Genomic DNA, 72,089 nt, shown 5'->3' with positions numbered 1-72,089 from the left:
ATTAAGATTACCACCACCAAGGCCATGGTCGGGACCCCTTGCGGTGAACACGGACCTCCAGAAAGGGAGAAGAATTGCTGAAGGGAAAGTTATCGGACCAGAGTCAATGGCAATAAAAGATGGTAAGTCTGTATACACAGGTAGGAAGATCCATATCCTACGATTATAGTACGGGACAGCCCGAATGTTTGCTCATTGTATATAACTTACGGTTCGAGAGAATCATAGTGTTACATTTAAAATCGTTCATGCCTTTTGTAGTGGCGTGTATTCACGTTCCTGGACTTAAAGCATCATTTACCATTTGCAGAAGAAACAAAATTCCAGCTTTAGAACTTCAAAAAAGTTTTAAAATGTGAATCAGGGATAGAAACAACCAATGTAAACATGTTAATCAGTGTAATCAATATTAAAGTATTGTTAAATATACAAAATGTGAACAACAGAATATAATAGAATTCGTTTCTAGACTAAACCGTCTAAGTTATGATTTAGTGAGAAAAAAATAATTATCTCCTTGTATTTTAGGCTCTATTGCTAAATTTTTATATTTATTTTATTTATATTTATTTTATTTTTTTTGGGGATGTTTTGTGATATAACTGACCTACACATTTGCATCTAATGTGATAACTCGAACATTTTTTAAATCACTGCTCCCAATGGTAAACAATACCTCTAAGAGTGTGTGTTTCATCAACAGTTTCCCTGTCGACCCTGATATATAGTATATATATATATATATATATATATATATATATATATATACATATATATAATATACGATTACAGACAGACAGACACACACACACAATGCCATATGCATAATAGATATATGGATATGACATACATAAGTTCTGGATGTTTTAAATAAATCTCTCGTTAAAAATTCTGACGTCCATATACATAAACTTTCGAACATGATGAAACCCAATATCGGTGAGAATCCTAAAATGTTAATGGTTATTTCGCCATTGACTGCACTGCCAATGCGCGTGACGACAGATTGATTTCAAGTGGTTCCATCGTATCCCATGTTTGCAATCTCAGGTCGCATCTACACGGGCACGGTGGATGGAAACGTCGTCGAGATATCAAATGATGAAGACGTCAGAGTCATAGCAAGACTAGGCGGCTCGGCATGCGGTGATTTCTCGTTTTATTTACGGTTTTGCGGATGTATAGAGAGAAAGAAAAACAAAACACTGTGAATTTGTCTATCCATTCAGTGAACCGTACGTTGTCTGGGCTATATTTCTTAGCCTTTCTTCATATTGATATCAACAATAAGCATGTAATAATAGCCTGAAAATCAGTTATTTATCAAATGTATGTATACATACACACACACACACACACACACACACACGCACACACACGCACAAGTACAATACGTCGTCATGAGACACAATTCAAATGTATGTACACACACACACACACACACACACACACACGCACACACACGCACAAGTACAATACGTCGTCATGAGACACAATTAACATCTGGATCATAATATTCTTATCTGATTTATATAGTAGAGTCAGACATTGTGTGAACAAAAACGAAAAAAAAAAACCAATAACGCAGTGATATGAAGTTGCTGTTTCTATTTAAACTGAAAGTCTTGTGAAATTTAATGTTAATAATGCGTGATTTATGAAAGTATTATGTCCGAAAGTGCTCCATTTTGACGATCTTCCTGTTTATCGTGAAGAGCGAGTAATAATGAATGCAGCCCAGAGAGCCCATTGTATGCCTGTATTTATCTGTTTCTCACAAACACCTGATGTATCTTATATCTCATTGTAAAGCAGCTAACGTTGGGGACGAGAAAACATGCGGTAGACCGTTGGGGACGAGATTTGTCGAGGACAAACTTCACGTCATCGACGCGTTCTTAGGACTCTACCAAGTTGACCAGACGGGAGGTATCAAAGCTCATTTAAATGGACGCTCGGAGCCTTATTCTAAAATTACATTTCAAAAGTGAATAGAATAATGTATATAGTATTGAATGAACAAGCATAATATATATATATTATCTTGATAGAACGAGAGAGGGAAGGAGGGCTGGGAATAGATGGGTAGATGGACGCATAATCGTGTCATCTATATTCTGATTATTCATACTAATACTATTTATAGGCTCTAGGGTGTACACTGTACAATCATGTTTGTATGTTATCATAATAATAAAGGTATATAGAGTGCATGATACATGCATGTGTGCGTGGTCATTATAATCTTAATGAGCAGGATGTACATCATGAATTTTCTCGTGAGTTCTGTAATGAGGCAATGATATTTTAGAACATTACCTAACGACTTGAGGATCGTATAACAAGACTTCTAATATTACAAATTTCTCTCTCACGTGTCGTTTGTCGTTCATCCTCGATTTAACTCTCTTTGAAAAGTATGATGTCGTGACTTATTCATGGATATATAGCTTATGAATCTGAGACGGAATTTGACGAAAAAGTTTATAAAGAATGACGGGCGCAATAAAGTTCTTGCTTTTTTGGATCCATTATGGCATACTTGGGATATGATACAGGGCTTCTTGCCATCACATTATTTTTGACATACTTGAATCATAATTTTGTGCAATGAAGCTGCATTACTGACGATTTGTACTTTTCAGCTTCTCGATTTCAAAATTTTCAACATTATTAAGTAAATATCATGCATCTAGGTTTCACAATGTGTGTTTATTATTTTGACATTATGTAGAATATGGAGGCCCTATATTGCATTTTTTTTAAATTTCCATGACGATGTGTCTTGTACAATTATATCTTTTTGTTGTTGAAAATGAAAGCAAGCGAATGAAATGAAATGAAATACTATGTATGTAACATGACAAGATGAATCAATTTGTATGTAGTTAAAACGTACATTGCTGTAATATTGTAATTGTCAATTAAAGTGAAGCAACCCGTTCAGCTGTTGTCAACGCAGAAGGTTCATGGCGGGCATACCATGAAATTCGCTAACGACTTCGAGAGACTCGCCAACGGCACATTTCTCCTCTCCGACACAAGCTACAAGTGGCGCATGACTGAGTACGGCCTCATGGCTTTAGAAAACAAGGCATCCGGAAGGTGAGATATATCTCTTATATTCTGCTGTAGCATCTCAACAGATTTTAAATCATTCCAAGCAACGAATATAATTATGATACTAGTTATATGTTATATATTCCGGTACATGTTAATATATATATATATATATATATATATATATATATATATATATATATATATATATATAAATATATATATATATATATATATGTATATATATATATATATATATATCATATATTTTGTATATATATATATACACATTATTTATATATATATATCATATATATATAATATACAATCAATAGATATAACTTATACATATGATATCATAATTGTGATGTCATATAATATTCATATCTATAATTAGTATGTATATATACGAATATGTATACGTGTATATATATATATTTATATATGTTATGAATGTATTATATTTACATCAAAAACTAAAAAATGATAGAAGGCAGAGCACACAAGCATTTCGTGCTATGGAGAAGAAGAGCATAACATCATGCATTTCGCTGGATAAGGGGAGGAGAAAAGTTCGTTTTGAAGACATGACTTTGATATTGTGACAAAATGTATGCAACTCTCATTTTGATAGTCTTATGTTGGTTTTCAACGTCGGAATTGTCATGTCATTATAATGAGTACCTGTATAAGTCGATTGTAATTAGTGATTTTCGTCGTAGCTGTTTATTACCTCGTTTTTTATTTTACTCTATCTTTTATTGCAACAGGTTGCTCTGGTACAACCCGGACGACAAGGAGAGTGGCGTCGTGTACGAAGGGTTGTATTCCCCGAACGGTATTCAGCTCTCTCCAAACGAAGATTTTCTGCTCATCGCGGAATCCATCAGATACCGTGTCATGAAGTAAGCTTTCATTTCCGCCCCCATCATCTTCATGGATTATGGGCAAATTCAAATCGAGCCGTAATGTGTGCTGTCACGGTGATTTATAAGTAAGAAATGGTTCCCCCTCTGAAGCATGTTCCCTGAATTTGAAAGGGCACTCGCACAAACACCGGGTTTTGTTTGGGGTTTTGTTGTAGTTGTTGTTGTTGTTGTTCTCATCAAAAGAAGCCAATCATGCGACCTGCCCCCCCCCCCCCCTTCATGATACAAACCCTTTGGTTTGTGCTTTTCCTCAGAGTAGCGGGAAAGACGCAGTCCAAATAGGAAATAACTGGAAAAGTAATCTCTCTAGCATCTGCGGTACAGGAAATGCAGCATTTAACAAGGATTTGACATCAATACTTCGCATCATCTAAATGGAAATCCATCCATCTGACAAATAAAGAAAATGGGGGGGGGGGGGGGTCAAGAAAGAACGGTAGCGTAGTCTTGGAGAGAAGCCGGGAGCTATTCCAGTTTGATGTGTACTCAAAAGCTGGCCACTTATAGCATACCTCCTCCTCACATCCGTGGATCCATATCAATCCTGATAATCTGTCGACTGTGCGTTTACGCGTTTCGCCCTTCTCCCGTTCTAAACACGGCTACAATTGCCATGACATCGATAATGAAAGTCGAGAAGTGTCTCAATCTGTTAGACACATTATGTTTGTCTCTTCCTCTGACATGTGGTCTTAAATGTTGCACCACTAATCGAAGTTGAAAAAAGTGTTTCATTTTGTACAATTCATTCAATGTGTACTAGACAAGTTGCGAAGGAAGCAAGATTGTAAACATCGAGTTTATAAAAAAAAAAGACCACTCCTTGTAGAAGATTTTTTTCCGAGCTCTTAAAATCGGAACTTAATCATGTAGGTCTGTTTGGAGCTTTAGAATACGCATATAATACATTATGATTCACATTGGTTACCAAGTCTAACAATCTACATGATGAGTTAGAGAAGGCAACGACAACCACACATTAAAAAGGTAAAACTAGTAATAACAATATCAGTGCAAGAGTTGCATGAGTGAATCGACATTTACAGGTATTACAAACAGAGATATAAGGGAGAAAATATAGGGATGGTTTTAAGTGAAAGCCTTCGTTATAATATAGATATTTACTTCGTTCAATACCTGTTATGATAGGAACTCGATATACCACATTTTAGTGTAACATGTTGTCATCGCTCAAGTATGATTTGCAACCCAACATCAAAATGATACTGGCATAAAAAAGTAGGCACTGTCCGTTAAAGAAAGGTGTTGAGGGATCATTATCGGGGATACTCGCACAAAATGGCGCCTATCTCATTTCCTTTCAACAGATATCACTTGACTGGTCCCAGGAAAGGGGCTGCCGAGGTTTTTGTCGACAATCTACCGGGAATGCCCGACAACATAAGTCCCAGCAGCAGTGGCGGATACTGGATTGCCTTTGCGCTGGCAAACTCCCGGATGTTACCGATGAAAATGGATCTACTGGCTCCTTTGCCGTGGCTTAGGAAGATGGTTGCCAAGGTAACCTATATAGGGTTCAATGTGCGGCATTCTTCTCGTCATGATATAGCCACCCCCCCCCCCGAAAAAAAAAGAGAAAAGAAGAAAAGAAAGAGTGCAGCAAGGAGTAAGAGTAGAGGCAAAATGCACACGGTATACACAAAATATACTGTTTGCACTATTATCAACATGTGCTAAAAGCTCAATGGATATTGCTTTTATTCATTGCGTTCATTCAAGACAAATTTACCCTTGTGGCTGAGGTAATAGTTGAAAATGTTCACACAGAAATAGCATGCCTTCGAAAACATGACTTTTCGCCATGAGAAATAACAATTTTAGCAACATTTTCTGTTTGTTTTCTCTGAGATTTTTTTTTAATATATATCTTCCTGTGTTTGTTGGAAAGTATAGAATGTTTCTGGGATAACGTGTTATAGGCAAATTGCTTTTAAAGCTTCTCGTGTCCTTTAATATTGGCTTTCATAAGAAGAAAAGACTGCTACAACAGACATTTCCCAACCTGTACTTTTTCCTCATTTTTTCAGGACACCTTATAAGTTACTGTGAAGGATTTGTTCGCCTTTTTGTTTGTTCATTTAACATACTTGGTTTCAGAACACACTAAAAAATGCTACATTGACTAACTCTGGTTTCCTTTTCTACACATTTTCCTCTGAGTAATTACAATAAGGTATAATAATCTTCCAAATAATCTTATCAGTGGTCATACTGGAAGATGTGAGTTTTCCCCGAAAATGAGCAGATATGACTTTTGTGTATAATTTGATGTTCGATATCATTGGACACTTTAAAAGTAATCATGGGAGCAAAGTAACTTTTCTCCCAAACTCATTCAGTATACATTGTATAGGCAGGCGTACACGGGACATTATAAGGTCAAAGGTCAACGCTATCCTTGTCTCATTAGACGGCCAAACCTCATCACATAAATGAAACGTCATACTATTATTATTATCATTAATATTCTTATTTGTATTTATGTATTCGGCATTTAAAAAAGAAAATACAAACAGAAAATCATAATCACATGATTTAAAGATTGTGGTGATTCTAGGTGCATACCACTGGTTGTTCTCCAATGTTGTTCTCCAAATCCCCACCCCCCCCCCCCCCCCAGAAAAAAAAAATGGGGGGGGGGGGGTTGAAAAGTATAGATATGTCACATAATTATATCGGTAAGACTAAATGGCGCCATTTCTCTCCTTATTGGCAGCTCGTAGACCCTACACCGCTGGTACCGTACCTGCCACAGTACGGCTTGATCGTTGAGGTAGACCAGATGGGTCGCATTGTCCGCAGCCTTCATGACCCGAGCGGGAAAGTGGTGCAAGCGGTGAGCGAGGTGCTCGACACAGGCGACATCCTCTATCTTGGATCCTATTTTTCGCCATTCATTGTTAAACTGAACGTGAAATAAACATTGAAAGTACATCAACAAGTTAACCAACGAACCTGAGTGCAATTTGTTTCACTGTTTTTGTACGGGCCAATTTCCTTCTTTCACACAATTTTAATTTTTCCGCCTGTCATTTTTTTTTTGTGTCGTGTAATCGTTCTCTTTTCATTTCAAGCCACTTTCACTTTAGTGAGTGAATTTACATTGTGTAATGCCAAAATCAAGACAGTCTTTTATTCAAGTCATCTACGTGCATAATAATTAACAATATTGTGATGTAGTGCTATGAAATGATATTGCAGTTGATGATTTGTGAACTTTAATAAATTTGACTAAAAATGATTTATGTTATACTGTCACTCACTGTCAAAATAGTGCTCCAAACCATTAAGGTCCTCGTTTATAATGTCTTCATCCCCGTCTATTTCTTTCTTCTTCTTTTTTCATTCTCTCTCTCTAAATGTAGATCTATTTTGATAACTTACTGATCTCGCAGCCCACTCTAAACGTGGGCAACACGCACCATGAAAGAGGTTAATGAGTTAGACACCTGAGAATTAGTTACCATCAGTGCGTATAATTATTTCCTGTTTGGATGATTATGTGCGCACCTGTGCGCGAGCCATAAGCTATAGATTTTGTGCAATTCTTCCTTTGTTTCTGTGCGTGTAAGCAAACATCATTGGTTAAGGAAACACTCATTGTTTGTAATTTTGCGTAATTGTTGCATTGTAAGTGTGGATTCTTATCATCATGGAACGAAATTGAAATTAAGAATACCTCAAAACCAAAATGTTTGTGTGTATTATCACTGAGGGCAGATTAAGAAATGGTATGATAAGGGACGAAGTATATTTTCTGCTTGTGTGACGGTACTCTCTGGAAAAAAAAATCGAGAGAAAATGTTCACTCTTGAAGGAGGGAATAACAGAAAAGAATGAATTTAGAGTGAAAATGATCATTTTTTACTCATTTTGGAGAGACCTCAGGGATTACTCCAAAATCTTCGAGTGATCCCTGTTATGAGATCAATCTAAAATGAGTGAAAATGAACATTTTCAGTCAAAATTCACTCCAATTTCACTCCAAATTCACTCTTTTCTGCTTATTCACTCCTTCAAGAGTGAACATCTTCATTCGATTTTCTTTTAGAGAGTAGGATGGGAAGTTTAGTGTTTTTCTCTAAAATATTCCATTCACATTTTGTTAGTGTACTCCTTGACAGGAGTAATTCTGCATATATATATATATATATATATATATATATATGTATTATATATCTTTTACATTCCTTAACATTCAAGAAGAATGATTCGAGTGTAGGTACCTAATTTGACAGGAGATAATACCATATTTCGTATATTCATTCTGCGAAGCATCAAGTGGAATATAGCAGCAATAAAATCAAGATGAAACAAGAAACAAAAATGCGCAAAAAAAGGTATTATCCTCACATTGTGAAGCACAATATGTAAAATACCTAAGTATATAAAATACATAAATACAAGTCAATTCAATCAGTACAAAAGTACAGTAATCGGAAAGTGTGGACGTGCATAGATCTCATGCGATGGCACCAGACACACCCACACAAGTCATTATACACACAGTGTGCACGTTCGTCGCGTCAAACAAATTATATGCCAACATCGATACTTCATCGCTGACATAGAGTATAATAATGTAGTTCACAATGCACGCGCTTCGCTTTACTTTCGAACTGACAGAATGTTAACCGATTTCGCGTTTACATTTTTACAGTATTATATATATATATATATATATATATATATATATATATATATATATATATATATGCATACATAGATACACACACAAAACACACATGTATCAGAGAGAGAGAGAGAGAGGGGGGGGGGGAGATTCGTGTACAGCCATCGAACCTTGTTGGAATTTGGCCATATCAATAACATCACTGGGCGTAATGATAAGGTCTAGACTTTCACGGAGGGAAAAAAGAACAGACCTAAATCAGTGTCGGTCAACGACAAAGACATGCACACAATGATTATAATACACACACGATCGAAACGTGTGGCGTGGGTCAGGGACTTGGTCAAGGTCCTTGATAAAACGTCACGGAAGTGATCTCTTCTGGTTCGCTGGAACTTTTGTTAAAAAAAACCGGGTGACCCGACCCGCATGTAGGTATTGAGCGTGTCGTTCATTCAATTATGGTGACGACTTTATAGAACACTATTGTACTGAGAATTGACCGAGAAGGATTGTACTATTATCCACATCTGTTTTTGTTCTCGTGCTATTGTTGCTTTGTGTGGTTTTTATTTCATTTTTCTGAAAACGTTGAAAGAGTATACAGAGACAGGTATAGAGTAACTGTAATGCTGGTAATCTTGCTTATTGAAAATGCAGCATACCTAAAGACAATTGAAAATGCAGCATACCTTAAGGCAAAAGAACATGTCACTGACGGATTTTCATTTCTATCTATGATTTTAAAGTATGATGATCGCAAATTGATATTGCGCACTTTTCTTTATTACAGTTCCACTGACTCTAATGTGTGTGTGTTTGTTTGTTTGTTTGTTTTTTTTTTGGGGGGGCGTTTTTTTTTTTTCGAATCCTGCATCCTTTTGAAGAAAACATTTGGTTCTTCGTTAGTCATCTTTCGGAGTGAGAGGGATCGGTTCATGATTAAGCAATTCTCTGACGTCTTATAAAAAAAAATGAATCTAAAAATGGTGTGTGATTTGCGTGTCGACTTGTCCTCTTCGGAAACATCTTGGATAGGAGATTAAATCAAGCCTCGATGGGTATGCAGCATTTGAATATACCACAATTCTCAGTTAGTGACAAAAATGGCTATTTTTGACAATAAGTAAATTTGTCTGTAAAGATAAGGTAACAGTGACATCAAGGAATATAGACCTATATCACTATATCGTTACTCAGATATTTGTCTATATGCAAAAGAGTATAGTGCTGCTGCACAGAACATGGACCGAAGACCAACGTTCTTAAATAGTTCATCAGTCTTATGACATCATCAACTTGGATTTGGCTGATTTGTCACTTGCTACCTCTTATCAAACCAAGGAGGTACAAACTAGGGCAACGTATAGCAGCCGAGCTAGATACGGTCTCAGGTTGTCCTTCCGTGAATACGATAAATCCAGTATAATCGGGTCGCATTAACAGCAACTCAGAGTTAAAGTGCATTGCCACTTTTATGCAAGACTTGATTTTAATATCCGTATTTATGGTCGTGTCAAACAAACTTATAGCTGAGGTGTCATCGAAATCGAACGCATACATAAACACACTAATTTTCACAATAATGTTAAAGCAGTGGTATTGGTTTCGACCGCAAATGCAATTTATTTATAGTACAGATTAGTGATGGTGTCATCCCCTTGCAAGACCTCCGGATGATTTTCAGACTTTTACATAATTATTATTATGAACAACTATAAATTGGTTGCACTGGGAGCAGAGTTTCAGAATTTGAAGTGATTGGGGTGAGGAATAGGAGTGTTTTCAAGATTTATAACAAATCACAATGAACAAGAATGATGACATGGCAGTCTCACAACAAGAATGTATATATGAGTATAGGGGCTCAAGGAAGAACAAGAACAAAAGAAGAAGGCATGCATAAATTCTACACAGGTGAACTTGTTAGGCACGCGGTATTGTAAGGAATTTCATTGCTACATTTCTGAAATATGTTAGGCTCTATGTCATCATCTTTGTTCAGTGTAATTTGTTTTGAGTTTTCAGAGTATCAATTTCTCTGCTCAGGGACCACAATAAATTCCACAAATCTATAAGCCAGTTCGGAGATAGCTCATGTGCACATGGGTACAAAATTTACCTTTCATTTTTCTCAGTTGGTTAGGCACTTCACTAAATTCAAAGCGACATAATGCAGCAGCTTGCCCAACATAGCAATTTATGGAACTCGTATTCTAACAAAGAATGAACCTGTGTAGATTAAGTGACCAGAACGGTTCTCAATCAACACTTTGGGAAGCATCTATTTCATTGTGCTGTTTTGAATACGTTAGCAAACTTTTTTTTTTTTTTTTTTGTTAACATTCCCAAATACCATGGCCTGTTGTCAGGTAGATGGCAGGCACCATTTATAAGGATTCCAGGAATAATCATAGCATTACAGATAGTCTCTTGGTACAATTGACCTTTTTCTGCTCATGCTCAAACTGGAACCCCGAACTGGCTTACACATGGAGCTGTTGACTTGTGTACTATATAATACAGGATGTAAAATTATGAAAATCGTCTGGAATGCCCCTTTAACGCACACAAACCCGTTTCACTATTATTTTCCCGTGAGTTCGTTATATCGATAATATCCATCAAGACGTATTGTCCACATCAGATTACTGTGAAGCTGTAATAAGCGAACAATGTTGATTTTTATGAGATGTATAAGATAGGTTCCATTCAGTTACTGATTTACAAAGGGCATTACTTTATGACAACTTCGTACTCATGCAAATATCTTTACTAATTTAAAAACATTCAGGGAGTGTTATGTGAGATATTGACATCATTATCTCATCTGTTTTCATAAATATGATTGTGATTGCTACCAATATCACTGTATAATGAATTACAGGTATGAAACTTCACAATATTCTTCGCTTTCTGTTTTGCTCATTTCAGGTCTTAATGATATTGCTGCCATATCTGTTTGTGCTGCTCTTTATCCACTATTATACTCATCGAAATAAATTTGAATAGTGAGTACTAGTATAACATTGTACTTCATTATTCACTGAATGGTTTACATGTTTTATGAATACGGGAATTTGCTCATGAATTTTGAAACCATTGAAAACCATGTGAAATGCCATAAAAACATTGTATCCTCCCTGCCCGTATAATAAACAGGCCCGTATGGGTCGACTTTATGATTCTATCAAATCATGGTTACACTGTTGTAACATGTCAACGGGATATACGGAAAGTTGTCATAATCTTTAGTCACAAGATTGACTGCGCCCATTTCTCTGTTTGTTATGATAACAAAACCAATTCCACTTAAAACAGATAGACATGATTTTTCTTGGATTTTGAATGACTATTAGCTGATAGCGTTCTTTCCACCTGAGTCGATACCAGCTGTATACCATTTATGGTCACTGTCTCTTAATGACCTTCAGATTTCCTTTTTCAGTATCATCACGCATAATGTGTGTGTGTGCACATTCATGAAAGGAAAATGTTCCCATATGAAAACATGATTTTGCACCTTGGAACCATGAGCATGCTTTGTATTGTTGATTATATCATTTTACGCACTGCGACTCTCCCATTCATTCAGTTTTGTTGTGCTTATTACACAGTCCTGGGATGTTTGTGTCGTTGTTTCTCCTTGTCACATACGGAAAGTTAATTACTAGCACTTACTTACATACTTAATTTTACTTATACACTGTACTTATACTTTTCCGGAACGATGCTGTAGGTCAGAGCCTGTTCATCGATCAGGATTTTATCCTCGGCTGCTCTTGATCCTTCCAATGAATAAATAGGACGTCTCCCCTTGTGGAATAAATACAAGCATATTTGCCAAGATTGGTGAAGAAAATGAAGGGCAGTAATACATTTTGATCCACAAAGCCTTTCACAAAACATGTCACCTGTGATAACTGTCTTTTCTTACAATGTGTCGTCAGCCCTTCAAAGTGATACATGCAGTATATAAAGAAAATTCCGTGTATACATTCAAACAGATAGCGGGATGTTGTATTCTTGAATCTTCCTGCATAATCAGAAGCCTAGGAACGAAAGATTAGATTGCATATCATACTTATCTATTTTTGTGCAGTTTATTTATCCATTCGCACATCGAATCGCTACAATGGGTATTTTTTAATTAATCATCAAATGCCCGCGATTATCAATATCACGTTTTGCTGTCTTATTGCATGTAATATAATATGATTATCATACACGCTTCAGCACATTATATTGCACAATCATGACACGTATTTCATTTCAATAACAATGCAACAATAATCCTTGTAACATCATGACGAATTCAATTATGGATTTGGCTTGATATAAAGCTTGGTGGTTTTTTTTAACGCGTTTTGAATCTCGATCCTCTCCTGTCACATTGTCCATGATTTAATTGGAGGATTGGATATTGTGCTTTTTTGTTGGTGCCGTTTGTATTAAGAAAATAACGCTTTCGACTTACACTTTGACAAAACTACATTTTTAGTACATGTAACTGCTATAGGTAACTAATTGCTTCGTCCCAAGAGCTTACTTAATTAAGCATTGCACTTTGAATAACTGGATAAAGATACTATAGCTCATCAGGGAGGTGGAAGAGAGTCTTCACTTCCCTGCTTAGCTTCTTTACATCATACAAGGAATAAATCTTGAAATTATTCATTATCAATTATTTTTGTGTAATCTATACTAGTATGCTAATGGCATACGGATTTGTTGCCTTTGTTGATGAGAATATTAAGAAAACCAAGTGATATAAAATTATGAAAGAAAAGGAAAGAGACTGACATGGAAACTCAGAGTAATTAAATGAAACAACGTGAAGTGAATATAGAGTTCGTTTGGTCAAAAGGCAAGGACAGACAGATGCAGACCCACAATGCTTTTATTATAAAAGCAGAGACACGCAGTCATTGATTTTGAGATCTGATCGATGCCCTTGCTCAGGACAAAGACAGAAAATGGCACAAGCTTGCATTATTGATGACGATATGCATGGGTATAGGCCTACTTCGCAGTTTAGTCGTATCTTTCAGACTTCATGTGGAGTACTTGGCGGCTGTAGCAGGCAGGACTATAATAGCAGCTGTGCGATGAAATAATATTCGGTCGGTAAACAAAGAAACCGAGTCGATCCAGCTGGTCAATGTGTGTATCGTTGTTCACATGGTATACGTTGAGTATGATCTGTATTTGTCGGCCTATTTTCTGTTGTATAATAGCTCCATGGTTTTAGCGTACTTGAGATTAATATATATATATATATATATATATATATATACCAGCATAGTATACTGTAAATTCGCAGAGTATAGATATCTTTGATTGCCCGATGGAACGGAAGACAAGAAGAATGCACAAAATATTCGTCAAAGCACTTTCTTCTCCGCTTTTTAATTTATTTTTTTTTTTATTTTTGGCAGTATCAGTTAAAGGAAGAGCCTGTACTGTCATTAGATATCACGACCCTAGAAATGTACCGGTGCCATTTCTTTGAACGAACTTCATCATCGACAATATTGACAGAATTAAAAAGAAAAAACGCCTGGGTTAAAGGCTAATACAGACGTGCTTGAGGAAATAGGTCAATCAATTTCATGACGTCATTACTTCCGTTCTGCGGCTAGAATGTACATAAAGGGGGGGGGGAGGCTTTCGAGTGGAGATAGCTATAGAAAGCCATGAGAACCACTATGAAGATTTTGTGCATTGTCGGAACAAGGTCAAAGGTATACTATACACTGTATAACAGGCCTATGATCTTTTACACCTACTAAGGCCCCCATTCCACAAATTGGAGACCCTTGAGAGACATCCGAGAGACCCAAAATAGACAAGATCAGATCAAATAAAGTGTTTATGTGGAATGACTAAAACAAACAAACAAACAAATACAAACAAAAACAAAGACAAAAACCTTGAGAAATCATCGGATAACCGAAGAGTAATCTTCCAGTGAATTTCTCAGAGATCTCTGTGGCACCTTGAAGATTAAAGAATGTTCAAAAAGAGACCAATAAGGCTATTGACAGACCAGTGAAAGATCATACACCCTGAGATCTTTGAGAGATCAGTCAAGATCAAGAGACTATACTTTCAGTGATCCCTCAATTCTTGGGGGACTGTCAAAAGATAATTGAAAAACTAGTATTGAGCACTCATTGAGAGATTATTGAAACACTGCCAAAAGACCACTGAACGGTGGCAGATCCAGGTGGGGGCACGTGCGCCCCCTTTATTTTTTGTAAAAAAAAAAAAAAAAAAATTTAGTGGGACGTGTGCGCCCCCCCCCCCTTTGATTAAGTAATGCACCCCCTCTTTACAGAATTCCCGGAACCACCCCTGCTGAAAGACCAATTTCATGAAAGACTGCCAAAAGACTAATTTGAACAATTTGATGTTCAGAATACATGACAATACTTATACAGCAGACACAAACCATACAACAGAGGGAGATTCACTAAGTGGCATGTCGGTTACCTCAGGTAGATTGTAGAAAACATATCAACAATAACTTTTTAATCTGACAGCTGAGTAAAAATTGCAAATCAAGCTTTTCCAATTGTTGTCTCTATCTTGAAAACACACCAGATAGTCGTCACAGATGAAAATAAGTTTTTGAAAATATGTTTAATAAGAATAAAAATATTCATAAATACCCCACTCGTCAAACAGATGAATATCATTTGCCCCTTACCCGAACTCTATTTACAAAATCCACGTTTATCTACAGTGGCCCAAAATTTTGGAATTCCCTTGAGAAAAATATAAAAGATTCCATTAGTTTGAAATCATTCTCCAGTAATTTAAAGAAATATTTGATTAGCTCATATGTACCCCATGATTAGTTTGACTGTTTGGAATTGTTGTTCTTTTTCCTTCTGCCTGTATCGAGAATGTTGACCTGCCCTTCGCTCTCTCTACTCTCCCTCTCCCCCTCCCGCCCTCTCTTTCCCTACTCTCTTCTGTGTGTGCACAATGTATGTGGATGCATACATGTGTGTGTACGTGCGTGTGTGTGCGTATGTGTATGTGGGTACGTGTGTGTGCTTGTGTATGTGTATGTGTATGTTTATGTGTATGTGTGTATGTGTATGTCTATGTCTATGTGTATGTGTATGTGTATGTCTATGTCTATGTGTATGTGTATACATGTGAAAGCGTATACACTGTACTTCATGTAACCATCCGATTTGATTGAATGAAAACTGTATACTTTCAATGATTAGCTTGTACGGTACATGTATCGTTGTATTGTGTTTTAAAGTCATATATAATTAATGTATTGTAGTAATGTAACGTAAGTGAGGGGACTGCAATCTACAAGTTCGCTTTTTAGCAGCCCCTCAATTTCCATTTCCATGAAGTTCTTTTAAGAACCAATATGTATTATTATGTTTCAATATATGTAATCATGTCAAAGTGTATTACCTGTGTTTGATTGGAAATGAAAATAAAAAAACATGCATGTGAACATGCATGTGTAAAATGAAAATGAAATGCTTGTCAAAGTTGATGAAAGTTAATAGATTTTCGGATGAGGATATAATCCTATACAGGGGCGGATCCAGGAATTCCGTAAAGAGGGGGCGTGTTTACAAAATTAAAGGGGGGCGCACGCACCCCTCCCCCCCCCCCCATTTTTTTCTTTTTATTTCTTTTGTTTCAACAAAAAATAAAGGGGGGCGTGCGCCGGTTGCGGTCCTCCCTGGATCCGCCCCTGCTATGTTTTACATTAATCTTCTACAGATGACCAACAGCAAAGTCAAGGGTACATTTCTCTCATGTTCGCATTTGTTAAGATCAATCGTCTTTACTAGTGTTAGATCTTTTGTTTTACTTTTGTATAAGTATGTGTGTTCTTTTTCGCATTGTCATCCCAATTATGTGACAAATAGGAGTTTGTTGGTTCTGTTGAGGAAACTTAGAGGATCGTTCTTTTTCTGACCTGTTTGAAGTTCCGGTAACAATGACGAGAAGATGAGAATCCTAACTGTGTTTTAAAAAAATAATAATAATAATAAAAATGTATAACAATATTACTGTTCCGCCATGGTACATGTGTATTGCGCAAAAATTCACAGCTTTTCTTATTGTGGCATCACAGGCGTTTCATAAAATATTGAAGTGCACGGACGACTTTTGCCATCTGCGTGCGGCAGGCACACACACACACACAGTGCGAGCGAGCGGGGTACCACGATCCGATCCTGCGCTGCTGCTGAATGCATCGACCGACTCTTGCTGTCTCATCTCGCAACACTTCGACACAGCGCGCGCACAACATTTGCATGGGTTTATTAGACGACGCGTCCATCCGTAATGTGTGTGTGGTTCTTATATCCCACAGATGTGATTATTGTGAACCGGGGATCGATCGGGAGTATAATAACGCTTAAAAAAAGCACTACAGGACTGTATCTGGAAATCCACGGCTCCTCTATGCGTCGAACAGAACAATCCGCCTGTCAGCTATCATTTGGTGATTTACAAAAGTCAACTGATACGTCGACATGTTTATAATAAATCAGTGATTTCGCGAAGGCGGGAGTGATGAAGATGCAAGGCCAAACAACGGCAGCGTCGACCCGATTCATAAAGGAGTTGTGAAAACCGTCTGTGTGTTGTCCAGAAGATCCCCCAGTACGCAACCCGGCTGAACGATATCGCTCTTCGCAACGTCTGCGGACTACACACACGCAAAGGTTTTCCTCTCGTAAACGTTTCCGACTTGTCTGGTGGACCCGAGGAAGTCAATGCACGTAATGTTTGCTGAGGAATGATGCACCAATACGTGCTAATAATAGCCGGTGTATGTAGGAGCGGTGAGTCATCAATGTTCATGGCGATCGTGTGATATTTCGTCGCCGTGAATATAAACCCGTTGCGTCGCACTCCCTTTTTCTCGTGCGAATCACAGCGAGCAGCTCAGCCTCAGGGAGCTAGAGCAGGTTGCGGCATCGGCCGTGGCGTGACACCGCGTGAGAAACTTGGTGTAGGCACCCTAACATAAATAGGATTCCCATGGAAACTCACAGCACACGATTCACAGGAAACATTGACTTTATTAGGCCTACACTGACTGAGTGAAACTTGACGAGTTACTAACACGTTAGAATTATGATGAAGTGTGGTCAAAGTGGATTGTGCAGATGACGAACAGGACTCTCCTCCGAGCTCCAGCACGTTTAATGACTTCTTTCATATTTGTGAATAAGATTGTTGGAAATGGAATTTAGAGAATAGAGTCTGTGGTGAAGAGTACGAGAGCGCTTAAAAATCAAAAGAAATCTAACTTCTGCTGCTAACCTAGTTTGGGATGAGATCTTATTAGAACCTCTGGTTAGTACTGTAACGTTACACTTCTCGGAATGAAGTGTTAATACCACTCACTGTTGGTGTTGCATACTGATTAATTTGATAACGTATCATCGAATATCTGTTGGCAAGTTTGATGAGACAATGGCTTCGGAAAAGTTCAGTCTGTCAAAGCGGCGATCAAATTCGTCCCCACAACTGCAATGTGAGGCGACCGACTTTTCATCCCTGACGGGGGATGCAACAAATGGGCCTTCCTCTGTGACTCCCAACAGGACAACATGTACAACATCGTGGTCTGAAAGTAATGCATCTGTCCAGACAATAGGCAGTAATGTCGTAAACACAGATGTAAAAAACTGCAATATTACAACTGCATCTGTGCATTGGTTAGAACCTAAGCAGAGAGCTGTACATCATGATGAACCTGTGGTAGTTAAACCCAAGGCATTAACATGCAACCGTGTTACATCAGGAAGGAGCCAACCAAGAATGGACCCGGATATGTTACGCTGCAACGAAACGATACATTACCTCCAAGGTAGCGACTCCGATTCAAGTACGGCAGGAAGTTCGAGACGAAAGGCATACAGACACAAAAGTAACAGCAACACAACCTTCAAGAAATTCAGCAAAGCAGCCAGTCAGTTGCTGTCCAAATTGAAAATTCAGGAATCACACACGAAAAGAAATGAAAGAGCCATTGAGGGAGAAGGGGATTCTGATACTCAAGTTGATAGCCGCACAGCATTGAGACATTCCCGATCTTTTACAAGTCGAATGTTTAGGCGCTTCAGTCGTAGGGATGATGAGACTGACAGTTCTGAGAGTGATGAGGCAGACCGAAACTCGCCACCTGCTTCCAGAAAAGTCAAACATCGTGCGAAGCGGCGCGCAAAGTCAGAAAGAGGCAACAGAGGAGCGTCGAAGAAGACTGGAAGTGGTAAGCAAGATCCACTCGTGAACTTTGCCAAGTTTGATCCTGACAAGTACCCCATTGACTGTGTTGAAGATATTGAGAGGGCGGCGAGAGAGCGTGAAATCGAGGAGGGCATTGATGCATCTCTAGTTGCTCAACAGGCGCAGGCACCTCTCACAGCATCACCTTGCACTGGAGCTACTTCTTCTGAACTTAGTACATTAACTCGTGTAACTGAGGAACCCAGTAATACTTCCATTTTACAGAGCGCATCAAGAGCAAATAATGCACCTGTTGGAAACGCTGTTAGTGCTGCCGGTGCATCACACACGACAGAGAATATTTACGATTTGTATGGATCCCTCACGCCATCAGGGACTTTCATACCCAGAACAGTCCATACCCAAATTGATTACATGCACTGCTTGGTGCCAGACCAGTGGAACATTATGAAAGCTAGCTACTACTGGGGGAAGATTGATAGATATGAGGCTGATAATCTTCTGGAGAACAAACCAGAGGGTACCTTCTTGCTTCGCGATAGCGCTCAGGAGGAGTTCCTGTTCTCTGTGAGCTTCTGTCGCTATGGACGCACACTTCATGCCCGAATAGAGCAATGGAACCACAAGTTCAGCTTTGATGCGCACGATCCAGGAGTGTACTCTTCAGACACAATCTGTGGCCTCCTGGAGCACTACAAAGATCCAAACTACTGCATGTTCTTTGAGCCCATGCTGACCAACCCTCTGCCCCGGATCAACCCCCCATCGCTGCAGGAGTTGGCCCGAGCTCGGATATGCCAGCACCTCAACTATGACAGCATCTGTTACCTGGAGTTGCCGAACAGTCTCAAGGAATTCCTGAGGGACTACCACTACAAACAGCGCATCCGTATCCGAAGGGTGGAGGTTGACATGCCACGGTTGCCCAAGACGGAGCCAAGTGTTGTCACAAACACTTGCATTTCTCGATAAATGTTAGAAAGGGATGGCACACCTGCTGTTAGAAATACAATGTATGATTTCTTATTTAAAGTAGTGTTGCTTTTAAAATCCACAGTTTATGGCACATTAAATGTGTTTGCATTTGGCCCGACAAGTTTTAGCGTGACAGTGTGATCTGGCAAAACAAGAATATTAATGCACACACTGTCAACATTTTTGATGATACAGTGTAGACTGCCTAAATGCTTGTAGTGTTTTCTGATTTGTGTGAAATTACTAATGTGATTGTAGCAAACCCTTTTCCAAGGGCATTAGTAGAGTGTGGCCTTAATGGGGGCTTCCAAAAAAAGGAAATGAAGGATCTGCTATGGGTGATGCAATAAGTCTGATTTATTATGATATGAATTTACATTGTGCTTAGAGAAATGGTATATATGAATTCACTTTCGTGAAGTGATTGTGACGTGTGTGAAGCCCCCAATGAAGTCATTAGTAACTAGTACACGTATCCCTACCTGCAACTTGAAAACTTTGCCAATAATAGACATGATACCAGAGATTTTAGATTTAGTTCAGGATTGAATGATTTTTGTGAAAATCAAAAGTCACATTTTCAGTCACAACCTTGTACAGATTATGTAGCATTGCTTTTTTTAAATTCCATTTTGAGACAAGTTAAGGGCTGTAATCTCAGTGTTATGCCTTACAAGAGGATTGCCTGTTTTGTATTCTATGCCATAGATAATGAAAATTGCTAGAAAATTTTGCTGTAGATGTGCAATAATCTGTAATTGTAAACTCCAAGTAACACTTTTGCTTCTCATGCTGCAAGCAGCTGCATAAGCTTACTAATATGAACTTGTATTCATAAGTAATGATCTCCAATTTTACAGCAAGTGCACGTACAGTTTGTATGCATATTTGAAAATAAAATTTGTGCATACAGCTGTAGTTGATTCCAACACAACACATTGTCTAAAATTTAAGCGATAGTTTCAGAGCTTGCCAGCATAAATAGCAATAGGGAGATGAGAATTGTTCTCTTCACCCTTAGAATGCAAGATTTCAGTATTTTCTAAAATAAACCCTTGGTTCCAATATAGTAACGAGATAATGACTTTCCATTTGGGTAAAGTGGCTCATATCACTACCATACAATGTACGTGTATGCCTCTGCTTAGAGGGGCATTAGAAACAAAAGAAAATTACTGGCATTAGAGGTGCCCCAGTATGGATCATGTACATGTACAGCATGTAGTCTGCTGATACAAATGTACATTGTCGGTGTTAGATACGCAGTGTTTCAAGAATCTGTTGAATTGTAGCAAGTACCTGAAGCAATTGCTAATTTCTGCTTACATATTTATAGTAGCATCTGTTTTACTGCTGTGCATTACGCAAGTGAGAGGGTTTACAAGCGACAGTAATGCATCAATGTAATACGTTTAATACCCAGACACATGTACAGTGAGCGTCAATGTGGCATAATGTGCAAGTCTAAGCCAATTGCGAAGTTGTTTTTTTCTTTTTTCAGAGTCTTGTCCCAATACTCTTTGAGGAGAGTTTCCTTTCATGTGCTGTAGGCTATTGACAAGATGTTTCAGGACCAGAAAACAAATACCATGTGAAAGGGACATCCAAGGGATTCTTGTCAGTTCAACAAGGATGCAGATGGCACAATGTGTAGATTTAAATGTGCATAGAGGAAGAGTAGAAAATTGCAAAGAGCTCATCAGGTTTCAGGAACAGGTGTGCTATAGTATGGATCTCCACATTTTTGTCAGAATTTCACATTTTTTAAAAAATTGTATATTTGTAATATGGCTTGCTGAAAACAAAATGTTTGCAAACTCATTCAGTTTTGTCCTACTTGGAAAAGTATAGTGCATATTTGTTCATTTTGAATCTGCTTGATGGACCATACATTGTAGATGTGATATACAGCTGTACACGTAGCACCAGTGATGAACTTGTCAAATGTTTTAACTTACTATCTCTGCTTTCTTGCCATCATTTAAACTTGCAATTTTTTTTTTTTACATTTAATGATGAGCAATTACACAATGTGCTTACTTTTGTATACCCATACAAAATTTATGCTACTAAGGTCTAAATAAATACTTGGTTCCGTCATATGTGAGTCAGACTAAGAATGAAAAAAAAAAAATGCAAAAGAGATAAGGGGGAGGGAAGCAAACAAAAGTGTTTGGTGTGCTCTGTCAAACAGCATATCCCTATCATACTGGGTTCATAAAACATTTTTGAGTTGCAATAAACATTAGAATTCCCTTATGGAATCTTTAACTCTTTATGTGCCATGGTATAAACCCCCTGTATGCCAAATTATTCTGAGATTGCATCATAGTCATGCCTTGGGAAAATGTTATGTTTTTAAAATCTATGAAACTGTTATAGATTTTTGTTATCTGGACCTATAATGAGCATACATGTAGTTGGAGAGAAAATTAAGCTTTGCTCTGATGTAAAAATTGTATGACAAATCTATGATTGTTTTTCTTTCTGATGATTGTTGTACATTATTGTATAAGAGGCATGACTTTTGCACACAAAACAGTAACAGAAACTTAGAAGGTACTGGCAATTCTAGTAACGAACATGCCTTAATAGTCAATTACCACATACAACAAAATGCAAGCTACATGTACAATGTAACAGGATCGTTTTTGGGCAGGTTTGTTGGTTTAAGCAGAATATGCGTAGTTGGCACGCCGTCGACTGAGTCAGGTGTGCGAACATGGCACATAAAGAGTTAATAGAATGAGATAAGTGTTTGGTGTGGGTTTGAAATTCAAAAACGGATTGCTTTACTCTGCATTGTATTTGAGATAGAGGAAAGGAGAGAAAATGTTTCTGTGGCGATTCGTCTCCACTATCAATGTTTTCGCTGTTGATGTCAAAAGTAAGTTTTCAGAGGTGATGCACTGTGCGACCACACTTTTGCATTTCAAACGTAGAAGTTATTGTATCTCGTTCTGTTCTTTGCAACTGTAATCACTAATATCACCTGTCAGTGTGTGTATGGCTTCATCACTCAGAGTGCCATAGGGAAGCAATTTGTACTCCCATACAGGGACCTTCAAGCTAGAAGATTATTTTGTGCCATTGCTGCTCATACTCTGCCATGTATCACTGTATTCAAGCCCTCTTTCTATGATTTCATCCCTCTATCCATTTCTTTTTCTCCGTCAGTCTCTCTTCTTGCTTTATAGCTCTGTCTCCCCTATCTACCAATCTGCTGAACAATCTTCCTGCCCAATCTTACCATCTATCCATCTTCATGTGTCTGTCTGTACCAGACAGCCCTTCAGTGTAGCTATTCAGCTACTAGTGTCCATCTTTACTACTGTAAAAGCTGTTATTTTCACCAAGGTTTCATTTTTGTGAATCACTGTTGGGCTGCAAATTTTAACTAACAACATGCAAAAATTTCTACTTTCAACTGATATCATTGGTACAACAAATGTGAGCACTGTAGAGGTGATCTACATATGTACTCTACTGGTGCGAACAGTGACAGTTGCAAATGTGTCTCCCTTATTTACTGCAATCTCCTGTTCTTTGTCAGGATATTGGCAGTTGTCTCTGCTGTCATGCCTCTCTGTTACCACCCATCCATAATATCCCTTGCTTAGCCTTCAGCCTGGTTGTCTCAAAGGAAGTACAATATCCCTTCTGCAAACATCATGAAATTTAGTGTGGCTGAAGAACAAAGTCTCCCGACACAGTGAATGAAATCTTATAATACACCTTTTTTTCTTTCTTTTTTTTTTTTTCAAGTAATGAAAAACTAACCCCATGTTTCTCCAGCATTTATGTTCCCCTTTTGTACAGAAAATAATGGTTGGATTTTATCTAACCATTTTATGGGTTTTGAATTAATTGCCGTAGAGCTATGATATTTACACCTTTTTTCATCATCATAAGGAAATTTCCAGTTTTTATTATTCTGAGGAAAGGTCTAAATTGCCTACCTCTCAGCTTAAGAAAGGAATCTACTTTTCAAGGTTGCAAAAGGGACCCACAAACTTTATGTACATATTTTGGTAGGCCATTGTAACTTGTGGTCTATTAAACAGCAAATGGAAGTGGGGGTAGTATACACTGTATGATCGGCAGAATGACATTTGTCCACTTACAGAATGTCATTCTATTGGCCAGTGAGCTCCTTGTTACACATCTGCACCTTTTCTGATATAAAATGTCATCTGGAGGTAAAAATTTGGCAAACATACTTGGGGTTTGCAAGATGCATCTTGTGTTTACGGAGACTGCTACTGTAAAATGATTGTAAATCAATCCACACTTTTCTAATTTGCATGAGGCACACAACGAAATTAGGCTGCCAGCTTTAAAAAACAAAAAACAAAGGAGAGTTGTGTGAATGCTCACAATGAAATGAGGATTGAATTATTTGATACCTGAATGCCAAACAAACAGCAGGACTGACAAAGTACCTGTTGTCATGATGTTAACCACCACCTTTCAATGAGATTTTAGGAAGGCTATTCTGCCCTACTTTGGCAAAAGGAAACATGTGACAAAAGTGACATTTCTCGTAAAAGAGCAAAATGTGTCTGTCATTTACACTGACGTCAATGGACTATCATGATGTCTTATCTAACATATCTCTTAGTAGGATGAGTGTTTCTGCATGAAATTTGGCCTGGAAGAAGAGCTCATTATGTGAATTATGAAAACACCAATAACTCTAATTCAGACAGTATGTCACTTGCTTCCTTTTGCCAAAGTAGGGCAGTATTGTATCGAGCGTTTTGTGTTACATTGTGTTTATGTAAAGTGAAATATTATAAGTGCATATTTGTGAGGGTTTTTTTTCTGAGAAATGCCAAATTATTTATTTCACAGATGTACAGTTATTGCCTATTCTAGAGTGTGCTGTTGCAATTGTAAATAGAGAAAAGATTTATTTTTCAATGAGCTTTGCAAATCGTGCTGTGTATAATACAGTTCCTATCAAAGTCCTTTGTTGTATTCAATGCACTGTGATAATAACACACTATTATCATTCATTAGTGAATCTAGTTGGACTGACAATACTGTATAAAAATGAATTACCTCTTCTCTTCCATTCTTGCAGATGTACAATTGCGGTAGGTACATGTTATGTATCATGCTGTGTGTACTATGTGAGGTAATAGGTATATCTAGTAAGAAGCAATAGAAATTTGTGTTGTTAATACTGATTAGAATTGTCATGACCTTGCTGGTGAGTGCTAGATTGTACAGGTTATGATATGAAATTGTTTAGTGTACAATACAGTACCACAATGTACATGTTTGTAGTATTTTTCCAGCTGTATTGATGAGTGTGAAGTGCTACATGTAGTTGGTTTGTACTGTTGCATTGTGGCAGATGTGTTCTGTATGCTTGTCCTGCACATGTTTCAGTGCCCTTATGATGGAATATGATGAATGAGTACAAATGTTCATGGTGGGTGAAAATTACATTTTCAATTGTATTTCTTCTATAATGTCTTCTATTGTTATCACTACTACTTCTACCATCATCATTACTGATAATGGTGGCATGGTTATTCTTGCTAAACTGTATGCTGTCAACATTTCAATCATACATGTGTATTTGGTATTTAGTAGAGTACACCAAAGTTTTCTGACTAGCAAGAGTATAGAATTGAATCACAGCAAGCTGTACGATAATAGAAAAAGAAGATTACGTGTAGATAGTGTCCATTGTAATAGCAAACTTGGCAAGCATACTAGTTTGTAGAAATTGTGCAAGAAGCCATTGAGGCTTGAATCAGAGATATGCTGATGACTTTATAGTTTGCCATGAAACATTAGTGCTCTGAATACGAAATTATCTGTTTGCATGCGCAATGATATCATGTTCAAAGCAACTTTATAAGTACATTGCATGCATTACAAGAAATAACAATAGGTTCTTTTAGCCAAACAGGATGTCCTTGTTTTAGAGTCCAAACCTTTCTCTAGTGGTCTGACCTTTCTATGTGATGGTGATAGATAAACTTGTGACCTCATGCCTGTCATAAACTTGCCTCTAAATACAGTCTGACCTCTCTTATCCGGACAGGACATGTCGTGTTGGGACCAGTGCTCATCGGGATAAGGGGTTTGGCCGGATATGGGACATGCAATGTTTGATACATGCAGCTACCTACCCAATGATGATTGTAGCTACATTTAACCCATTGCAGGTAGCGTACATGAAAACTCTTTCTTTGCTATCAGCGTAAAAATTTTGGGTACATGTAGTGCAGGTAATGAATGTATGTTTGAATGCATGTCATGTAGATGAAAATTTGATGGGAATGTATGTTAATCATGTTGGGAATGATATGTTATTCATATGAGTTTGTGTAGGAATTTTGTTTAACTTTGAAATCCCCCTTTTCCTTGTAATTATTAGATTAAAAAAAAAAAAAAAATTATGGCAAGATCGTGTCTGGATCAAAGAGAGATCCGGAAGAAGGGAGGCCAGATAAGAGAGGTCGGACTGTAGATAACAATATGTTAGTATTGAAGACACATACACTGTACATACACACACACACACACACACGCACACACACAAAACATAAAAAACAGACAAACAAACAAAAACATGCGAACAACTTAAAATACACAAGTTTAATTTCATGTACGGGTAAATCTGTGTTCATTTCACTTTCCGTATGGCTGTGTTGTGAGGTTGACACTTTTTACTTCAGATACTTGCAGAGGCATATCACAGGGTACTACTACTACTATTTTTGTTTCATTGCTGTGTAAGAAAACATTTTTCCTGTCTCCTGTTTTTGAGTTCAGAATCAGGATGAGTTCTGGGGAAAAGCCGTCGGCAATTATGCACAACATGCTATGCACATGGAATTATTTGCTTTGTACAAGTAGGTTGTGTAGTCACTGGCTTGTGTTTCCTTTAGTTTGAATGTACAGTCTGTACCTAATTACATATGTCTCCTAAAGCTATGATTGATTAGATGAGGAAGTCTGTAACCCAAAACTCTTGTTTTGAGCTACCCTTAGGCAATACCATCCTCTTCAAGTGACAGGAAATGCACTGTATTGGGGGAAAAAAAACATGCTCACGTTTCAGATTTCGCCAGGTGTTTATCGCACATTTATTATTATTATTATATAAGCAGTGGCTTTTAAAGGCACTTATTCCTGGGGGACAGTTACTTCTAAAATGCTGTGAAGTGGAGGCAACTGTCTATAGCAAAATATGTGAATCAAAGTTAGCAGGTTCTTAATGAATATTGGTTATATGAATGCTGGGAATTTAGTGGAAGTGACTTCTTGGTTCATCAGGAAAAAAAAGGGCAAATTCTAGAAAGGGAGAAAGGCCTATAACTCTGTAATTGCCTCAATGAAGTGAAAATGATATCACTGACATTTAATTGCTTATTAGTTTCTAGCATGAGGTACATGTAGTAATAATTCACTTTACTTGTCCTCTGTTTCTGAAGTTATATTCACTGGGGTTTTGATATTTACACTCACTTTCCCTGATTAAGGACATCACTTCTGCTATACAAATGCAAGGCAAGTAATGATTTTTGTCCCCATATTTGAGTGAGAACAGTGAGGAATATCATGCAATAAAGGTGGTACTTCTGTCATGTCCCATTTGGTGATTTACTGATGCTCAGGTGATCACGAGGTCCTCACATTATAGCAAGTTTGCTGAGGTTGTGCGTCTATTTCACTCATTTTTTTTTTAGACGCAAGTCGTTTGTGAAGAGTGAAATCACTGTAGTGTGCTGCTGGGGTTCCTTGCACGTTGCTTGCAAGTATTCTGTGTATCGAACCATAAACTTGTATTGAGAGTGGTTTTGCAATGTGTATCACTGAAATGTACATGTACCTGATATACTGGTAGTGTCATGTATTTGTTTGTCCACCCATCTCATTTGGACATATTTATTACCTGCTGTGTAGAATTAGGTTCACTGTGAAACATGTCTCGGTGTATAGTGTGTTTTTGTGAGTTTCTGAAATAGTATGGCACAGTTGCATGTAATAAATACAAAAGAACAATGCTAGAATGTACAAGTGTATATACCATTTGTGTACAGGTACAGTGCATGGATATTGTAATTAGAAATATAAAGCCATTATCGTAAAGCTCCTGTGAAAGCAACGATTGTAATTTAAACAAGAATATACAAGTTTTTTCTTGATCAACATATGCAGTGTAATCTCATTCTTTGATCAGTATGTGATTATAAGGTTTGAGGGGAATTGTTTGAATGCGGGCGTGATAAATAACAGAGGTGAAAGGAGTGTGCATCCAGAGTATATGGAGAGTGCGAATTAAATATGTTGTGAATGATGAGCCAAAAGAGTTACGGGTGTTTACTACAATGTGGTAAATAAAAAGTAGTAATGTAAAGACAGAAACTTAGTGGGCAATTTACTCCAAATATACACATGTGGGTTCAGTGATGGCAGAAGTGTGAATGGGACACACAAATAAAATTTGAGGAAATTCAACAATCTGTTCAACAAGTTACACATATCCATTTTTACAACTTAAGTTATTTGAGGCCATTACATGGCATAAATGCTGGATAAGGCGTCTACAAAATTATGTGATGTCACAGTAGGGTAGGAAGCGATACACAGAAAACAGGAAGAGAAATCTGCAGGTTTTCCTTTTTCACGCATTATGAAAAGGCTAATGGCTAATCTTCATAAGGCAATGGTATAATATGTATTACCATTAACAGTCGGTAACAAATGGAGGGGTCGTATCCCAATTTTCACTGATATAATTGCTTTAATTGACTTCTCTTTATACAATGTATTTTCTTTGCATCATTTCCCTACTCTGACATTGCAGAGTGCTGTAGACTTTGTATCCTGTGGTGACTGCTCATGGGTTTAACCAGAACTTTAAAAAAGGGAAAAATCATGTCATTTGAATGGACTGTCTGATTTTCCTCCAACCTCACTGATGTGTTCTCGTATCTCTGCATTCATCAAGAATACAAATATAAGTTTGGGGTGAATTCCCCTTCAGTGCAATGAATGTTTCGCACCGAGCCAATATTCTGTGAACTTCACTCTTTAGTAATTTTTGCACGAGTGTTTATGTCTATACATGAACTTATATCCGAGTTGTAGATATCTCCTGAAAATATTTCTATGTTCTTGTTTTCATGTTAGTTCAAGAAATGTGATTTTAAAAAAAAAGGAGAGAGAAAAAAAACCAAACAAACAAACAAACCCAAAACAAAAAACAATCCCACTGGGCACAAGGTTTCACATTACCAGTAGGGCCTTTGTATAGTGACTGGTAAAGACAAAAGTACACGAGTAATTTATTCATGGGGCACTATCTGGGCCCTGCAGCACACCTCATATGGAACTTAATGTACCATTTACAGATTGTACATAACCAATACGGAGGGTACAGCACTGCATATCGATACTCACACAGATGGCCGTTGCTCTGGAACAATTTATGAGCGGAGCCACGGTGATGGCATAAAGGGGTATTATACAAATATGGGTACATGTACAATGCAAACAAATGTAATTGTAAATCTCGGAATTCACAATTATGAATGACGAGGAAGCTCATTCGAAAGAAGAGTAATGAGGATGATTTTTGTGTAATTTTTCCTAGGTGAAAGAGACTAGGTTTAGATAATGTGAAAATGTAGAAGTACTACATTATACATGTAATATACAATATGCATGTAAACATTATACTTGTGTGTGCATTAGTTTGTTGTACTTATTCCACGAGTACCTTAAATAGGAAAAGGAGGCAAAACTTGCAGGCAAAAAATGATGTTCTTGTGTGATAGGTACCAGTAACAAATCAGTGGAAGGCAAAGCCAAGTTGGATGAGTGACAAACATACTATTGAATTTATGGTGTTTATCATCTCATATTCCCATTTGTTGGATTTCCTGATTGTTTCCTCAGCCATGTGACCATGCTCTTTAGTCTGCGGTTAAAACGTCACTCGTTGAGCGTTTCCTAAAGAACAAACTTTTGTATTTCTCTTCAAGATACGTTGACACACACACACACAAAAAAACTAGAACGAAGATATGAAAGGGATGGTATAGTATTGGTTGATGTGAGGATTCAACTTTTAGCTTTTTTGCGAGGTACTTAGAAACAGCTTTATGAAATGTTAAAGAGCATGCAATTCTAAGAGGAATTCAAAGTTTCTTTGACGAATATTGGTTTTGAAATGGCTGAGATATATCCAAAAACAAAGCAAAACAAAATGATCCTAATAAAAGGTGGGTCCTACATACCTTTTATTAGGATTGCTTTGTTTTGGATATCTCGGTCATTTCAAAACCAATTTTCATCAAATAAACTTTGGATTCCTCTCATTGAATTACATGCTCTTTCATATTTCATAAGAGGTTTCTCATTATCTCAAAAAACCCTGAAAACCTGAAGTCCCATCTCAACCGAAACTACCATCAGGCATCGTTTTAAAACCAAATGAACAGCAGACTTTCCAAATATGATGAATATTTCAACATTTTATTTCCTTCATCGCTAATCAGCTTCAGGCATCTTCTCAATGATTTATAATAATTATTTCAGCTGTACCTATTTCCTTCTAACATTGCCACTTTTCCCCATAAGCATTTACATTGGCCCACCAAAAGTAGAAAAAAAAAATGAATAAATAACTAAGAAAAAAAAAATGAAGAAGATGTTTTGCACAATTCCTTCTGGGTATTGATGAGGTTGCTCAATTTCCAAGAGGAATCCAATCACAGGGCGGATGTCGTTTCTCGGCATACCGGTGTCAGGATACTGATTGGCCTTGGGTCGTGATGACTTGCTTGATGATTTCCCAGAACCTCGGTGGTCGAGCTCACTGAACACTGGACGCTGCCTGGTGATAAGGAAGCGCGCTTGGGAACAGGAAGATGTATCGTTTTATTTTGTGTTATTCTGATATTTTATATCTTGGAAAATTTAGGCAGTTTTGTATGTGTGTATGTTTGTAGGTGTGTGTGTGTGTGTTGATGACATTCTGTTTCGCTGTACAATTGTGTTTGTGATTTCTTTTTTTTTTTCCTCTCGCTCTTTGAAATAATCAATTTTTGATGATTGGAATGCTAGATGTTGAAATATTAAAGGACAAGTTCACCTTCATAAACATAAGGATTAAGAGAATGCAGCAATATTAGTAGAACACATCAGTGAAAGTTTGAGGAAAATTGGACAATCGATGCAAAAGTTATGAATTTTTAAAATTTTTGTGTTGGGACTGCTGGATGAGGAGACTACTAAGGCTCGTGATGTCATATGAGTACAACAGTATAAAGAAAATGTAAAGAAAATTCAACATATTTTCACTTTTTCGCATAATAAAAGAGAACTTGACTTGCCCCTTTCTAAAGGCAATGGGAATAATATTACCCATAACATACGTCAGTAACGAGTCAAGGGAATGTGCACTTTTTTCAAAAGATGAAATTTTGTGAAATTCTCTTTATATTTTCCTATATTGTACGCATGTGACATCATACACTGCAGTAGTCTTCTCATCCAGCGGTGACTAAACAAAAACTTCAAAAATTCATAACTTTTGAACGGATTGTCCGATTTTCCTCAAACTTTCAATGATGTGTTCTCCTAATATTGCTACATTCTCTCATTCCTTATGTTAATGAAGGTGAACTTGTCCTTTAAGTTAAATTTCAATTTTTAAGAAAGCACTATTTATGTATGCAAGAAAGGTACCTCCTGGGTAGAACACTGTTATTTGTGTCGCAAAAAAAAAAAAAAAAAGTGTGATTTTTCTGTTTGTACAGCGGCATCAGTTGATAATATTATATTTGCATTGATTTGAATGTCAATAATTAAGATTATTGAAAAAAAAGTGTGTGTGTGTGTGTGTGTGTGTGAGTGTATGCTGTGTCAGTACATGTACCATATGTCCATTGTAATATCAGCGATGTGGGGTGTGACAAAGGAGTATAAAGACAGTACAACGATGAGGCAGGTGGATTTTGCATTACAATTTGATTCTCTGCAGCATGCTGTGCTGAATTTTGTCAAATTTTGTCTGGAAGCTTGACCTTTGACAGACACGAAAGGAGACTGTTTGATGTGGACTGTTTCTTTCGTTTCTTTTTCCGCTGAATTTTTGCCAGGTGTGTTTTGACACGAGTTCTGACCATAAGAGACACCGAACCCAAACATCAACCCTGTGTGTCAGTCTGCCATTGTTATTGTAAGAGCTGGAACAAATTCCAGCAAGTAAAACCGTGGAAGTCTCAAATTACCACTCAATACTTTTATGGTCCCATGCGAGGAGTATGATATTACACATGTATATGATGCAATATTCCGACTAACTTATATATTATTACTATTTTTTTTTTTTTTGCATGTACAGGTACATGTAGTAGGTATTGAGTATGGTTGAGATGTAGATGTAGAACTATGAATTGAATGCCATTACATCTAAAGTTTAGTACTAGGATGCAACAAATTCAGTTATAGGTATCAAAAGAGAAATGTTAGGTATAAAAACAATTAAAGGGGAAGTTTCCCCAAATACATGTATGGATTCTATGAATGCAGCAATATTAGTAAAACACAACGATCAAGTTTTAGGAAAATTGGAGAATCCGTTTAAAAGTAATGAATTTTGAAAGCTTTGGCACTGCCATTGTCAAAAGGAAATTAGACCACAGGAGTTTCTGACATCACTGCAAAACAACAATATACAAAAAATGAAAGAGAATTTCACAATTTTTTTTTTTTTTTTTAATGTGAAGCACACATTCTTTTGACTTGGCACTGACATGTGTAAAACATAATAACATTCCCCCTGCTTTCTGAAAGAGGCAAGTCAACTGCTCTTTCATTATGCTAGAAAAATGAAATTTTGTCGAATTCTTATTGTACTTTTTTTATATCCTTTTTCTGCTGTGACATCATGAGCACCAAAACTTGAAAAAAAAAAAAAATCATAACCTTTGAGCCTATTGTCTAATGTTCCTCAAAATTCACTGATGTGTTCTACTCATATTGCTGCATTCACTCAATCGATACAAATGTATATTTGCAGAAAACTGCCCCATATACATCACACGCACACACACACACACACACACGAATAAGAATAAAGCAACTACATGTACTATACCTGCATAATATTTTCATAAATGTGTAATTTCTCATAAAAGGCACCTAACATAAAGCATGTACATTCATCATCATAAAAGTTTATGATGATAGCCATCTCTCTTTCCAGGCCTCTTATAGAGCATGATTAATCCAGCCTAGCAAAAAGGGTTGAAGGCAAAAAACAAAAACAAAAAACAAAAACAAAAACAAAAACAAAAACAAAACACATGTAAACAATATAACCCTCTTATCTATCTTTTTAAAAGGGGAGGGGGTGGGAGATTCTACAGTGGAGATGGATCCATTACAATACATGGGTACAAAAATGGCACAAGGACATTGTATCATGAATAGCAAACCCTGTCCTTCCAAACTCGGTCATTGACATAAGCAATAAATACTTTCATTTTCCTTTTTTTTTCAGGACCTGGAGATACCTTGACACTTTCATGAGACTAGGAATAGAAGATTTCAACTCCTCATTACTTAACATTAATGGAAAAATCATCTAAGGTTTTACAATTTTATAGGTGTTTCTTAGGGCCAATGATTACATTTCAGCAAACTTGGGAGGAGCTCAGCAGTAAGATGCACTACCTTAACTCTTTATGTGCCATGGTGGAAACCCCCTGCGTGCCATATTATTCTGAGACTGCACCATAGTCATGATTTGTGAAAACATTGTGTTTTTCAAATCTATGTAACTTTCAAAGACTTTTGTTACCCTGGACATGTAAGGAGGAAAGTTTTAGAGAAAATGCCAAGCTTTGCTTTGATATGAATTGAATGACAGATCTATTGTTGTCACACAATTCAAAACTATTAAGTTTCATGATAGCTCCTGAAAAATAAGAGGAAATACACCTGATTATATCAAAAATACTTACACTGACATACATGTATTTCTCTTCCACCACTTACACTTGCACACATAACAGTGACAGAAACTTAGAATTTACTCAGAAATTCAGTAGGGAACACCTCTTGATAGTTAATCACCACGTTAAATGCAAGATACATATAACAGGAATGGAAACGCGAGAAACCCTTTCATTGTACTGGAGTATTTGGCGAATTATCAATTGATTTGGGTGGGTTTGTGCTTTTGAGCAGAATATGTGAAGTTGGCATGCTTTTGACTGAGTCGAGCATGCAAATGTGGCACATTAAGAGTTAAAGTCGCTTCGATTACACACATACACACATACATACATTTGTATGTGACACAATGTGTGTGTATTTTTTTTTTTTTTTTTTTTTTTTTTTTTACATCAAGGACTGCAACTTAGTTGAATGATCTTTCTTTGCTGATACCCTACTTCGAATGTGGAACACATAGTACTATACATCATTACAATCATACCCTGATACATGATCTATCTTTCTGGTACTGTAAGTCAATGCTCACATTGACCTATTTGCTGCTTAATATACTCATGTGAAGGATGTAAGACAATTGGCACGAAAATAGATCACGTACCAGTACTCTGTACTTAAGTCATCCTGGTGTGCACTTTCCCAAGAAAATTGAATGATAACATTTACAGGTTGGTATTTGGATTTGACAAGACGACCAATTCTATGTACTTGGTCAACAGTCACTGAATACTGCAGATAAGACCCTGTTCTTTCAGCACCTCCATGCATATCTGAGTAAACATTTGTACACTTAAAAAAAATATTTTAAAAATCATGATTTATTTAATGTGCTTGACAGGAAAGCAGTGAATGCTTATCAGTAAGCAACAAGCGTACCGAAAGCCTTGAGCCCCCCCCCCCCCCCCCCAGAAGGACTAGGCAAAAGAGGATGAAGCCCCTTCCCTGGGGGCACCTGTACCTGCCACAGCCAGGGAACTCGAAAAACAGACCTTGGATCAACAGTTCATAGTCCAATCCAATAAACCACAAGAGCTCCACATATGATACTCAAAATAAAATGAAACCACACAAACAAACAAACAAACAAGTGAATGAAGTCAGAGGTGGCATATCAGTCACACTCTCTCCCTAATCACTGAGATCTAAGCAGCTTCACCTCTGATTAACCTCTGCAAAGTTTATCACTTTATTGTAATTTTCTTGTAAATCTCCTAATCGCACGACATCACTTATTCAGGCAATTACCCAGTACTTCCTTGTTGAATTCACTAGCATTTTCTCATCAAAAATTCTTCTTTTCCAAAACACAACTTTTCACAGATCTTAATCTTCACAATCAGAGACACAGTACTTCCTTGATGATTTCCACAGGCATTTACTCATTAAAAAATTCTTTTGTCTGAAACACAGCTTTTCACAGATCTTCATCTTCATGATTACACAATACTTCCTTATTGATTTCATTGGCATTTACTCACTTGGAATGTTTCCATTTGAAACTCGGCATTGAAAATTGTGAGTTGGAGGTAAGGTGATATGCACCTCACAAAAACCAAGCCAAGTTAAGTGTAAAGAACATCACAATCAGAGTTATGCAACTTGATGCTCCACAGCATGCTTTCCTCTAAAAACCATGAATACACAGCATCCCACACTGATTCTTGACGAAAGCATGTCTGCTGTAATAAGCAAGTCAGCTTTCACATGCAGCGGCTTTTTAAAAACCTATTTCGATTTACAAAGACATTCGAGAAAGAAAGCAAAGATGATATCTGCTGCTTGCATCAAGACTTTTTTGACTGGCCTGCAAGTAAAATGACTTCAGGGGGCATGGAAGATCGGAGTGCAGCTCTTAATAAATATACACATTTCAGAGTCACACATGTAATAACATCCACCATTATAATCCGTGTCATTTGCCCAGTAAGTCGTCATCTTCTCTTTGGCAGAAATTGGCGAAACCTGCCCGATTTTGCTCCACACTGGAGGCCGAACTACGGCCATCGCCCGTGTCCTTGTCACGCTCGTCTGCGTGTCTCTCTTGCTTCCTCTGCTCTGCCTCCATTAACTTCCGCAGTACAGCGCTCTCAAAGTCGCCGCCATCATCCACCTAAGTTGGCATTCACATGTAAACAGGAAAACCACCAACCTATTTATTGCTTTGTGGCACGTTACATGGCATCACATGTGCATACTTGAGTGTGAATGTGTATGTATATTCTATATATAAACACATATGAGTTTGGTATTTGTTTTTCTTTTTGTATTTTGCTGTGTATTGAAAGTGAAAGTACACTCCATGCTAAAGTTGACTTTGTTATGCAGAGAAAAAACAAATCAACAGAATAATAACAATTTTACTGAAATCTGACATAGGTTACAAAACCTGAAGTTTAAAATATTTCAAAGTAAAAGTAAATGATTAGAGACAATTCTGCAGGTGGATGAACACACACACATACCTGAAGAGTATATAGCAAAAATATCTCTAGCAGTTTGCTATGTGCATAGGCTAACAACTGCACTTTGGTGACTATCTTGGTAGAAATAGGACTTGATAGTACACTAATGTATTTCCGACACAGGGCCGGCGTAACCGGGAATACATAGGGTGTCACCACTTTGGCCCCCCCCACTCTTTTTACCCTGGAAGTGGCACTAGAAAAAAAATAGAATGAGTGTGGTAAGGCCTTGGCTTTTGCACTGAAGACCCTTTTATTTATTTATTTATTTTTTTGCTTATCAGCTGAAGAAACCCGGAAGTGGCACCACAAGCTGTGCTGAAGGTCTTTTTTTTTTTGCTTGCTAGCTATGAAGCCAGAAGTGCCCCCCCCCCCCTTTTGAAAATGTGGTGCCTAATAAACTATACTTAATGCACAATGCTTCAGGGATACTGTTGGTTATCATAGGTATGGCACAATAATATATCTTGTCGTAATTTACATGAAGAAAAAAAAAAGGAAATATTTTTAGATGAATGAAACATCCAAAATATCAGGAAGTTCTGGCAAAGAAAAATTGCGTCAAGGGAAGATGGTTGAACACATAAATCAGGTGAATGGGGAAAAAACACAAACAAAACTATAGAATGATATCAACGACCAAGCATTCTAAGAAGCATCTAATGCATTTATGAGTGCATAAGGTTAGTTACATTGGAAACAAGAGATGAGTAATTTGCCGGTCAAAATCAAAGTCTCAAGCATTTTCCTTGTCTAAATCATGCTTGCATAATTGTCATATGATGTCCTTGTGTCTTTTGTTATTATGAAATATGAGCAAGGCTTTAGATAACAATAATTTTTGGAAAGTTTTCCAAAGCCATTTCCAGGTTTTGATAAAAGAGCATGCATGCTCCCACTTATAGTTCTTTCAATTCAAGACATGCACATATTTACACCTACCTGAGCACTGGGCATTGAAACAGGTGGTCGCGTTGTTGTTTCTGGCTTTCCTGATAACCATGTCAGCACTAGGGGATTGTGTTGAAGACCAACTTCATTTGACACTGCGAGCTCCTGAAAACACAAAAGGAAATACACCTGATCTTATAAATAACACTAATAATGATAATAACAATAACAATAATAATTATAGTGTTTACTTCTATAGTGCAACAATCCATCAAAATACTTACACTGAAATAAAATACTCACAGCGATATAGACCGATTCTGTGAGGCGGTTTGTGTATTATCGGCATGGGCAGCGCCATTACTGCGGTGTCCCGGCCGACCCCCTCCCCCACCCCCTCCCTACATTAGCACGCGCACGGAATGAAAAACTGATGCGTGGTTGTTTTAGCCAATAGGCTTCTCGTACTGAGTGCACGAACGCTCGCTTAATGCGCGAACCTTTGTTACAAGTGCGCATACTCCTGCTACAAGTGTGTAATAAACATGTTGCCCGTGGGGTGGGGGAGAGGAGGGGGGTAGGCTGGGACACCGCAATTTGAGCTAATGGCTGCGCCCAGTGCCTCAAATTGCCTGCTGCCCTCAACGAACCCGAATCGGTCTATATTTCTCTTCCACCACTTACATTTGAAAATAAAAACAAATATACACTTAAACCATTCAATGCTCATGCATATGAAAAACCTCCTATTCCAAGTTTGACACACTTGTCACGCAAATGTATGATATAATCAATAAATTGTCTCCACGACGTTCAGAAATTCAAAAATTAACTATTTATCCTACATAAGTTCAGTGTAGAATTGGTCAGCTCTGTAGTCACTTGCTATTCTTGTTCTTCTCAATTGTGGTGCCAAGTCATAGCCAGAGACCTGTGGGTCTAGTGCTCACTCGAGTTATAACACTCTGCCTTCATGGCACTCAACCTGAGGCAAACTGTCAAAAAAATCTTGAGATTTGGGGCTTGCTGCCGGCCCCTTGGGTAACACCCTCCCAATTTGGGCCAACAGCACCGTTTGTAAAAACTATGATCCCCCCCCCCCCCCACTGATGATTCTTGCAAACATCCAACCATCAGTTTTCACAAAGAAGGTGACATGTGAGAAAGTCTAAGCATGACGGACAATGCACGCTGGATGGAAGACAGTGAATGATCACAATGGTTAAGATGATCTTAAAACTTCTTTAATGCAACATGGTGAGGAAGCACATACAGCCATGATTCTGTTTTAATTCCTTCTTCTCAACATGGCGTGCAGTTCGTATATGCCTGAGAAGAGCTCAGCTATGCAGACATAATAAGCTGGCATGGATAGTTCTGGTTCGGTTCTTTATTCACATTATTTACTACAGCTGAGAAATGAGAGAACAGAAATTATATAATTCAAACTTACAACAGTTACATGAAAGAAACAAATATCTGAACTCACCGCTGCATGAACTGTTGAAAATTCCACTATCGCACTTCCATTGCGTTTGGAGGATATGATTAGGTTGGTCACCATGCCATACTATTTGAGTAAAAGAGGAAAATGTTATAGAAACATCATGTTATCCTTAGGATGGGTACACCACCACTTCATATGATCTTATTATTAGTAGGTCTTTCAGCCACAATAACTGTCTTGTTTGTTTGCAACGATTGAAACATTGAAAGTGCATCACTTTATCTTGTTTTTACGTTCACACAGCCAACATCTGGTTGGGAATGGCTGACTACCCCAATTTCATGAATATGATGACTCACAATTCAATTTGAATGTGTTATTGTATACTTAATTTACATATTGCCATGAATATGCATGTTTGCAAATTAATGAATTCATAAATACATTCAAGGAAATCCATATGGAAGAAAAGTTTCTGGAGAGAGATAACACACATGTCATTTAAGATATAAAGTTTAAGTTAGTGTTTCATATCCTCCTAAACTTTTGGTGATGATGCGGCCTTATTTTTTGTTGAGGTGTTACAGAAGTGACATGTGTACTGTTAATTACCCCCACCATCTCCTATTTGAGGTTGTAACAGTATGATGCACTCACATTATGTAATTTTGTGCTTCAAGATTACTACATTTTTTTTCAATCATGAAAAAGTTGAAGAAATAAATGAACTGTACTAAACAAAAACAAAAAACAGAACAAATGCAGAAAAAATAACATAGCCTTGCTGAAAAAAAAACAAACAAAAAACACCCACACACATACACATACAAAAGACTATCAAGGGCAATATCATTGTTAATATCACTAAAATATCAGAATCTACAACATTCTTCATTGCAAACACATATATTACAGTACACTTGTATTTCAATTCACCCGATTATCAACAGTATGCCGTTTTCCTTCTTTTTTTTTTAAACTGACCCTTCTTACATAAGCTTTATGGTCTTCCTTTCAATTCCCTAGACCTTGCAAGAGCTTGAGTTACTTTGGCAATAGCTAATTATCCATTTGAAATCTTGTCTCAATGTCAAGATGTAATTGATTAGCTTTACAAGGGGTACCATGACTTTGCTTATTTGTTTGTTTGGTTGATTTATATGTAACTGTAAAACCAAAAATTTTCATGTGCATGAAGTTTTTGTGAATTTTGCAGGGAGCCAAGATCATGATATTAAAATGAACATGAAAGTTCTTGTCTGAACTATGCACTGAATGCCGGGGTCTATTTGCAACAATTTCATGCCACAAAAATTGCTGTTAGCTCCAATTCACAAGATTTCGTGATGCAAATATTTCTGCTTCTACAGTAATGGGAACACATTCTGCGCAAATCCAAACACAGGACTCACCTTATCAAAAGCCCTCTTCAAAAATTCATAGGAGTATCCACCATTCTGGGCATCTTCCTTCTTGCTCTTCCACTTAACTTTCAACTTTGGAGACTCTTCTGTGGTAAAAGCAGGTGATTGGGATACAGCAAATACCATCTTTAAGTTTCACCTTTTGGACTTCATCAAATATGGTGTGCTAATGGATTCACAAGAAAAGATATTTCTGCCTCCACAAGTTTGACACTAAGCTTTTCGTCAGGCATCTCCTTCTGTCCTTTGCCAGTCTCTCGTTGGGAGTTCTGTTCATGTTTAATTAACTGCTGCTGAGTAAAGCAAGCCGTTGTCAAGCAATGGACAACCTTTGCAGCAGCTATGGACAAATATTACAGACAAAGCTTCGTTATGATTAGTGTACAAGACAATGAATATGACTTTGGGCCTTCCCTAACATTATTCATGATGATAACAATTATTTCCAAGCTAGAGAACTTCAATTACAAGTATATGACTATTTTTTAACCCCATTATAATGGTCCATCCAATCGCTCACAAATTTGGTAATAATATTCTTCCTTGCCAAACACTACTATTTGACTGTAGAGTGTGAGTTAAAGGAGACCTCCGGGTGATTCTCAGATTTTTACATTTGTACATCTGTGAATTAGTTATACTGAGGACAGAGTTTCAGAATTTGTGATAATTGGGATGAAGAATAAGAATATTTTCAAAAAAATAGAACAAATTGCAATGAACAAGGATGATGACACGGTAGAGTCACCATAAGAATGCATGAGTTGGGGCTCAAGGAAGCAGAACAAAAGAATAAGGCATGCATAGATTATAGACAGGTGAACTCGCAAGCAAGCGGTATTGTTATGGAATTACACTGCTATCATTTCTGAAATATGTGAACCTTCTATGTCATCATCCTTGTTCAGTGTAATTTGTTTAAGGTTTTTCAAAGTATTGTTTCTCTGCTCAAGAACCACAATAAATTCCAAAAATCTATACAGGGAGTTGTCGATTTATGTACTACATGATGTGAAATTATGAAAATCGTCTGGAATGTCCCTTTAAAATGAAACAGGAAACTACATTTCCCTTTTCACCTTGATCATGTTCACTTTCAATTAAAGAGTTGTAAAAAAAATTACAACTTCTGTATGCAATCTTCTGTTATTTCAATACAGCAATGAAGATAATGACAGTGATGATTACAATGAGTAGTTATCATTCTATTGTTTCACCATGGCAGTGATGAACAATGATGATTATGACAAATACTCAATTACCTAGTGGTCTAATTACTTATGAGATTTTCAAATTCCCAAACAAATATGGCAAACAATGCTGATGATGAGTAACTATTGCAGGATTCCTGCACCTTTTATAAACCGGCTAATTAAATTCCATGATTTTCTATGTACAATTTTAGAAATCCAGGACCCTTTTTCAGACAGTAACTTTTAAAGAACCTAATTGGGCAGTGTTGAATAAATTGAAATTGCTATTGGATAAATAGTGTTCATGTAAAATGTTGGTGTGTGTACCACATCAACAATGTATGTGGCAGACGAGTAGGTGCGATTCTTTTCAATGAAATGTTTTCCCCAAAAAACAAAAAAACACTGCAAAAAAGAAGATCACTAAAAGGCAAAAAATACAAAAATCTATAAATTTCCACGGCTTCTCCATGACATATTTTTGATTCTGCATTTTTCAGTTATTCCAGGACTGGATAAACATTTTCAAAATTCCATGACTTTTCCAGCTTTACCATGACCGCGGGAACCCTGCTATTGCCAATTTCTCATTCACTGAGTTGAATCATCATTGCCACAATCATCCCAGTAATGTTTTCTTTTCCAATTATCAATGCAATAATCACACATAGCAGAACTGTACTCATTACTGTCATCATAGTACACACCTTCCCTTGCTGCTGAAGTCTGCAGTAACTCAGTTTTTAGAAGTTCCTGCTCCTTCTTTAATGTCCTTGAGCCTTCTTCTCGCAGCCTCAGAATCTTTTAGGAATGTGATCAAAAATGCATGAAAAGATTACAACCATCTGAAATTCTTAATCATTCTAGTATGTAAAGTTTAATGGGCCTGAAATTTCCTGATCAAAAAAAGGCATACGTAGTATATATATATATTTTGAAACAAGGAAGGAAAAACTGACCAGAAACAATTGTAATAATAAATAGCGAAAACTTTGAGCAAAGAAAATGGGTTTTCTTTGCTCAAAGTTTTCACTATATATATATATATATATATATATATATATATATATATATATATATATATATATATATAATACTTATAATACTTAAGGGAGAAACAGTATCATACAGTTTCATGTGTACACAATAAGGCCCATCCTTTCCAATTAAAAACAGTAAAAACAAACAAACAAACAAAAAACTCTTCTCTAAGTCAGTTACATGGTTTTGACATATCATTCATGTAGAAATGAACATATAACCTTGATTTACTGGTTTTGGGGAAATGTGAAGATATCTGATACACAATGTAGAATGTCAAGAATCTTTTACCTAGTTTTTGTATTCAACCTGTTGTGGACAGACTGATTTTGCTATGATACGTATTTCTTACAGACACCTGCCTGAGTATTCTCAGGACTCACCTTTTACGGGTTTAAGTGACAATTTCATCAGATTTTGCCTTTTGATATTTTGAACAATTTCACAAATGTAATATCTTTTTCAAAATACATATTCTTTTAGGTTAAAGAATGAAAAGCAAGAATAGACTGCATGTGCACATATATGTTTGACATACATTGCTTTAAGAGGAAATCTGGAAAGCAGAAGATCCTTACATTTTAACAGACACCAACATTTTATTTGCATACCTCTTTCTCAAGCTGGCATGCAGCATCAATGGTGTTTCCTTGCTCTTGCCGAAACGATGCTTCCCTTGACTCTAGATCTGGGTTGGATGAAAGCAAAGGTGGTCTGTGTGTGTAACATGGCTTCACAGATATCCACTGAATGTGCAGCATTGGGGTTTATATCAAAAGTGTCCATCCAGTTCAAAACCCACAAAAAGAGGCAGATTAAGATTCTTTGTAATGAACCGAAATGTGTGATTTGGGTTGACTGACTCACTTTTTGTCATACCTGTGAGAGTAATCTTTTCTCTACCTAATGTCAAAACTTGGCAGCTTAAAAACAAAACCGAAATAGAGATATAAGCTGTTTTTTTCTATGGACCATATCTTTTTTTTTTTTTATTGGTACTTCTGTACGGCACACTTGAGTGATGCTCCCTTTTCTATGAAACTGCACCGTCTGTCTCGTATTTCAATCATTTTTTGAATGGGATAGGATAGTCAAGTTTAACAAGTGATATATTCTTTTAAAATTTAGAGCTTACTCTTTCACATTATTTTAAAAAGTGGGCCTTTCTTTTGGCCTACTTGAGGGTTTTGAGCTTAGTGGTCACACATGTATTATGAATTATTCATGAAGGTAAAAGATATGATAGTTTCCATGGAGAAGTTTTGATCAAAAAGAAAGCTAAAGATGGAAATTAAAACCATGAATATCACGGGAAACAGAAGACAGACATATGCAAAATGGCTGGCACTTATCTGACCTGATAATCATAATCTATATGCCAAAACAAATAGCAATTATAGTTTCAGGTACTCCTCATTTACCTTCTTGAAACTGCACATGGATATTCTTTGACACAGCACTTGCCCTCTGTTGAAAACTACAGCTTCTTGAAAACACTGCATGAAATATGTTTTCAACACCTTTCTCATTTTTAAGATACTTCACAATAAGACAGTGGCACAGTAAGAAAACTTGCATACTCACCTCTTATGTAATAAAAAAGATCCACAAAACCACAGTGTCAAAATTTATGCACTGCATAAAAACTACTACTAAGTCATCTTTATATAAAAATAGTATTTGCATGGCAACAGTAATTTGGTGACATTTGGTGACACAGTCAACAGTATGGCATGTTATTTGTGTGTGTAAAAACAGGATGAGAACTACAACTGTGCTCTTTCACATATCAGTAAGGGAAATATGCAATGATCTTAACTCTACTGTCTAGCTAGTATCTTGATGTTGTTACAAAAGAAAACATACCCTTCATCATTATCTTAATTACTTACCTTCTTTTATCTTCTTCCTTTTACTCTCAAGTGCTCTATTCCTCAGTTCAGCTGCTTTTCTTGCCTTCAGAAGCTTGTCATATGCTGCCTGAAAATATAGAAATAAGAGATATCTTCTTGTTTTGTTGTTGGTTTTTTAAATCTCATACCAAAACAGACGATCGGAAGTAGTAGGATGCATGTTCACATGCAGAAGGGCAAATAGCACCATGGACCTGTGCAGGGTTATATCCTTCTAGTTATCATTGACTTAAGTCTGTTTTTCATTCCCTGAAAACTTAGAAAACCATATTATTACCATGGAGCTACAAATTTAGCTCCATGTTATTACTCACTTAGTATTGTGCTTTCTTTAGGTGAAGTACAGATCATTGAGGCCTGCAAATGAGGATTACTGAACACCTCGTACCAGTAGCTTCAAGATGATTGTATATCTGTATCAATCTATCAAATACAGTGGTTAAATTCTGACAGTCATATACAAAAATACTGTATATAATCATTATAATGCAATTTATGTACATTATATTTTTTTTTCTGTTGCTTATGTTACACAACACAGAAGATAAGGTAATGAAAATGTGATGACAGTAATGATAAGACTATAAAAACGATATCACAAGCTCCAGTCTCTGTCTGCCACATCTTCAACAACTTTCTATGAACTACAGTGATAAGAGGACCTACTTACAATTAACATAAAATAAGGTAATAGTAGATCACAATCATTATTATGGTCACTTTCATCAGTAATGTGACTGAAATCTTTGCTATCATTGCACTTTTCATTGTTATTGTCTTAATCATCACAATTATCATCCTGTCACAGTCTTATTTTGAAGTGAGACCAGTACTCACCTTGGCTTCAGGGTCTGTGAGAATCTCAAGAGCTTTGGCGAGTTTCTCCCATTCTACAGCTAAATGAGAGAGAGGAACATTGTATGTTAGATCAATCACTTACATGACAACAAGATAGTTCCATACATTCAAGAGACAAAAAACAAAACAAAAACAAAACAATATTTGTAAATTTTGGCTTCATCATCTCCATCTCTATCAACAACAACAACAAAAGTAATAGAGTAAGACGTATGATGTTTCTACAATCTTGAATACATCGCTCTACTGAAAATAATGGTTATGGGGATTGTGGTACAGACTATTCCTTTACAAACAAATGTGTGAATAATTGCATCTACGACAACTGAAATGACACAATCCTGGATAAAGAGCAGGTGTAGTAGTATAGTTACATGATGAACAGATTTAAACACACAAAAACATACAATGTAAATCACTTTTACCCATAGGTAGACACACTTTACCAGTACCTGTGAAATTATAATTACAGTGCATCTCGCTCAAAATTAGGATGTGATTATGATTACTACACTGACTTACTGTTGACAATTTCAATATTAAAGGTCTCTGAACTTTCTCACAAGTACAGTATGTTTCACTGAGCAGATCTTCCAAACTTTCTCTGACTTTGCCAATCAGAAACATATACACACTGTAAAACACAATATTTTTGTGGCATGACATTTTTAGCGAATTGGGGCTGACTGCCTTTTTCGCGAGCTACCTCTAACATTCAATGTGTAGTGTAGACAAGAAATGCATTTTAATTTCGTGAATCTTGGATCTCACGAAATTCGTGAACTCAAAATGCATGTGATCACTCCTCGTTTTACAGTACACTTCCTCAGTGTGTGGAAAATAACAACAATTGAATAAGACTTGTCTTCCCTTATGGTAAATCTGTCTCTTCACCAAAGTTAAAGTGGTCTTTTCACTAAATGGATTATATGATCTGGATTCCAAGTATATCAACTAGAAATCAGTAAAATGTATTCTGCAATCTATTGACTGAGAATGCTTACCTGCTTGAGGGTTATCAGGATTTTTATCAGGATGACATTTGAGTGCCTTCTTCCTGTATGCTTTCTTTATCTGTTTAAAAGCAAAATAAGGTGACAAAAGCAAAAAATAACATCATGCATATCAACAAATAGGCCCTATCAATATTTAAATAAAAACAATTAAATATTGACTAATGGTCGAAATGTACCATATCAGTCCGGGAAATCCGCTCATGGGGTGGGGGGGGGGGGGGGGGGGGGGGGCTCCGTCTCAGGAGGCACTCTCCCCCTCATGAGCACCTCTGGGGTCCTCAAGAGGCCCCCTTCCTGCAGTGCTCATGAGGCCTCCTCTTCATTTCTCATCCATCTCAAATCTGATATATAAATGGTCGCTCGTTTTCACTGTGATTTTTTGTTAAACACACAATGTCCACTGTCCATGATGAGAAGAAGAAAAAATTCTATCTATTTGACTATTTGTTTTGACAAAAATCGAATTTTAATCAACTGATGTGCAGTGACCCACCGAATCACGGGGTCCAGTGGGTTCGCTCAATGCACCTCTGCCGCACCTGTTGGCCTGATCTGACTCGAAATTTTTGGTGCTTTTTTCTGCGGCTCTCACTTCTCCACGCACTAATCAGCCCCATGAAAGTGAAGTCTGACATCATTTTACAAATATTCATAACAAGAAAAATATATGATGAATTCAAAATATATCAATTTAATCAAATACAATATATTTCGATTTCTCCTTGCCCCATCAGGATATTCGTCATTTAATATGGATGAATATTAATCAATTGCTAAAAACATTAAGATTTCGGAAGGTAAAGAAGCTGCGTAGAACCTAAAATATATCTTCAGAATGACTCAATGAACCTTTACGAAAATTGTGAGGATTATTAATTTCCAGATTATAGGGTTATGGATATATTGCATAAGTTCACATAAACCATGTGAAAACTTAATTTCCTTATTGAATATATCAAATCAAATCAAATCAAATCAAATCAAATCAAATCATAGGTTCTACATTCCTATCAATAGAATCATATCATATAAACAATACGGATGAATATCAATCAATTGCTAAAAACATTGTGATTTCGGAAGGTAAAGAAGCTGTATAGAACCTAAAATATATCTTCAGAATGATTCAATGAACCTGGCTTTGCTTATGAAAATTGCGAGAATTCCTATTAATTTCCAGATTAGACAGGATCTAGGTTTTATATGGTTGTGGATAAATTAAATAAGTTCACATAAACCATGTGAAAACTGAATTTACTTATTGAACAATATATCAAATCAAATCAACTCAAATCAAATCATAGGTTCTACATTCCTAATAATAATAGAATCTTGTGATTTGACGATGGAGAATGCAATGCATAAGGACTGCCATATTAAACAAGCACACAGAACTCAATATATGGGACTATTACGCTGACGATTTGGCTACAATTGTCGGCGAATTTATTCGAAACCATGACAAGAATGTGCATTTACATATCAGTGAGATACTTGCCGCTTGTTCAGTAGCATCTGGTAGAAGGTCGAGCAGTTCATACAGATCAAGATTAGAAACGTTTATCTCAGCAGACGTCATTTTGCAGCAATATACAATGTATTTAGCGGTATTAACTATGTTATGCAGACCGCGTACACGAACAACACTCGGCAAATATAGTCTCAGTTCAAGGCGGAAAAAATGTTGACAAATGGTACTCTATGTGACTTCATGGTGTAAGTTGACGATTGAGGCTGTTATGTGGCTGCCACCAAGGAGAAAACGCAGTATCTGCATTTTCATAAACTGAGATGTCAATCATTTTATATTTTTAACCCAAAATTATAGCTTCATTATGCAATAGCCTATCCAAGTGTCTATTTTCTGGCATCGTGTAAGTTCACTTTTTCTTTTACTTTCAAGATGTAAACTCGCTCTACATCATCTCGTTGCTCTGAAAACATCAGACTCGCGAACTTATCACTCTTCTTCTATCTATCTCTCTTTCCTACTCTAAAATTCGCTGTCTCGTGGAATAGTCATCCATCACTGTGCCATTTTACCTCTTTACCGGAATTTTTTGTATCGCGTTATGTTCATGTCAAGTGTATTACCTAATCACAATGGGGGAAAAGTGCAATCACTGAACCGCTGTCTGGCAGTCCATAACGCCTATACAAAGAGCTAAATAATTTTGCAACCGCGTAAATAAGCTCGCTATTCTAAACAGTCTGGATCCTAGCGGGATCGTAGAAACTTGGCGCTTCAAGTATACTTTGGGTCAGAGGTCACGTAAGTAGGTCAAAGGTCAAATGAGGTCAAATATCATAATTACTATAAATATGTTAGAAGCTTTTACTAGGTTTGATAGCTCTGCTAACATAAATGCCCGTTTGTAGACCTACTTGTATAATGTTTTGTATTGTTATACCTGTTTGCACAACAAATTGGTTATGCTTATTTACTTCTGCCGCAGGTCTATGCGGTTATATTAATCATTTCATGCATTCTTTGATGTATCTTTAAAATCATGCTGAATTTATATTTGCTTGAATAAAGAAATAAACCAAACCAAACCAAACCAAACCAGACCAAGACCAAAACCTCACTTGTGGCGTATACAAAGCATGATTTGTAAGTCATTCATAGATTCATGAATAGACATTTTAGATTATTATTATAGGTGCCAGTTTAGCGACCATAATGCCTCACATCCCAGGGTAAATCCAGTCCATCAGTTAGTCTGATTACTTAAGAAAGAGTAAAATATTACGAGTTCAATTGTACATTTTGATCGAAATCGGATGAAAAATGAGAAATTATGACATTTTGAAGTTTCGCTATCTCTTTTTTTTTTCGGGAAACAGTTCTTGAACGGTCATTATGATTATGCAAATGACAAAGTGAGTATAATGTCATCCCCTCACAACTTACTATATAGTTTGTACATAAAATTTTGAAATTTCCAGTTTTTCCATTCAAACGCAATTATGCCCGAGGCTAAAATCCTCATACTGTATATCTAACTGATCACTATTCTGAAGATATGAAGGAATAACATCATGTTTCAGACTTCAATGACAGAAACATTGAATTGAAAATATTGTGCGGTTATGACATGGTTATCCATGGCTCACTTAATTTTGCATATTCATATCCACTGTACAAGAACTCATGGGCGGACAGCAATATACGGTTCAGTCTCTCACAACCAGACTGACTTTACGGTTCATAAAATCATATAGTCAATAAGCATAGGCTATAGGCAGGGATCGACATTGGCCGTGGCCCGGTGGACCGGGGTCACTATAAACTGGTGTCGGGCAGCCAAACTTTCAAAAAAGTTTAGGCCTATAGGGGAATAAGGTGGCCCGATCGGGCAAGTAAGATTAAAAATAGATTGAGAAAGCCAGATGTTATAACACTGTGTTGTTATTACGTCATGACGTATATAATACTCATACAGACAATATGGGAACTTGCTTCCTTTTGTATTTCTTTCCACCCCCTCCCGCCCAACCTCACATGCACTCTATACATGGCGCATTGTACCTGATGGTAGATGCAAGGAGCTATGTGTGTAATAGCTCCTTGGTAGATGTAACAATTAAGTAACGGTATGAGGAAATAGCCCCCAAATATCTAGAAGGAGATAATACCGCCTGTTCTTAGGTCCTATACCTAAAACGCATGCCATCGATCGAGTGCTGATTTTTGTTGCCTTTTACGCCATTCATGATTATAAGAGGCATGGTGTGTGTGTGGGGGGGGGGGGGGGGTTAAATACCCCAAATTGCATGATACATTTTTTGGTGTGCATTTGTTTGTGTGTGTGTGTGTGGGGGGGGGGGGGGTTAAATACCCAAATTGCATGATAGTTTTTTTGGTGTGCATTTCCTGCATCGCTATGTAGGTAGCCTATATGAAATAATGGAATAAGAACAACATAATCATACTAACACACACACGTATACTATACACATAAACGCACAAACAAATAAACAAACAAAAACAGCGAAACCAAAACAAAACAAAAACCACATGACAATTGGCATACACAGTGCCCTTAGACTGTTCGTCCCATTAACTTATGAAGCAATAACATATCAGGCGACACGGAATTAGTTTTACGAGGAAGTATAGGGCCTACATATTGCATCTCTAGTAGAGAGCAAAACAATAAAGGACCACGTTTTAGCTATCAAAGAAACTAGAAATGTCGCTACGGCGACTGGTGTATGCCTCCGCCATAATGCATGGTTCTCCTAATAGGTCTATAGTACAATGTCTTGACGATGTGTGATGACAGTTTCACACAATTGGCAAAATATTAAAATGATAGGTTTGCCACAAAATGTGCTGAATGTTCACTTTCCTAGAACTAGGTTCAATTGGATGAATTATTAAAACGTCAGAGTGCAGGTATTTGGGGGAACTGATGATTTTCACTTGACTTTTGACCCTTTTACAAGTTTATGCATTGAGTAATTTTCAAGGTATTGAGAAAAAGTATAATTTCAGTATCAAATGGTAAAATAGTATTATCGAAACCTGGCCCTTGACCTTTGCCCTCACAGTTCCAAAGAGAATCCCTGTTAGGTAGAACATGCATAAATATGTAAGTTTCATGATAATACCTTGAGTTACTTTTGAGATATGGAGGAAGAAGTGCAATTTAGCACTTTCACTTGACCTTTGACCTTTTGGCAAGAAACTTCCCACAGAATATATATTGGGTTATACATGCATACATCAAGTTTAAAAAAAACCCTTCAGGCATTGCATAAATATAAGGAAAGTAGTGATATTTTGAGGAGTTGACCTTGACCTTTGACCCCCATCGATACATGCATATATACTAAGTTCGAGTCCATGAAGATACCTTGAACCATTTGCGAGATATGGAGAAAAACATGAAATTTCAACCTTTTTTTCACAAAATAACCTGTGACCTTTGACCTTTGACCCCGTGACCCTAAAATCGAAGCAAAGTATATTATCCCCCAGGATATACCCTCATACCAAGTTTGATGCAAAACCACCTCATGCACGGTTCTTGAGATATCGACAAAAACAAAACGGGACGGACGTACGGACGGACGTACGGACGGACGTACGGACGTACGGACGGACGGACGACCCGAAAACATAATGCCTCCGGCCACTTCGTTGGCGGAAGCATAAAAATGAGAGTCTGGGACATGATGTGCACAATAATATACTGAGTAGTTGACCATAATGGGGAAAATCAAATATTAATGTAGATAGCAGATTAGATATAACACAATGATTTGAGCTACTTTTATGGCAAGAACAAGACAGTTTGCTTCATTGGCAAAGAAAAGATGTGGGGCCTTACCAGGGCCGGCGGAACGGGGGGGGGGGGGGGGGGGGGGGGCTCGGACCCCCACTTTTTTCTTTGGCATCATACAAAGGAATACATAAGGTGTCACCACTTTGCCCCTCCCCCCCCCCCCCCCACTTTTTTTTTTAACCCCGGAAGTGCGTACATTGTAAGTGGCACTAAAAAGAAATAGATAGAAACCTTGAAGTGTGAGAGCGGTAAGGCTTTGTTTGTACGCTGAAGACTTTTTTTATTTATTATTATTATTTTTTTTTTCTTTTGCCCGTTGGCTGAAGAAACCCGGAAGTGGCACCTGAAGTCTAAAGTGCCCCCCCACCCCCACTTTTGGAAGCGTGGCGCCGTTCATGCTTACATTGATAACATGCCAAATGAAGATCCATACAACTCAAAAAGGTTTATATTAACCTCGTCTACAGCCACTATGTCTATTTTCCAATTGGTCTACTGGCATATCGTCTATTACCGATTCGTCTAATACCCATTTGGTCTACAACTCGTTTTGTCCAGTACCCATATTATCTAATAGTCACTTTCCCCACTACCCGTACTGTCTAATACCCAACTCGTCTAAGGAGCATTTCGTCTACAAAACAATTGATCTAATAGCCAAATCGTCTACACTCACAATGTCTATTTGCCATGTCGTCTAATATCTATTTTGTCTACTACTAGTTAGTCTACTCCCACCTCGTCTACAACTCATTTAGTCTACATTCACTTTGTCTAGTTATCATATCGTCCAACCCTTAGTTTGTCCATACCCAATATGGTCTATACCCATTTGGTCTACTCCCAACTCGTCTACTCCCAACTGGTCTACTCCCAACTGGTCTACTCCCAACTGGTCTACTACCAACTGGTCTACTCCCAACTGGTCTACTCCCAACTGGTGTACTCCCAATTGGTCTACTCCCAATTGGTCTACTCCCAATTGGTCTACTCCCAATTGGTCTACTCCCAACTTGTCTACTCCCAATTGGTCTATACTCATCTATACCCAATTGGTGTACTCCCAACTGATATAGTTTTACTCTCAACAATTTACCAAAACTGATCATTTCCATCTGGTCATGCTAATAATGAATATACCACTTTGTCTAGTGTCCAGTCCGTCTCACTGTCATGAACTATTCATATTAAACCCTGCCCTTGATTAGCACAAAAATCAATATTAGACTATTCTAGTTGTTAATTATTCCGCACATGCTGAATATAAAGACATACTAATCAATAGTGAGACATGACTATGCAGTCTACATTCTGGCCGTAAAATAACTAAATAATGATAAACTAGCTCAGTTACAATCCTCCATCACAACGAATTGTCAGTCATACGAAACAGAATTACATTTCGACCGACCACCCCAGTCCCCCCGTGGAGTGTTGAAGTTTGGACATATAAATGCTGCATGATTGCTTCTGATATAAATTACACATCCACCACAAAAATAACACAGCAAGTTTTTCACACTGTGACATTATCTTTTTTTCCTAAAAAATTGTCATAATTAGAACATAAAGATTTAAACCAAATGGGGCACCAAGAGTGTTCGACCTATTTCACTGGGAAAAAAGAAACTGGGTGAAGTAGACTTAAATAACAAAAAAAAAAAAAAAAAACTATAACTAGTAGTAGACCAGTTGGGAGTAGACTAGTTGGCAGTAGACGAGTTGGCAGTAGACGAGTTGGCAGTAGATGAGTTGGCAGTAGACGAGTTGGGTGTAGACCAGTTGGGTGTAGACTAGTTGGGAGTAGACGAGTTGGCAGTAGACGAGTTGGGAGTAGCCCAATTGGGTGTAGACCAGTTGGGATTAGACCAATTGGGAGTAGACCAGTTGGCAGTAGACTAGTTGGGAGTAGACTGACTGGTTGTTAGACTAATTGACTATTAGACAATAATGAGTTGTAGACCAATTGGCTATTAGACAAAATGAGCTGTAGACTATTTTATTCATAGACCTTATGATTAATAGACGAAATGGTCAATAGACATAATGGGTGTTAGACGAAATGTGACTTAGACAAATTGGACATTAGATAAAATGGCTAGTAGACGAAATTGCAATTAGACCAATTGGCATATAGACAAAATGGTTGGTAGACAAGTTGGTAGTAGAGCTTAGTAGACGAAGTGAGTTTAGACGAGATGGCATTAGACTAGGTGGACAGTGGACAGGGTGGTTGTAGACGAGGTGCCAATTTACCCTCAAGAATATGAGAGTCAAAATGCTTTGGCATGCATCTCAACTCATCCTGATAGTTAGTGGTATAGGGGAAAACACAACAGAAGCGTTCCATCGTTAATTGCCTGTCAAATTTCGGGGACTCCCCCATGCGGGCACCAGCAGCCTCGGGAGGTGGGTACCACTACCAGTATCTGGCATGGGGCCTGGAGAGGCACTCCGGCCGGTGTTTGACGTGACGTTTCCAGAATCTTTGGAGCGAGCGTCGAATTTAGCTGCACACAAATCACACTCGGTACTCCGATCCAGTCAATCAGCCGGCGACTTGCGTTCGTCACCGCTTTATACCGTGACTAACTGGCAAGCCCCCTACCTGCAGAGTTTGTGACGTTCATATCTTACCCATTTTAGGTGAGTGTAGATTCTATTTATTTGTCGCTTCTATACGGGACTGACATTGCATTTTGTTCAAGTTTGTCATACTTTTGAGTTGATGATACCTGCAGTGTGCTGGCTAGGCTGGCTGCAGTCCCGCCAGTGCAGTGCCAGTGTATGTAGTCTACCGCGTCTATCCCATGGTCCCATTGCCCGCAATAAATGCTGGGGTTTCACTAACTGCGACCAGCCCCAACGTGCAGCGTTGGGGCTGCGCCGTTTTCGCATTCAGATCTTAATGTTGTACAAAACGGGTGCCGTTGCGGCGCTATATTTCCTTAATTTTTCAACAAAAACTACTAGGAATACTTACATGGGTCGATTAAACCTAAATGATTCAAATCGGCGACTTTTTGATGCGTTTCGTTGCTTATGATGCAGAAAATGTTGTCTTATAAGGCGAATTATCTTCAGCTCAGCGATGCTTACTAACGTTGCATGCTAGCCTTTGGCAAGGCCCTCTCGCTGTAACGGACGAGCGAACGGACGAGCGAAGCGAGTCGCGCTACCTTACTCGGCTGGGCTCTCTACACCACGCAGCGAGAGGGCCTTGACAAAAGGCTACGTATTACTCGCTACATGCGCAGATGCTTACTAATGGATATACACGTTCAAAATGGTAGCACGGCTCTCCCACTAGGGCAGGCCGCTTACTCCTAAAAAATGTGGAAAATTTTGCAGTTTCCGGATAAATTGGTGAAAAGAACCAAGGCAATGGGGTAATGTGTATTTCATTTTTTATTGTCACTGTGTTTATAATAGAAATTTACCCATAATTTATTCGTGAAGTCGCCGTATGTGGTAATAGGGAGTTGTTCGTGGTTCTCACTTTAGCGAAACTGCGAGGTAGCCGCCAGGACCCCGCCGCATAGCGGCGCGGTCTCCGGGGCTAGGGTTTCACTTGACCGAAAGATCGGTCTGTATCTGGTCGTCGATCGTCGGGGATAAATTTGATTATCTTCCGCGGAGACTGCGTCTGGCTTCACGGAATCCCCTCCTATACACTACCTCCGGAGGAAAGCAATAACGTCAAAAATGAATGAATAAATAAATTAATAAAATAGATAAAATAAAGTAAGACTCCTCCGCGCTCCGGACAGATAGACCATTCTGTCTAACATTAGGGTTTCACCATAACACTGATGTCCACTGTTAACTGTTGAAGTCAGTAAAACCAATGACAATGTTGATATCTGCTTGAATCTCTTTGGCATATTAAACCAGGGAGGCATGAGAGAACCTCCTTGGCAGAACTACACTGGCACTGCGTTAGCATAAGTTTGACAGTAAGTGAGTAGGAAGGTGTCTTTGTTTATGTTTGACAGATTACGAAGGTGTCCAATCCTGACAGAAGACCAATCTCGATCTTGGTAAATTAATCTGCGACCCACACTCATCGATCTTCACCATACATTGTAAATGGAGAGAGGAATAAGAAGAAAAAGAAGAAGTACAAATACACTGCAATCTTGGTTAGCCGAGGGTCGAAAGTATGGTCTATATAAATGGGATTTTTTTTTTTTTTTTTTTAAATGATTATGACAGTTTAAAAACATGTACGTGCAATTCAGCCTGTGGCTACCAGACATGATTTTTAATAAAGACCTGTTCAATATAGGTCTTACCTACAAACAATGTTAATATCAATGTCAAGCAATCTTCATTCAGAGATTTAATTTTGACAGAACTTGGAGAAAGTTAGTGGCTGAATTATTATGCAAATGCCATGCAAACATACAGTAAATTTCATTCATTTATTGTGTAGTGATAGATCTTTACTGAATTCAGGTAAAACTGTAAGACGAGAACATGAGCACAATCTTATGTTGAATTCAGATTCTGTAGTATCAGACATGATGTACCGCATACAAATGGTGAATGGTACTGGCCCCTTGTGATTTGTTGGATGATTAGCAGTAATAGTCAGCAACATGACACATTGTGCAGTACAAATGAGTGGAAGTATGCCTGCTGTAACACAGAACAGTGTTAGACCGCCTTTTCAATTAAATCTTGCTGAAGAAACTCCTCTTATGAAGTCTTCATTTGATGTTTGGTACAGTGTAATGGCTCTGGTAGATCTATTCATGGAGAGGGTGAAATAATAGGCATTGACATAGAAGAAAAAAAGGAAAAACAAAACAAACTTTGACTCAAAGAAAGGGAGCCGTTGAGATTTACACAACTTGAGAATACCAACTCCAATGGAGAAGCATATACAATATCTTGTAGGAGTGAAGCCAGAGGCCTTAATTTTCACAAGTTTGTGACAGCTAGCATTCCTGTTATGAGCATTGTATTGGTAATGTCCAATTTTATGGTCTGTTGTGATGAAGAGTAAAGTTTTACTAATATTCATTTTATTATGGAGTTTGAATTGAAATTTTTTGTTAGCTGCAACCACAGCAAGCTATAATGTATGGTCACACATACTTTACACCTAGCAATCTTCAGTGTGGAATTGAATCAATGTTGTTCAAATATGTTATTTTTAATTTTTCACTGTTTTGCCTCCAGATATTGTTCTCAGATGTGAATGCAAGTAAATTTGATCCTGATGTTTGTATTTTGCAAAATATGTTTAAGTTTCAGCATGACAATGCATTTTTTATCTTCTCTGAATTCAACTTTTGTCTTCATGTAGTTCAGATCTCCAACTGGCCAGTATGACTATCACATGCCATAGGCATGATGGACCGAGCTGTTTGAATTGTGTGTGATGGCAACCAGAGAGAGTCAAGAAAGATTTCAAAATGATGATGGTGGACCTTAAACAGCAGCTTAAAAGTCACCTTTTCCTCACAGTGGTCCTGGATCTATTTGTGACAAGTTTTGTCATGGGGTCTTCTCAAGGTGAGTTGAATCATACGTGTGTACATTCATATCCTCAAATTGGACCAGACATTTCTTAAACCCTAGTGTCAACAATCGTTTAGACACCCCACAACAATACTGTATGTATGCTCATGTTCATGCACTTGTGCAAAGGTGATGATGGGAAGATCAGCGACTTGTATGCCCTGTATTATGCCTCCAATCTCTCACCCAACCCTCCTCTCAACCAAGAGTAGAGGCTCACTTAATTTTTTAGCTTGAACAACAACAAAAAAGCAAAGTCTTTTATCTTTTTTTTTTTGTTCATCTTGCTGTAGACTTCGTGGCAGAGCTTTATCGTATTTCTACTGTACTTGCTAGCAATAGCCAAAGACTGTGAGCAGCGATGAAGATAAATGTCAAAATTTTCATTGCCTGCTAAATCTTTCTTTCAGTGTGGAACAAGGTTCAGATCCAGCGTCCACTGGGGAGCACTCAACCAGTGGCCAGGACTGGTGCAGCAGTGTGGCAAGATTTGTCGTCTGAAGTTGTTTGGATTTTCGGTGGTCAGAGCGCCCTCCAAGGCGGATCTTCGTCAGGAACTAAAACCCAGGGTGAAGCGCAGACCATGGATGATTTCTGGCAGCTTGACTTGCGCACTCACTCATGGACCAAAGTAAAGCATACTGCTGCAATGGCATGGCCTGAAGGGCGCCACCATGCAGTGGCGTGTGGTAATGTAGCCTCACCTGTTCTTGCAGCAGGTATTGCAAAGAGTGGACTTAAAAGGGCAGATATATGGAGGTTCAACGTGTCATCAAAATTGTGGCAGTTAGAAGCTGTAAACAGTAATGGAGTTTTGGAGAATGCAACCCATGTTTGGTGCTCAAACACAGGTTTGTTTAGTCTTCAGTGGAACACATTGAGACCTGGTGTAATGCAATACCACTGGGATAATAAGACTTGGAGGGAATTAGCCAGAGGACAGAGTGACAGAAGACTCTCCGGATATGAACCCGATCTGAGGAATGCATACAGTTACCCAAACTGGCCCTCAGAAGAGGGATTCTTATTAGTTTATGCACCTCTAATGGGCCATGTGATGCCAAACGCTATCAAAAGTGAACAGTGCAGTATGTGGTTCCTCAATAGACATCTCCAGTGGCAACGCTTGATCAGTGTTTGCATTTCCTACAGGAACTGTTCAAAGTTGCTTTATCTGAAGCACGCAAAGCCTGCTGCGCCATCTTGCCGGAGGCATTCCGCCACCTGGACGGACTCCAAGGGCAACGTGTGGCTGTATGGTGGCCTTTCCAGTGGTGCAGTTGTAGATGATATGTGGATGTTCAACATGACAACAAAGTTGTGGCATCAGCTGGGAGCAGCTTGCAAGGACCAGTCTACCCATGACACTTGTCCAGAGTCTCCACGCCCCTCAGTCAACCCTGTGACATGGGTGAGGAACAGTACGCTTTATCTGCTGGACGGAAACCAACATTCCGCGTCCAACAATATTACATTCTGGACGGATCTGTGGACCCTGGAGCTCCCAGATTTCTCCAATGACTTCACCTTGGCAGTGCCTCCCATTGGTATTTTCCTCATTACACTGAGTCTGACGGTCATCCTGTCCCTTGGGACGTGCATCATCATTGTCCTGGCCAAGTGCTCATCCCCTCTAGCACCGAGGATAAGACCTCCCTCACGCACGTATGGCCAGGTCAGCTACTCTCCTGTAAATGTTGATGAAGTGGCTTAAAAGATGGCATCCTTTCTCATGCCCCAATTGCACAGTTCAGGAAAATTTTTGGTGCTGAGAGGTTGTATTAGAACAAGACTTTTGTCATGAATCATTGCTTTCTAAAATATCACTTGCCTCAAAAATTGGACAAGAAATGCATTCCCCTTGCCCTTCTCTCCATGCCACTTTTCCAGCCAATCTTGTACACTATCAAACACATGTCAACTCAGAATGACTGAGCTTGTAATTCATACAAACAAAATGGTGAAGTTCCTATTTTAAGCGAAAGAGTGTGTAATGGTATGAAAGCATAGGATTTTCATTGTATTTCTATGCATCATGCGTGATTACAGTGCCATTCTGCCAAGTACTTAATTGGATTTAGACGTGTTCTTAATACTGGTTTGGCTCACATTCATCTCAATCAGTAAATGTACATGTAAATTGTGTGTTCCCAGTGCTTATGTTACATTCAATTATGTACGACAAGACGAATGGTACAGTTGTACATGTGTATATCTTTTATAGGGAGAGTCTGATAGTAAGGGGAGTCCCATTATAGCAAGGTCAAATACAATGAGAATGTAAACAAGGTAGATCATCAGGTTTCAACCACCCTGTATGTGTTCGACTACTGTACAGGCGACCCCAAGTATTAACCTATGGAAATTTCTTTTACTACACCATTGAGATGTTTTTGTTTGTTTTTTGTTGTTGTTGTTGTTTTTTTTTGGGGGGGGGGAACAACAACAACAATAAAACAAAACAAGGAAGAATAGAATAATTTGTGCCGATGAAACAAGTGAATTTTTGGTCCTGAACCAAACAGTGGGCAAAATCACATGCCTTGTCAAAACAAGCAAACTACTGTTGAAAAATCACTCCCTATTGTGTTTGCATTATCACAGCATGCTTGCAGTGAGTGACTACCTTTATTGATGAGTGCTAAGAACATGTATGTTTGGCATCATCCAAGCTCCAATTAGCATTTTGGATACACATTTATTATAAGATCTGGAACATTGGACAATTAACATTGAGAATATGAAATTTTTTTGTTTGTTTGTTTGTTTTGTTTTGTTGTTTTACATTGCAAGAATCTCTTTGCACTTTCCTGGTTCATTTCCTGTTCATCAATACCTTTTGGTATTGTGTCATACTATGTATGCAAGAACTATCATAGCAGAACAAGTTCCTACAGTACCCATATACTTTTTATTGGTGTGTTTTCAAGTGTTTGGATACAACCAGGGTCTGGATATAAGGAGGTAAATTAGCTGCACCTGACAACCTCGTTTCAACGGGATTTCCCTTTAAACTTATTACCCTTCATTTCCATGGTTATGTGTGGATGAATCAGTCAAATCTTTTCAGTATGGAGGGTTCTGCCTCAGCTGTGTACAGGCAGTATTCTTGTTCAAGTTTAATACAGAAAACAACTTTATGAAAGCTAAAATTGATATACAATGTACTGTATGTTCAAATGTTGTGAGATACACACATTTTAAAGGTAGGGAATCCCATTTGCATGCCTCAAATGAAGAATTGTATAAATACAGTGGTATGTTGAAGAGAGTATCATTTTAGAAACTCCCATAAAGTATTGAAAGTGGAAGGTAACATTTAGTACATTTTTATTGACCGTTAGATTTTGAATTGAATTTTTTTCGGGGCTCACCGTAAATTCCAGTACATTACTAGGCTACCTTTGCAGGCCCATGCACTGCATGTGTGTCCATCATGTATATTTTGTGAAGAAAGTTCATCAAAACTTACAAACATTTCTATATACATTCTTGCCACACACTCTATATGTTGTTACATCAGCTCTTATACTTTTAGATATGTGTAGAAAATACAGAAGACTGCAACAAAAAGGCTTAAGTGTGGCTGACACACAGAACTACTGAGTAGTTGAGTTTTGTGCATTATTCAAATTGTAGATAACTGTTGACTTCCAAATTTCTCAGCAGTGGCCTAAACAAGTCCCCTGAGGTTCATATTTAATGTTTTGCTACATTTTGGGAGGTCTGTAAAAGGTATCCCCTACCTTTAAGCACAGGAGACCGGATACATCATTTGTCACATACACATGTTACTGGGCAAGTAAACCCAAATTTTGTCACCATATCAGCATGTGAGAAAAAAAGAAGGTAAAATGATAGAGATATTATGTGCTAGTAATGTCCTCACAAATTAGCCAATCAACATCTCAATCTGTACATTGAGTAATATGATTTATGATTGCATTTTCTTTTTCATCTTGATAGGTTGACCACCCCTCCTAATTCCTTAAGATGACCATAGCACACATTGAAGAATGAAAACTGGTCACCCCTGTCCGGCAAGTATGTTTACATTATAGCAGGTACCTCACCTGCCAGCAAAATTTGGTTTTTCCCCAGAAATGGTCATTGGTGTACACTGTTTGTGAACCTTGGCACATGCATGCATATACACAAACAAATACACAAACACAGACACATACCTGGTACACACATCCATACATGTACACATACATACACACACACACACACACACATATACACTTTTACACACACATTACACATGCCAGTGTACATTTGTAAGCATACACACATACCACTCTTGCATCAGCTTTGAAAGAATTTTTGTGACTGATATACACTGTACATTGTATTGGCAGTTATTGGAACATTGCTTCTGTTACTGTTGTGTGTGTAAGTCCCATTGCAGTTTGGAGTACATAGTGGTGTATGTAATGTCTGCAAGCATTTGGAATTCTATGCTCACTGTTGTGTCATGTCATTTGTAGTCATAATGCACAGCTCCTCTGAAGTGACAAAATTTATGTAAGCCATGTTTGTACATGGTTCACAGGAAAATAGATACAGCTTAGTTTTGAGCATGTGCAAAATATGTAATCTTTTACATACCTCAAAATGAAATAAATCTTTGTACTGTTAGCTTTGAAAGTTTGCGCCAGAAGCAGAAAAGGAACCATAATGAGAAATGTCAAATTATATGAAAGGAGGTATGATGCCTTTTAAGGTGTAATCTTTCATCTGATGTTTTTAAACTCTGAGTCTTTCGTGAGATGTAGGCCTTTAACTCTAAATTTCTTCACACTTGATTGTATGTACAGCTGTTTACAGTGTAAATCAAGCACCCACCCTCTGATTGATGGCACAATATGAATGTTTATGATGTATGAATTGTTTTTTTGTGATGCAATTACATGTCGAAACAGTTCTGGGGCAATTCCACGGTAACTCGCGTTACAAATAATGGGTACATTTATGGGATAATGTGCCAATATCTTTGTAATTGGTAGGATCTACAAATTACTTTTTTCATCATGGGTTAAGTAGACATACACCAACTAAACAAATCCAAAAAGAAAAATGAAGGACAAACATGTTGGGATTCTTGAATCATTTAATTTTGGTAACTCGCGTTACACAAAAAGGACATGGTCAATTCTGTAAAGACCTCTTTCTGGAAAGTCTCCTCATACTAGACAATCTTGATAAAACTTTTCCTACCTTGAATTGATAGTGGGTTAGGACTCATGAATTAACACTATCAACGTTGAGTAACAATGACCTGGTAAAATGTAGGGAGCCATTATGTCGGTAACTCGCGTTACGGTAACTCGCGTTACATTATGTCCACTAACACATGGTGACACAAATTGATGACATACAACTGTTCTGATGGCACTGAATCTTGTGTTGAATATTTTGAGAGATGCTTATTTTTGTAGATAGTAAGATGAATAAATGTTAAACAAATATTTTACTAATGAACCCAATAGAAGAATGCGTTTAAGACTAATAAGAGCTTCACTCCTCATAGAGACCTTGAATATGTTTGAATATATACCCAGATGATCTAGGTGTATACAGTAAGTGCATTGTAATTTTCAGAGTGTAAAGATGAAAAATGTTGAAAGTCTTTTTAAAACAAAACATAAAAGTATCAAACCCTATCTACAAGTTTACAAAAAAAAGCTTACAATCTTTCAAAAATTCAAATCCTATTTTTGAGAGTGAAAACTGGTACATTTCCTTGCAACTGATTGACAATAGACCAGTTCATAATTCCACTTTGCGCATGAGCAGAAAAAGGTACATAATGTAATAACTACTAAAGGGAACTAACTTTGTACTAACAGACATTTTGGTTTGTAAATTCACTGAGATAAGCATCTGTGATGCGATGATTATTCATGCGATCCTTATCTAAATGATGCTTGCCAGCACATCCACCTGACAGCAAGAATGGTATTTCGCAATATAAAAGGAAATAAGCTGTTACTGCATTCAATACAAAACAATGAAATTGATGCCTGCTAAATTATAAACTGATGGGAGTATTCTGATCCCCTGATCTTAATGCAAGTTCATTCTTTTTTTGAACATGAATTCCATAAATTGTTATGTCGGGCAAGCTTATGCATTATGCCGCTTTGAAAACAAGTGAAGTGCCGAACCAACTGAGAAAAAAGAAAGGTCATTTGTACCAATGTGTACATGAGCTAAAGTTGATTATGAACTGGCTTATTACCCTACATCGACGTAAATAAGCACTGAATTGATCAGTGTTATAGTAGTCGCCATGATTAAAAAGTCATGGGCGTACATACTCGAGCAGTATTCGAACCTAAGACCTCCTGATCACCGGACGGGCATCATCTCCACTAGACCACCGAGCTTTCGCCCAACAGCAAGTGTTGGTTCTAATCCTTATAGCATGCAGCGGGTACTGCGTAATTATTCAAATTCATGAAATTCTTCCGTTGAGATGTTTTCATTGCAACTGGTTGACAAATTGCACCACATCGACGTAAATAATCACTGAATTAATCAGTATTTTAGTAGTAGCCATGACAAAAAATCACGAGCATACATACTCGAGCAGGATTCGAACCCACAACCTCCTGATCTCTAGACAGTCGTCATCTTCACTAGACCACCGAATAAGGATTAGAACCAACACTTGCTGCTTTATAGCATTTTGTAATAAAAATTCTGAAATACTGATGCAGGAAATTCAGAAGATAAATTTCATGTTCTCTTTCACTGCTGGATGTACATGTACACATGCAGTGAAAGCCTGGCTAAACTCTTCAGTGTGGCATGTGATCAGTGGCCTTGATGCTAGTATTACAATCACAGTTTATTAGGCTGCCCTCCTTTGTTTCAGTCCAGCATAGTGTGTATAACACTGCATTTGATTGTTTTCACCACAATCTAGATCAATTAAGTGTTAAAATTTGCTTATGTTGGTGGAAACTTGTGTTTATAGTCGGTAACTCGCGTTACATGCCGGTAACTCGCGTTACACAGTAACTCGCGTTACACTTTTCATTGACATTTTTTAATGTGATAACAGTGTTTATTCAAGTCAACATCCTGTGTACAGTATCAGGGTATGATGAATTTAGAAAATTATGATTCCCAATAAATTACCTCCACTGCTTCCTTCAGAATGAAAAATATTTCTTGTTTCGGTAACTCGCGTTACATGGCTCAAGGGCTGAACTTTCATGTGGTTATTAAAATTTTTTGAAGGTGGCATAAAAATTTCCTCATGGGAGACTGAAGTAGAACCAATTCGCTTCTTTAAAATAAATTAATTGAAGTGCTAGCAGAATTTTTCTATTAAAAAAAATGTATATTAAGTTAAGCATGCATTTTAGCAATTTGGATGACTGAAAAATTGTCTTCGACATTTGTAGCTGTTTCTCAGGAAATATTTGACCAATTGATCTAATTCTTTGAGTTTCTTTAACTTCAATATATGGGTAATACATAATGAGTAATTCTTTTGCAAAATGATAAACTTGAAATTTTAGTGCCATGTCCACATTCCCATGGAATTGCCCTCTGTCTTATATTGGCACAAGATTGCTTAGCCAGAAGTTTATCTAGTTTTAATCTGGTAAAATCTCTTTTTGTGGTTTGCTATTTGTTATCTCAAAGGCTTGACAAGCCACCTTGAAGGGATCATCAAGACCGTTTCTTTTTTTAACATCAAATGGATAATTTTAGCTGTCAGTTTTTTGGTTGACCATGATTGACTATTTTAAATGCATTTAGATGTGTGTTACTAAAGAATGTGACACTGATTTATTTTCATAAAATGTGTTCAAGAATGCACCCAATCAGTAGTGCTGTAATGAGTCATGCATGCATTTTTATCATTTCTTGGCACCACAAAAATTATGACTGCACTGCAGCACTGTAGGAGATTACTTTGCTCTATCCAGCTATACATGCTACACAAACAAAACACCTGCTTTGATTCATGCGTCTGCACAGCCAATCAAAGAGCGGCCCCATTGTGTTGCAATATTACAAAATCTATTTTATTTGAAGGTTTCCATGATGCTAAAACATTTCATGGTGGGTGGTTTTATGGTTCATCTTGTATTCTTTCTTAGATGTGAGTGTTTTTGCCAGCTGATATAATTTTATAAAATATACTATTCACTGGTTGGGTTTAAGTTCTTGATGTTTCTGGAGATGTAGCATGCTCTCGAATATTCACAATATCATGCAAATTACTGTATACGCTGTTATTTTTGCGTACAGATATTTTTGCAAATTAGGAGGGCACAGACATTTTCGCAAGATTTTGTTTTAGTGAATTTGCAGAGAGACCTTCATAAGCGCACTATTACCTTATAGAATAGCACCTGATGAAATTTTCATGTGTTCTTATGAAAATTTTCATTATGGAAATGGAAATTTTCTTATGGAAATTTTCATGTGGAGACATGGTATATATTCAATATTCTTGTTTATATCTCTATAAGATTTATAATGTTTGTTTTATGTTAAGTGCTGTCTGGGGCAAATTATTTGTCTAGGGCCCCATTTTCTCTCTCTCTCCTTTCGTTCTTTAAAACAACAACAACATGTTCTTAAATTTGCGGTTCAACTGTGCTTCACGAAGTTCACAAAAATCAAACCGTTGTGAAAATAACAGCTTACTAGTATACAGTATTGTATTGCACAGGTGAATGCTTTGGTAGAGAGATGCAGTGCACTCGCAGGTTTTTACAGTGATGCAGCCAAATGCACATTGTACTACAATGTGATAACCCAAGTGTGTGCCACATCTCCACTAACATCACAAATTTAACAGGATGCATAATTTGTTTTATGAAATGAGTCTCTGATCTACTTTCCCCTTACTTCAAAGTGTGAATACTAGTCAGCTACATGTAGAACTTGCTCAGAAGCTAAGATGATTGAAGAATGTTCCAACCACACTGAACATCAACTTAATGTGTACATGTTCTGATGAACAAATGTTCCAAACACACTGAATACCAATGTTTTGATGAAGAGATGTCCCAGACACACTGAACACCAACTTACATTTATCGTACATGTCCCAAGGGAAGCATTGCAGTATTGTTTTAGATACACACCTGACGTTAGGTGAGTGAAAAATAGTGCATAGATACTGCATAACAAAAAACTGATCAAGTGCATGATTGTTATCAATTGTGAGTTTGCACTGTAAAAGTATGAATACACTTAACGTGATGTCAAAGTGAGTGCATTTTGTATGTTGTTTTGCTGTGCATTTTTTGCACTGATGCATGTTTAATACCAAAAGTATAAAGAGACCACATAAGTATAAAGAGACCACATAGCACTCATTTCAGAGGTTCTAATTGGCTGCATTCTTGAACCCAGTTTATAGTTACATGTATGTGCAATGATTTTGCAAGGTGAAAAGTAGGACCAAATATGGCAATCAGACAAATTATCAAGTATGTTATTTTACATTGTACTTTGTAATTCTATTAACTGTGCTATAATTGCTGTAGGATTTATATTATTTTGTAAACTTTTAGGGATATGCAAAATGTGTTCTTGCCTTTTCATACATGATCTGTGCAGCATCTTGCAAATTAGCCAGTGAATAGAACATGCCAATGAAAGCTGTAGTTTCATCCTACTTACTGTAAAATACTACTCTATGACCGACTTGATTACTGTATACGCTGTTATTTTCGCATACAGATATTTTCGCGAATGAGAAGGTCACTGACATTTTCACGAGATGTTGTTTTCGCGAATTAACACTGAGGTCATCATAAGCGCAATATTGCCTTAGTGCATGGTGACATTTTCTTGTGTTGTTAAATTTGAGGTCCAACCGTGATTCACGAAATTAGCGAAAATTATACCCTTGCAAAAATAACAGCTTATACAGTAATTACAAAAGTATGCATTTTATTAAATGTGAAATGAACCTACTAGTTTCAGCTAAACTGGACACGAACTATTGTCATAAAATGTTGAAATAACTTTCACAAGCATTCAGAAAAACAGTGATACAGGGAAACTGTTCTAATGAAGTAGCCAGAACGTTGATTTTACCTTTGTAAACATATTTAGTGAGAGACCAGCTACAATGTAAAATACAGTAATGGAAAATGGGGACTGCTTAATTCACCTCGTTAAAAGTGGTAACTCTTTGTAAGCGAGGTCGTTAGAATGGAGTTTTTCTGTATGTGACTCAGTTTGCACATGCAAATGAAGAAATGTCATAACAACAAATTTCTGCCAAGTTTACACTGTTTATAATTTCCTTGCTCTACAGCATATATGTCATGTATACTGTATTTGATTGTAATACTTCTGATATCTTTTTTTTTTTTAAAATCAATTTTACTCTTTGTATTTAAAGGAGAACTCCAGATGATTTTCTGACTTTTACATTTGAACAACTATAAATTGGCTTTACTGGTTAACAGAATTTCATAATTTATAGTGGTTGGAATGAGAAACAAAAATGTTTTCAAAATATATAACAAATCAAAATGAACATGGCTGATGACATGGCAGCCTCACATTAAAAGAATGCATAATTAGGTGCTCAAGGAAGGAGAGTGTAAGAAGAAAGAATGCATAGATTTTACACAGGTGAACATGTTAAGCAAGCTGTATTGTAGTGGAATTACAGTGCTACATTTCAGAAATATGTGAGCCTTGTATGTCATCATCCTTGTTCAGTGACTATGTTTTGGGTTTTTCAGAGTACGTATCAGTTCATATGTTCAAGGGCCACAATAAATTCCACAAATCTATACATGGAGAGCCTGCCGATTTATGTACTATTGCGCAATGATGTGAAATTATGAAAATCGTCTGGAGGTTTGCTTTATGTCATCTTGGGTATGGGATGGAATTTTACTTTAACATATTGGAAACTATGCATGCAGAATGCACAGAGAAAGGGAAACTTGTTATGCAGTGATTTTGTTACTTTGTGTCCTTACTAGTACATGTACTGATTCTAAAGAACTTGTCAGCTATTGCATTTAATTCAGCATATCAACACCACCTATCTTTCCTATTTGGCATCACTTTTAGTTTCTAGTACATGTAGGGTATTTCTTTCAAAAGGCTATTTCTGAAGGTTTCAGGTTTTCATCCTGAAAAGAGAGCAGCATTTGCTCTGCCAAAGGTGTCCAGAACCGGTGTAACAGAACTCTGCTTACTGCACTCGTAAAGCTAGTTCTGAAGTGATATTGTAAAAGTCACTGTAGTGCAATATGCTATCCTATGCAACTATGTAAAAATACTATCTTCTGTGGTTTGCCATCACTCCTGCAACAGTTCATCAATGGTCAGTGGATAAGATCATGAAGAAAAAAATAATGCTTTGGGTGTCTTGTCAGAAAATGTACTACTCTGTTGACTTTTGCATTGGTGCCAGAAGTGAATATTGTTCGAATGTGAATGTGGTTTTAAAATGAAATGATATACATAATTTATTTTTATTGATATTACATGCATGATGTGATGTTTCACTGTATGTGACTTTGCAATGTCATGCATTTTAAACTTTATTCTTAAGATATAACTTATGAATATAATTTATACAGTCAAATGTGAAGTTATGTATTGTCTGTTGTCACTTCTGAAATATGACAGCATTATGTTGGGACTAGCAACTGCTGCCAGCCAGTAAAGATTTATGATATTAAAACATTCAGTTCGTTCTGAAGTGACTACAACCAAAGAAGATGTTCTATTTGTTTTTCCTGTGCAATGCATTTTGCCTCTTTTCTCTCTCTCTCTCTCTCTCTCTCTCTTGTCTCTACTTTACATGTATACCCACTGCCAAGCTTTCTGTGAAGTTATGAATGGTCAAGACTGCATTCTCAAGTACCCACATTACTTGGCAAATGTAGTCTCTGCACATGGTGTACCTCAAAGTGGCATAATAAACGGAGGGTGTATATGAATGTAACGAGCAGTTATCATACAAAAGAAAAAGAAGAAGGCGGTGGCACTGAAATCACCATTTGGAGTCTTGTCAGTCGTAATACTCAAAACAACTGCAATTAGTTTGAAGGGGACTGCACTGATGAGCCATTATATAAGCTCTAGTGGTTCCAACACAGAAAGTAATTAATCCAGCAAAGTCTATTCCCCGACACAATAAAAAAAAAAATGCACCATTGTTTCAGATGTAATCACAAAGCATGAGAGGAAGACCAGTTTATAAGCAGAGGGCCTACTATTTTCGGGACAGTTGTCTCACTTTGCAATCACTTTGTTTATGGTCTTTTTCAAAAAATAAAGTCTAGCCTTTCCCTTGCATGATGATGAAGAAGCATCATGATTCTTGTTTGATGAATACTTTCTCTAATACACATTTTTTGTCCTCATACCTCAGAGCGTTTTTTGTCTCTCACTAGATTGGCCTGTGATTGTGCTTATTTTGATCTCTGACGATTTATTCCTCACCCTGCGTGATTTTGCTGTTCTATGAAGTAAGTGACTACATACGTGTGTGTGTGTGTGTGTGGGTGTGTGTGTGTGTGTGTGTGCGTACACGTTTGAGAGGCTATGTTGCCAGTTGCAGAATCGGAGGAATGATAATTGTCACGTGATTCTACATTATGATTCTGGTTGACGCGACTGACAATGATTCCTATATCTAATACATGAAGTGTGAATGTTATCAGCGATCGATTTCTTTCATAAGACGCTGCGTCGAGGTTCAGCCCTGCCAGTTTCACCACTACCCACCGCTCATGCAGGCTCCTCTTCCTGTCGCTAGTGACCGTTGCCTTTCTGTTTGGAGTGCAGTATGGAGGTGATTGGAGAGCGTATTATTGGAAGGAGAAATCTCGTTGTGACGATCTGTCTCGTCACCACCTGCCTGAGACCAAATGGAGTTTCCGGTATCTTTCTCGAGCAGGGACCCGTCAACACGACAGCGGTCGTCGGTGATACCGTTCGACTGGTCTGTAATGTCAGTGAGAGGAACAGTTTACCACTGTTGTGGTTCCACCAAAGCAGTCATACACACATAAGCCAAAACGACCATCTCTTCAAGCAGGACAAACTCCCTCAAAATTACGAGGTTCTAGAGATTAATATAGCAACGATTGAATCATATGTTTTGGTCATAACAAACGTGAGGATCGGCAACTCGGGTTATTACCAATGTGGATATAGACAATGTGGTTTTGTACCTCTGAATGACTCAGCCTTTCTCAATGTGCAGTATCCTACTGTAGTGATACCTGCAGTACAGTGCAGCATTAAAGAGCTTCCGACGGTAGGCAACCAGGCGCCCGAAGTGGACATCGTATGCTCGTGGAAAGCTACCACGGTCACGGCTGCTCTTATTCGTGGAAATGACGTGATTTCGTCTGATATTGTGTTGGCCGATCGCATTATCAGCCGTGTTCGTGCTGGTATCCAAAATACCAATGATGGCTACATCTGCCGTTTAAAGGATGGTAACATCAGCTCGGAAATCAATTCTTCTTGTGTTATCGAGACAAATCAATTAGCACTCATTCGCAGTGATCCCTTGATAAATTATGTTTATGAAGGTAACACTGCGAATTTCAGCTGCAGCATTGACGCAGAATCTGTCAATAAAGGCATTGTTATTTCTCTCATGAATGGCACCACGAAACTCAATGCTGGGAATAGGAATCAAACCATATATGCGTCACTTTTACCTACTCTCCAAGATGATAATACCTTGATACAATGCCTGGGGTCAAACTTACTCGGGGAGATGGTGAGAAGTGTGTCTCTACTGCACGTACTTCCGGTCGTATCAACGATTGTTAATATCAAGGACACTACCACCGATGTCTCTGGAAATGATGTGACCATCAATCCTAATCCGATTTCACCAATAGATGGCTGTCCAGCCAGCGTGACAATTTCAATAGCAGTATGCAGTTTGATTTCGCTCTTCTGCGTCTTGGCTATGATTCTTGTGCTTGCTACCAGTTATAAACGGAAGCTTCGCCACTTTAAAGAGTCGATGGCGGGTCATCGAGCCATCGAGTCGACCATCGTGATGTCGGATAAAGATGTTGCCGTGCTCTCGACTGATGAAGTTTTCGCTTCTGCCGAGTCGAGTCCCCCTACGCCCGAGACGTGCGATTCGTCGAGAAGGATTCCATGCGAAAGTTCTGTCGCAGACGTGGTCGTACGATATTCGCTTTCGACTGGTGACGCGGGTTATCGGCAAGATCCATGTTATGAGAGCATGTCATAACCCAGATGAGACATGTCTTGACGAAAACCTGGCCACCAACTATTCACGTGAATCGAATGAAGATGTTGATAGCTGAAGAAATGTTGCTAAATCCGCGTCCTGGCTTCTGTCTCTGCGAGACAGTGTCAGATGATCAATTCACGGACTGTCGGGCAGTAGATGAGCAGTCGTATGAGACCGTTGATGGCGATTTTGAGAACTTCCCAAACACAAAATGTACCCAGACTAAGATAATGGAAAATACTGACAGTGTTTGTCACTTGATTAAACGATGGTCAGTCATCTCTACAAGATATATCGATATAAGCAAATTCTGCAGATTGTCATTATTTGCAGGGGAATAAACTCGATGATTATGAATTCACGTGTGCGTGTGATATTACTACGAATTTATGCACAGAATCTAAAATTTAGATTGATATCAAAACGTGATGTTATCACGAGCTACTTTAGTTCATATATCAAGTACTAAATCACTTGAGAGGAGTGATGGATGGGACTTTAGAGTTACTTGACTTGGAGAGGGTTAGGTCCTGCCACTTTATCCTTTGAATCTTAGCCGACCATCTAGACGAACTTAACATTGAGTTACGATGAAGCTTGTTTAATTGCCACGATGAAACTTGCTCAATCCCCGTACTTTACAAAGGCTACCCTTAGAGAATATTTGCGAACGTTTGAACGAGAAGAATTATTTTGTTTCCATTTGAATCATAAGTGCCAATCGAAACTTTGAAAAACTTCGCTTATTTCTTGAAAATGTCGATTTGCCTACAGCACCTATCATAGGCCTCTCTGAAACGTGATCTGCTGAAACTCCAGCGTCAGGCTGATTATGATATTGTTATTAACAACAGATCAAATAGACCAGGTGGTGGAGTAGCTTTATGTGTTCCCCGAAATGATTACGCT

The 72,089-nt window shown here is 37.7% G+C and overlaps 3 protein-coding genes across 3 annotated transcripts in view; 2 read left to right on the top strand and 1 right to left on the bottom strand.

Annotated features, from left to right (window-relative positions):
• LOC140230246 (adipocyte plasma membrane-associated protein-like) overlaps nucleotides 1–6,960 on the top strand; it is an 8,816-nt gene extending 1,856 nt beyond the window's left edge. The window contains exons 3-9 of the mRNA XM_072310427.1: nucleotides 7–122; nucleotides 1,051–1,146; nucleotides 1,813–1,929; nucleotides 2,931–3,105; nucleotides 3,831–3,965; nucleotides 5,318–5,510; nucleotides 6,727–6,960. Coding sequence (XP_072166528.1) covers nucleotides 7–122; nucleotides 1,051–1,146; nucleotides 1,813–1,929; nucleotides 2,931–3,105; nucleotides 3,831–3,965; nucleotides 5,318–5,510; nucleotides 6,727–6,930 — 1,036 coding nt within the window. The 3' untranslated portion in view covers nucleotides 6,931–6,960. The remainder of the gene's footprint in view (nucleotides 1–6; nucleotides 123–1,050; nucleotides 1,147–1,812; nucleotides 1,930–2,930; nucleotides 3,106–3,830; nucleotides 3,966–5,317; nucleotides 5,511–6,726) is intronic.
• Nucleotides 6,961–17,918: 10,958 nt separating this feature from the next.
• On the top strand, nucleotides 17,919–19,869 carry LOC140230235 (uncharacterized). The gene has a single exon (XM_072310418.1). The coding sequence runs from the start codon at nucleotides 18,121–18,123 to the stop codon at nucleotides 19,867–19,869; it is 1,749 nt and encodes a 582-aa protein (XP_072166519.1). The 5' UTR covers nucleotides 17,919–18,120.
• Nucleotides 19,870–34,780: 14,911 nt separating this feature from the next.
• LOC140230225 (dnaJ homolog subfamily C member 17-like) lies at nucleotides 34,781–47,696 on the bottom strand. Its single transcript, XM_072310409.1, has 10 exons — nucleotides 47,611–47,696; nucleotides 46,101–46,170; nucleotides 45,076–45,134; nucleotides 44,218–44,305; nucleotides 42,937–43,013; nucleotides 41,992–42,085; nucleotides 40,080–40,177; nucleotides 38,710–38,790; nucleotides 37,272–37,385; nucleotides 34,781–35,977 (listed from the first exon to the last, which is right to left on the bottom strand). Exons 1-10 carry the CDS (start codon nucleotides 47,689–47,691, stop codon nucleotides 35,780–35,782), a joined length of 960 nt encoding a protein of 319 aa, XP_072166510.1. The 5' UTR covers nucleotides 47,692–47,696; the 3' UTR covers nucleotides 34,781–35,779.
• Nucleotides 47,697–72,089: the final 24,393 nt, after the last annotated feature.

This window comes from Diadema setosum, chromosome 1 (genome assembly GCF_964275005.1).
Source record: "Diadema setosum chromosome 1, eeDiaSeto1, whole genome shotgun sequence".
In the NCBI taxonomy this organism is placed as follows: Eukaryota; Metazoa; Echinodermata; class Echinoidea; order Diadematoida; family Diadematidae; genus Diadema; species Diadema setosum.
The sequence above is the reverse complement of the archived record's forward strand: the minus strand, read 5'-3'. Positions and strand labels throughout refer to the sequence as shown.

What these genes read in the sequence shown, in the direction of transcription:
- LOC140230225 (XM_072310409.1), bottom strand. Translation starts at nt 47,691, where the DNA reads ATGACGTCTGCTGAGATAAACGTTTCTAATCTTGATCTGTATGAACTG. An exon ending in TCCTGATAACCCTCAAGCAG is followed by an intron (nt 45,135 to 46,100) that starts GTAAGCATTCTC and finishes TCTCTCATTTAG; the next exon opens with CTGTAGAATGGGAGAAACTC. An exon ending in TCACAGACCCTGAAGCCAAG is followed by an intron (nt 44,306 to 45,075) that starts GTGAGTACTGGT and finishes CTATATTTTCAG; the next exon opens with GCAGCATATGACAAGCTTCT.
- LOC140230235 (XM_072310418.1), top strand. Translation starts at nt 18,121, where the DNA reads ATGGCTTCGGAAAAGTTCAGTCTGTCAAAGCGGCGATCAAATTCGTCC.